The sequence below is a fragment of the Cheilinus undulatus genome, linkage group 24 (assembly GCF_018320785.1).
Source record: "Cheilinus undulatus linkage group 24, ASM1832078v1, whole genome shotgun sequence".
NCBI classification, from domain to species: domain Eukaryota; kingdom Metazoa; phylum Chordata; class Actinopteri; order Labriformes; family Labridae; genus Cheilinus; species Cheilinus undulatus.
Genome location: NC_054888.1, coordinates 14,911,122 through 14,982,779, shown reverse-complemented (window position 1 = coordinate 14,982,779; position 71,658 = coordinate 14,911,122). Strand labels below are relative to the sequence as shown.

At 40.1% G+C, this 71,658-nt stretch overlaps 3 protein-coding genes across 5 annotated transcripts; 2 read left to right on the top strand and 1 right to left on the bottom strand.

The window, feature by feature from the left end:
- Positions 1 to 30,304: 30,304 nt before the first annotated feature.
- On the top strand, positions 30,305 to 41,240 carry LOC121506134 (cyclic AMP-responsive element-binding protein 1-like). Of its 2 annotated transcripts, none has more exons than XM_041781724.1 (8): positions 30,305 to 30,455; positions 32,878 to 32,971; positions 33,053 to 33,199; positions 34,355 to 34,455; positions 34,606 to 34,745; positions 34,846 to 35,028; positions 35,138 to 35,288; positions 37,661 to 41,240. In XM_041781724.1, exons 2-8 carry the CDS (start codon positions 32,885 to 32,887, stop codon positions 37,803 to 37,805), a joined length of 954 nt encoding a protein of 317 aa, XP_041637658.1. In that variant the 5' UTR covers positions 30,305 to 30,455; positions 32,878 to 32,884; the 3' UTR covers positions 37,806 to 41,240. The 2 variants fall into 2 exon arrangements, with proteins under 2 accessions (XP_041637658.1, XP_041637660.1); XM_041781726.1 differs by lacking the exon at positions 30,305 to 30,455 and adding an exon at positions 30,479 to 30,631.
- A 9-nt stretch (positions 41,241 to 41,249) lies between these two features.
- Positions 41,250 to 43,648, bottom strand: mettl21a (methyltransferase like 21A). The gene is made up of 3 exons (XM_041781727.1): positions 43,456 to 43,648; positions 43,256 to 43,367; positions 41,250 to 41,690 (listed from the first exon to the last, which is right to left on the bottom strand). Exons 1-3 carry the CDS (start codon positions 43,600 to 43,602, stop codon positions 41,293 to 41,295), a joined length of 657 nt encoding a protein of 218 aa, XP_041637661.1. The 5' UTR covers positions 43,603 to 43,648; the 3' UTR covers positions 41,250 to 41,292.
- Positions 43,649 to 44,783: 1,135 nt separating this feature from the next.
- Positions 44,784 to 53,281, top strand: LOC121506412 (cyclin-Y-like protein 1). 2 transcript variants are annotated; one of them, XM_041782207.1, is made up of 10 exons: positions 44,784 to 45,663; positions 45,832 to 45,906; positions 47,555 to 47,589; positions 47,748 to 47,848; positions 48,135 to 48,170; positions 49,258 to 49,309; positions 49,384 to 49,503; positions 49,629 to 49,795; positions 49,915 to 50,077; positions 50,181 to 53,281. In XM_041782207.1, the coding sequence occupies exons 1-10, from the start codon at positions 45,504 to 45,506 to the stop codon at positions 50,295 to 50,297; spliced, it is 1,026 nt and encodes a 341-aa protein (XP_041638141.1). In that variant the 5' UTR covers positions 44,784 to 45,503; the 3' UTR covers positions 50,298 to 53,281. The 2 variants fall into 2 exon arrangements, with proteins under 2 accessions (XP_041638141.1, XP_041638140.1); XM_041782206.1 differs by having other exon boundaries at positions 47,745 to 47,848; positions 50,181 to 53,280.
- The last annotated feature ends 18,377 nt before the right edge of the window (positions 53,282 to 71,658 follow it).

Sequence of the window (71,658 nt, the reverse complement as noted above, 5' to 3'; positions counted from 1 at the left end):
TGGAGAAAACTTGTAACAGCGGTGAACCTTCCCAGGAGTGGATGGCCGAACAATATTACTCTAGGAGCACATCGATGACTCATCCAGGAATATTCCAGAAAATAAGTTCCATATGAGGCTTGGAAGCTCCTCCCACTTCCTGTTTGTTTTCTAGCGAGGCCGTCTGATTGGCCGACCTCCTCGTTCTTCATCATTCTTCTTTGTTTTCTTTATTTTCTTTATTCCAGAAAGTTCTACAGGTACTGTTACCTGATTGGCCACTGCTGAATGACTGATAGTTAACGTGTTATCTAAACTGACCAATGGGAAACAGCCTTTTCTGCCTAAGGCTGCGGTGACTAATGGGGGAGGGGCTTGCTATGTTTTTGAAGAACAACAGGAACAACATGTTGTTCTTGGTTTTAAAGAACCAAGAATAACATTTTAAAACCTGCAAGCCTCGCTAGACTCAGCTAAGGTCAAAGCCCATGACTCAATATAATGCATTTTATTTAAAAAACGCTTGTATTCAAAGTGCTATACATAAAATTACAGAAATTGAAATAAAACACCAGACAATAAGAACATTCAATATTCTACTAAAACTTTTTAGAGAGGACATTAGAGAAAGAGACTAATAATCTAACACTCATATGCAACAGTGAACCATAGGGTCTTCAGCTTTGCTTTAAATTCATCAATGGAACAAGCCTGTCTACAGGTAGACTGTTCTACAGTGTTGGTCAGGTCAGGTCAGGTACGGGAGCATATGCTGGTTCAGCACTTGGTGGCATCAACCTTGATCCTGTACTGCTCTGGCCTCCTGATGGCCATCCTCCAGGCCAGCGCCCCATCGCTCCAGAAATTCTCTAAGCTGCCCCCTCCATGGCACACAAACCCTATTCCTAACCCTTAGTGCAACCGGACCAGTACAGAAACAGCAACAGCAATCCCAAGCCAACTCCCTCAACTTTCCAGGTATGCGAGAGTCCTCCTGACATTTCAGGCGCCATCCTGGAAAGACTGCCAAGTTGACCTGAAACAGTTGATAACCAGTCGACGACACCTCAGCACCACCAGCAACATCCAACCAACCTGATTGACGCTTCTTGCACATTTCCACCTCATCTGGCAGCGAGGGTCCCAAGGGCTTTTCATATGATGTGCTGCTCATCTAATGGCTGCAGCTTCAGGAGTTGCAATGTGGTTAAAGAGTGTGGGGGTGCAAACCCAAGGCCCCAAGACTCCAGAGGCAAGGGATGCCAACCCCCTATAAACTGCAATGGCAACTGCCCTTAAATGTTGGTGCCTGCTCACCAACCATCTTTTAACAGATCTTTGGGGCACTCAAAAGCCCAGTGCCCTGGAAATGCAGGGTATATACTCGTTCACCAAATCAGACAAATACAATAGTGAAATACCATTCATTATTTTATAAGTAAAGCCTGATTTATGCTTCTGCGTCGCGTCAACAGCGTTTACCATTCGAAGTTCTACATCGAGGGAATGCGTCGCTTTGCAATTAACGACCATGCCACTGGAGGGGTGTGGCTGTGTGTGTGGGTGTGTGGTTTCAGAGGGGTCACATCCGAATCCTTGTATATTTTCCAGTCACAGTAAACAATGGCGACCGAGGTGGAGCGGGTGTCTTTGGAGTTGAAGCTCACGCGACATCGACAAACAAATTTTTTTGTTGCAAAATTGAAGCTCAGGCGACAGGGGAGACATTTGCGGATGTGGTCTGTACGACCATCAAATGAGTTGAGGCTGAGAACTGCCGGAAATCGTGTTTTGAGTAGACCAATCACAGCCCTTGCGGTCCGCACTGCTGCGACCCATAGTTAGGATTTTTTGGAGGTGCGCATCAGGCTACAGCGTAGGGGTCCGGATCAGTGCAGAGAGCTACATGTAGCTACGCAGTCGACACAATGCAGAAGCATAAATCAGGCTTTAGAAGCAGCATCTTAAAGCCTACTCTAACCTGAGCTGCTGCAGACCTCGAAGACTCTTTTTTTGGCAAACCTGACAGAAGGACATTACAATCACGAAGAAACAAGAGCATGAATAACGACCTCAGCATCCTGAAGAGATAGAAGTGATCGAATCTTGGCGATTTCTGACGTGAACCAAGGCTGCGCTTGTCACCTCTTTTTTATACTAAAATCAATAAGGAAGAGACTTGGCAAAAATGGCACCCATGGGAGAACTCCAAGGCCAAAACCCCGTTGACCAAAAAAAAAAAACACAAAGGCTCATTTCACATTTGTTGAAAAACATCTTGATGATCCCCAAGACTTTAACGAAAATATTCTGTGGACTGATGAGACAAAAGTTGTGCATCCTGTTACATCTGGTGTAAAACTAGCATAGCATTTTGTCAACAAACATTATACCAACTGTCAAAAATGGGGGTGGGGGTGGTGTGATGGTCCGGGCTGGTTTGACGACTTGCCATCATTGATACATCCATGAATTCTGATCAAAAATGCACTGGGAAGTCCACCTCTAAATGGCTTAAAAATGAAGGTTTTGGGGTGCCCTGGCCCAAAACCAAGTACAAAGAAGAGTGGGCCAAAAATTCCTCCATAGTTGTTGCAAACGTTTGCTTGCAGTTGTTGCCGCCAAGAGTGGCACAACCAGGTGGCAAATATTCTTTCACGTAGGGCCAGGTAGTTTTGGATGGCTGTTTCCCTGCACGAAATCATCATTTAAAAATGACATTTTCTATTTACTCAGGTTATTTTTGTTTGATATCAAAATTTGATGATCGGAAGCGTAAGTTTGACAAATATGCAGAAACTAAGAAATCAGGAAGGGGTTACTTTACATTTGGAGATATATCATACTTTTATTTCATGATCAAAATACCAAAAGACAGCAGTGCCTGTGCTTGTATTACATCTTTTGCGTCCTTTTAAAAAGTTGAGATTTGATCGTCATCGTTGCAAAATGAGACAGCATTGTGCAAAACGAAACGTGAGTAGAAATGTTATTTCTCTGCAGAAAGAGAGGGTAGGGACGGGAAACAAAATAAGGATATTTTCCCAATTATCCCTCCCCCTCTTCTTTGCTCTCTTTCTCTCTGTGAGTGTGCCTTCTCTCTGTCCCTCTGGGCCCGAGCTAGCCGTGTGATTTAAAAAAGGCCTCTCATATTGCCTTGGCCGTGATGGCTAGTAATACTGTAGCCTCCAAATCAATGGAGCCTGTCCTAGATTTCGCTGCGGTCTCAACTCTCTCTCTATAAAGGGATCTGGAGGGCACTCTATATTTTTATTACCTGCAGAGAGAAATGGAGAGGTTGGGACCTGGATCTCATTTCATGTACACATGGAGGCACACCAGAAGGCCTGCATGCATGCAACATAAAAGCTAACCCACATGCATGGACACTCTGACAGGCGCCGCACCAGCGCACACACCAACTGTCCACCTACTGCACCTGAAAGCCCCCGGTGGCAGGGAAAAGGGGCCCCCAGCAGAGCCTGTCTCTCTTCATTAGCAGCAGAACACACACACAGAGGGACATGATGCAAATGCCACAGTGGGTTACGCTGACTACTCTGCTGACTGTGCACATTGGGAGGCTGCGGCGAGGAAAAGGTTGCATCCAGTTGCTGTAGAGAGCAGAGAGCAGGGAAGAGATGAGCTGCATGACGAGCATTTGCACCAAAACAAGTGTCCTGGAAACTTTACAACATCTGTTTGTCCTTTTTCAGTCATTCAGCAGGAACAAAATGTTTAATTTAGCAGGGAAACTCAGCTAAAACTGATCTTTTCTTTCATTTTAGCTAGAAAGGAGTGTTCAATGTCAATTAGTAGCAGAACTAGAGGGGTGCACTGGCATGCAAAGTCATTGGAAGGGCACATGTGCACCCAATGCTAATTGTCCTCAGTATACTGTAGCGTAGTGTATTTTGCGGACACTATAATTGCAAGCTTTAAAACATACAAAACATGCTTTAACCCTTAGAGCTCACAGCTATTTTTTTTTTCTCCATCATGTCTCATCAGGACTTTTTTCTTTAATAGCTTTAAAAAAATAAAATTAACTCTGTGATGCACAGTCAAGCTTTATACATCTTTTTTTTCAGGACAACCTTGGCTTTAAGGATATATCAACTACAATAATGTCACTTGAATTTTGAAAAAGTTATAGGACTCTAAAGACAAAAGAAAAAAACAATTTGGAATTTGAAAAGATTGATATTGATAACACACAGTAAACAATAGTGACTAAACATTTTCTTTGCTATTGGAGGACAGCCCCTCCCACAATGTATTGCATGTAAACATTGCCCTCAACAAATATGGTGCTACCCACCAAGAAAAGCCAATGCACATGATCAAAAATGGATTAAAAATGGACAAAAAGACGCTTATCATCGGATGTAATGCAGTGGATTTAATCTGTAAAGACCCTGAAAAGTCACTGAAGTTCCAGACTTGCTAGAACAGCATCCTTAAGGGCTATGGAGACATCCAGGATAGCAAATGAACTGCAAAATGGTCAGCTTTCAGAGGAAAAAAAGAGTGTCTCTGACGTATTGATCAAAAGTTAGCAATGTTTTAATAAACTGTGTCACTTCTTGTTATATACGACAATGCTGTCCTCAAAGACACTGGGAAGTCAGCCAAATTCCAGGCTCACTATCAAATGTTCTGTAAGAGCTACGAATGCATGAAGAACATTTTTAAAAAGGGACATCTCAGAGCTTTCATGGGAAAAAACAAGTAAGGGTCTACGACTTACTGTTCAAAAGTTACCGAGCCATTTACAAAGGGGTGTGCCTGCGTGAGCTCTGAGGGTTAACTTCACTCTGTTTTCCCACATTAATGAAATACATTGAAGTTTCTTATATTTAAGTCAGTCTGACGGGGAAGTTGGACTATTTCTTCTTTCTTTCATATGATTCCAGTCACCATTCTAAGCTAGTCATATAAGGAGAGTTTTTGTCCAAAGTCACTTGTATTTTTTCCTTTTTGCTATTTGCTGCCTTAGCTTCTACACTCTTCAGAACCTGTACAGACTAGATAATGGGGTGGGTAACACCTAAGAGGTCTACGGTAGACCATATCTTGGCACTTTGGGTCCTCACAGGATGCTTTCAGGAATTCAGTTGAAAGTTGCTTGCTGCCCATGTTGACTTCTGGAAGACGTTCAATTTGGTGAGTAGAGATGCCCTCTGGAGGATTCTGGAGCTCTGCAGGATCCCACGTTCACGCACCCAGCTGATATCTGCCCTATATTCTGTTACAAAGAGTGCTATGATGAATAGTAGCTCCACCTCTGACTCCTTCCCAGTTGACTCTGGAGTGAGGTAGGGGCCAGTCTTGACCTCTCTGCTCTTTAGTACCAGTATGGACTGGATAATGGGGCGGGTAACAAGGGTGGCAAACTGTGGAGTGTCATTTGGTGATGTCGGATCCTTGCGGGGACTGTAGATGTCCTGGTGGGGGCTCTTAATTTGCTGAGTCAGGAGACTAAACTGTTGTGATTTGCATGTATCCATGGCCAAAATTAAGATCCAGGCATTTGGGGATGCCTTGGATGCTGCCATCAAATCTGAGAACAATGAGAGCATGGAAGTTCTGGAGCAGTTCACCTACCTTGGCGGTGTAATCCATCGACCCGACAACTGCGAGGTTGAGATCAACCACTGTTTCGGACTAGCACATTATGACCTTGGTCCTCCCTCTTACTATACTGTTGTGAGGCCTGGATGTTTACTGATGGCTTGCAGTACTCCTTTGTGGCATTTTTGGGTATCATTGGCAAGACTGTGTCTAATGCTGACACGCTAAGAAGAGCGGAAATGTTTACAGGAGCGGCAGCTGCGCTTTTACAGGCACCTGGCATGCCTAATCCAGCTCACTGCCTATGAGCTGGTCCAGGGTGGCAACCCTCCTCAATGGAGGGGGCAGTTGGGAGGTTATGAGGAGAGATGGGGCAGGCCTGAACGAATGCCATCAGGAGGCCAGAGCAATACAGGACCACGGTTTATGTGATAAAGTGACCTCCACCTGGTATAGTTAAATGCACAGCACAGTCAAGCACTGGTTGGAGTTATTTAGAATATTTAACTGGACCTGTGTGCACCTTTCCTTACCACACTTTTACCTTCCAGTCAACTTTCCACGAGTATGCTTTGATGCAGTCTCTGAGAACAGCATACCATTTCAGCAATGACCTTCTGTGGCTTACCATCTTTTTGAAGGGCGTTAAGGATTGTAAACTATTAAATAAGCATTCTTCCCCATGATTGTGGTTGTGTGCACCGAATCAGAATGAGAGAATATAGGTTCAGGAAACTTGTATGTGAGTTGTAAGCTGTAATCATCAGGATTAAAACAAAATAGAGGGGACAATAAAAGGACCATATTTTGTCTTATGCCTCTTCCATTGGGGAAATAAAACAAATTGGATTTTCTCAATCCATATAGACATGTAGGTAATATTTAAAGACAACCTCTCCTTTGAGTAAAGACTATTTCCTGTACTACTTAAAAGTTACTGGCTGAACTAATAAATCCCATTTCACACGCAGTAACTGTGCATGAAAAGCCAGCGCCAACTTGTCCGCTACTGCTCCGACATCGGAGGGGTAAGGCGAACACTGCACCTCTCCCCCCATGAGCCCCTTCGCCCCATCAACCCAACCGCCTGCCAGCCAGCGATCCATCCAGCCAACCTTCGTCAGCAGCTAATTAAATCTACCGCTATTCATTTGGCCCTAATGTGCTTTTAATTGGATTACAGGGCCGGTCATGGGGAGGGTTCAGGAAGGGGTGAGAGGACGGCGGAGAGCAGGGTGCGAGGTGAAGGGACGAGGGAGGAGAGGCTGTTTGACAAGAGCATGAGCGAGGTAACCTTATTATTCCGTCCGAGCAGGGGGGCAAAAGTGGGAAGGGGAAGATGGGGAAGGAGATGGAAGGATGATTTCTAATGATGCGATGAGTGTTTGTTTTTGCAGTCAGCAGGATTTAGGGTTTCAAGAAAAACTCAGCACATCTGGATCCAGCAGGAGGGGGGGGACAAAGAAGGGCAGAGACAGAAGGGGGGGGGTTGTCAGAGAAAAGAGACAAGGCTTTGATGTGGTGATAAGAAAGTTACAGTGTGTAACAGCACCCAGAAAGACAGCACCCAGTGATAGCCAGAGAGGGAAGAAAAGATCTGAAGAGCGGGACGAGTGACGAGAATACGAATGGTGGAGAGGAGGAACTGAGGTTTTTTGCTACAGCGCTGAGAAATCTGTGAGATGTTTATTGTCAGAAGTAGAAGTCCTAAGGGTTTGGGAGATGCAGCAACGCAGGAGCTGAAGTGGGAGCTTTTAATAGTCTCCTGTTTGAACTCTAAAGCAGGAGCAAGAAAGAGAAAGATGCTGCTTCACCAAGACTTGCCGAACTTTTAGAATAAAAGACCCTGGATTTGACTGCTCGCTTGGTATTCGAGTCACTACGGCCGACGAGATGAAAAAGGGGGATTTTCAAAGAACGAGGTCAATGTTTAATTTTTAGTTGAATTGATAAATAAATTACAGTTGGATCGATGGAGTTTTAATCTGCAGCTGGGCTTGACAGGCAGCCAAGTCTTGCTCCCCTCCCGCCCACTGATTGCAGCCAGCGTTGGCAGACTGATTATGAATGAAACTTGTGTCCAGCAGGCTGACCCCTTCATCTCTGGAGTCCGGCCCACATGGAGTATGACCTTGGGCACATTGACGCCGTAGCATAAGAAACATATGCTAACCCATACGTATGCTCCTATCTTTTTTCAAATTCTATACATCCTTAAAGCTGCTAAAAAATCAATATTTTTATCAGCAGTGGGCCAGAAGATCACAAGAAGCTCTGGAAGTCAAATCAAGAGACCACTGAATAAATATGTTCAATGATTTATGGGTTTATGCTTGGATAAAATACAACATTTCTCAAGATTTATGTTTTTTTTTTTTTGTTTTTTTAACAAAATAGTTAATTTCAACCTTTTTAGAATCGAACCCTGATTTATAAAGGCCTCTTTTATAGGTCTAAGTAGAGGTGGCCACTGTTACTCAAAAATTTTAACTGTGTTAATGTCAATTAGTCAAAAACATCATTAACTTCCATAGTAGTTAGTTTATTTGTGAATAATTATCTGAAATTAACGTAATTGTCAATAAGTATTCTCAAAACCCAACCTAATCACTGGCTTTTTAACTATTACTTACTCTTATTTATTTATGTATTTATTTATTTATTTAGTTAACTTTTTAATGCTTGAAAAACATAGTCATGAGGATTTTTTGTTCACCACGAAACAGGAAGTTTTTTTTCCAGAGTCTCAAAACAATTGTGCGGCCATGAAACTTGGCACCAACAGTTTAAAGGAGAAAAGAAGAGGACTGGTATCAATTTTGGAAAGTTCCTAATTTTTTTTATACTTTTATGCTTGAAAAACATAGTCATGGCTTTTTTGTCTAACATGTAACAGGAAGTTTTTTTTTCCTCTGAGTCTTAAAACATTTCTGGAGCCATGAGTGCACTTTTTTATGTGAATAGGTACCACGAACTAAACCATTAGGAAAGTAATGTCGGAGTTCATAGCTAAAACATAATGTTTACAATTGTCAGGATGCCAGAAAATAAAGTAGAAGAAACTGAGACAACTTTAATGGGAAAGAAGAAAAAAAAAAATCGAGAAAAGAGGCAAAAATGGGCTAAAAAGTGGCAAAATCAGAAGAAAAAAAAAAACACGATCAGGAAATCATCATGAAAATGGGCTAAGAGATGGCAAAAATGGTTTAAGAGACAAGGGTGAGTGAAATGGGGCACATTGGTAAAATTTGGTTTGGAAATTGCAAAAATGGATTGAATTAGTGGTGAAAAGGGGTTAAAAAGTTGCAAATGTTGGTTAACAGTGTCCAAATGGATAAAAATGGGCAAAAAGTGGCAAAATTGGGCAAAAGTGAAAAAGGATTAAAAGATGGCAAAAAGTGGTTTAAAAAAAGGCAAGACCTCATGGTTAAATTCAGTTTGGAAGAGGCAAAAAATAATGGAAATAGTGGTGAATAGAGGACAAAAACAACTTTAATGGGAAGAAGTAAATAACCGCAAAAAGAGGCAAAAATGCGCCAAAAGTAGCAAAATGCAGGAAAAGTCATGAAAATGGGTTAAAAGATGGCAGAGATGGGTTAAAAAGAAAAAAAGGTAAGAATAAATGAAAGTGGCAAAAGTGGTTAAATCTGGTTTTGAAGTGGCATGAATTGATGTAAATAATAGTGGATGGCAAAAAAGTGGCAAAAATGTTTGAAAGAGGCAAGAATAAGTGAAAAGTGGCAAAAGAGGTTAAAAAGTGGCAAAAATTTGGTAATTAGTTGCAAACAATGCTTAACAGTGTCATAATGGAGCAAAAGTTCACAGTTTTAACATCAAAACCCAATAATTTTTTAGCTTAAATGAGCTAACTGTTAGATGGGTCACATGCTAGCATGAATGCTACTGATCCAACAGACATCACATGAAGGGAGGGCCCATTCTCTCGGTTTTTCAAGGGCCCAGCTAATTCTTGGGCTAGGCCTGTCCTTATGCACTTATGTTGCTCTATGTCTCTTGTGTGTTTAAATGAGTGACTGTTTGCTAAAAAGCTAGCAAACCTCTTGTAATACGTCAATATTAAGTCAATATTAAGGTTATGGTGTTCTGAGTTGCCCCCAAGAGGCCAAAAATGAATGCAGGTACAACTTTATCCCTTTAAAGGTTTCTGTTTATATGTAAAACATTATGAAATAAATGTGCTCATTTCTCTCTTGAAAAGTAAATGCATTTAGCGCATACTACAAAAGGCTGGAAATTGGCCCCATTCATTTACAGTTTAACTAATATCTCAATTAGTCAATGCAGTAAAGATTTATTGATATTTAAAGCAAACAGAAGTATCATTTATTTTTCCTGGTCTACAGTAAACCTGCTCTAATCCAAACGATGCATTTTCCTGGTGTAGAACTACTGTGTCTTCCTCCGCAGGTTTGTGCCACCTCCCAGAGCTCACAGCATCCCATTGTTTCCAAAAAATCCATTAATGGGCACCGCTTTCCTGTTTTCTATTACCCTCTACTGTAACATACTTCTTCTCGCTGCAATGAAGTGTCAAAACAAAAACTTAAAGCAGAGTGGCAGTCACATTCAAGAGGAGACATGCATTGATTTCTTTACTTTCACTTTGACAGGAGTGGAGCTGCTTTCAATACAGATGAAATGATTTTGACTTTATGGAGCTGTTTTTTGGTCAGATTAAAAGGGTATTCATCTATCAAGTGATGAATTATGTTTGCCAGCGCAGCACCGACTGCTTTAATGCACTTTTGGAAACAATGGGGGGCTGCAACCTCTTGGATGGGAGGCAAACCTGCAGCAGAGCAAACATTGGTAGGAGTGCACTTTTCAGTGGTTAAAAAGGGGGAAAATTTTCAACATCCAGCTCACTTCACTGGTAATTGGGAGTATGACTCAGCCTGTGAAACATTATCTGTGACACCAATCAGTAAAAAGCGCTTGAATCAGAATGTGATGGCAATTGTTGGGTTCTTTGCTAATGCTGAGGGGGAAATTGTCAATTAAATATGATGTAGCCTGTGTTTTTGAGAGTTTAACTCTCAGTAAATAACAATTAAGGTTGTTTTTATAACCTTTAATGTGAATGCTGCTTATTTATCCATTAATATTTAATGCTGCAAAGACATGCTTAAGACAAATATGTTATGCAGATCAAGTAAAAAGTCTTCAAATTAAAAGAACGGAGTCTAAAAGCTCAGCTAGACTCACCCAAGAGCCAAAAAAAGGCTGATATCTCCTCATCTAGTGTATACATCTTGGCATCTTTTCCTACAACTATTTTTTTCAAGCGTATTTAATAGCTAAAGCTTGTGTGGAAAAGTAGGTGTATGATAGGTTTTCAGTTCAGCACCAAACGGTTACACACCTGGCTGCAACACATCTCAAAAAAGTTTGGACAGGTCCATGTTTATGAATGTGTAGCATCCACACTTTTCTTAACAACAATCTGACCACAGAACAGTTTTCCATTTTGCCTAAATCCATTTTATGGCCCAAGGAAGATGGCGCCATTTCCTGATCCTGTACACATATGGCTTCATCTTTGCATGAGTACATGTAAGGTCAATGTAAAGATGCAAGTAGATGCAAATTCACCTTGGGTGACTTGAATGCTGATAACTGAGTGACTAATTTGCGCCATGTTCGATGCGCTGTTTGCTTCATTTGCTTATATGCGAGGGTTGAAAAATTTGGTTCCCAAAGGACCAGCCTGGGCGGGCGGAGGTTCAAAATGAAGGGGAAGCGTGTGATGTCTGTCTGTGGCTACCCCGAGCTTGAACATGCCTGTTCTACTGGCAAAGGAATAAAAAGCAGCTTGTTTTAAAACTGGATACATAAAATATGGTTTGAATTCACTTTACTGGTTCTACTGTATCACAGAGAGTTGGGGGACAGATCGACCGAAGTGATCGTATATGGCTACTTGCTCCATACCGTCCACAGGACGAAGCTTCCATTCATCTGACCACAGAACAGTTTTCCATTCTGCCTCTGTTCATTATAAATGAGTTCTGGCCCAGTGAAGACAGTGGCTCACAAATGGTTTTGAAATCACACTTCCTTCCTCGAGAACAGTGACTTTTTATTTCCTAATGTACTAACCGATAGCATTTTAGGCATTTTTACAGATCTAGTGGAAAAGAGCATGTGCCATTAGTCATGACAAAACTGCTGTGCACGTTTTATACATGAAGTATGTGAAATTTGCAGGGAAAGGAAAACAGGTGTCACTCTAATATAAGTCAAAATTTCTCAAATTTCTTGTTGTCTCGAGTTGCCAAAAAGCTTAGGAGTATCCCAATTTTCTACAGAAGATAATGTCACTACAAAGAGCACTAATTGTTGATTGTGTGGATCAGGGGTTCTCAAAGTTGGGGTCGGGACCCATTGGGAGTCGCGAGTCACTGAGAGGGGGGTCTCCAGACGCCTTAACAAAACTAAGAACATTTTTGAATTACATTGTTGCCACTTTACACCAATTTTGCCTAATTGTAACCCATTTTGATCAATTTTTCCCACCAATTTTGCCAATGTTGACATATTTTTGCAACTTAAAACCCATTTTTGTCAATTTCAAACCCTTTCCACAACTTTTCTCTGCTTGTTTTTGGCACTTTTAAACCAAATCTTGCAACTCTCTACCTATTGTTGGCTCTGTTGACACATTATTGCCACTATTAACCCCTTTTAACCACTTTTTTAGCCACATTTCACAATTTGAAAAGCCCATTTTTGCCAGTTCTTGATTTTTTCTGCCTTTGCTAACCCTTTTTTGCCAGTTCATGTCAATTTTCATCCCATTTCACCAAATTTCCACCTATTTGTGCCACTTTAATGCCATTTCAGCCATTTTTTTGGTCATTTCTTGCCACTTTTATCAAATTTTTGGCATTTCTAACTAATTTCTGCTACTTTTAATCTAATTTTACTACCATTCCCACCATTTTTGCCATTATTAACCCATTTAACTATTTTTAACATATTTTAATTCTGTTTTTAACAGAAAGATTTACATTTTTAAGAGGGATACAGAGAACAAGTGAATTAAAAATTGTTTCTTTGATAAAAGTGGTTATTATTCAGGTTAAATATAAAATATCACAGCTTAACTTTACAATGGCCCCCAGTTTGGCTGGGCCCCAGAAAGCTCTCCCATTTTTTTTCCCCCTAATAGGCGGCCTTGTCTGCACATGACTATTCTTGAATTTGCACAGCTGAAATCCACCTTCAGGTACAGTGGGGGTCCCCGGTCACTGGCACCTTTATTTTGGGGGTCGCAGGCTGAAAAGGTTGAGAACCACTGGTGTAGGTGGACTGTCAAAAGCGAAAACGAATTTCATATTTGTGGGAACCAAAATAACCCTGAGATGCAACCGTTCATAGCCCATGTGTTTTGGCTCAACAAGAAATCCTTAAGAAAATTAAATTTCAGAATGTGTAGGAATACAATCTAAAGTACTCGGAAGTCCTCTGAGAGTGTAATCAACACCAACCCTTTAAAGGCAGAACAGAACAATACCTAAAATAAGACCTGACACCTATAGCTTTAACATAACTATGTTAATCTCATGGCAATACCACTGGGACCTCTGTGGCCCTGTAAGCCTGCTGACACAAACAAGGTGACATTTTGGTCGCCTTGGTTTAAGACCCGGCCTCTAACGCACATCCCAACCAGATGATGTCAAAATCAATACGGCAATGTCATCAGGCCCGCTCTAGGAGTAATGATGGTGCCTCGACCTGCTCCGAAGGCATGCACATGCACACACTTAAACATCACTCCCCCCACTTCTTCATCATATCATCAAGCCCATCAGGAGGCCTAATGGGGAAGCGATCAATACAATGCAGGGGTCGAGGTGAGAGAGTATACCGGCAGGCTCGTGACACTCGTACTAATGGCGATTCCTAAACGTTGCTTCTCCACCTGTCACTGTCAAACTAGCTGTCTTGCATGAGACACCCATTGTCCCTATCATCGCCGTCTCTTAAGCCACTCAACCTCACTATAGGTGACCAGTGTGCTGCATGATAACAGGGCAAAGGGTAATCCCTCTTGATACTAGAAAGACAGTAGTTAAGTGTTGCAAACAATGGCACTCCTTGAAACCAAATGAGGCCTCCATGGACAAGAGTATCTTGGATCCAGTTACTTCTTTGTCTGTATCAACGCTGCCATTCAACATCACATTTAAATCCCTTATGGAACGAGAACGAATATTAAGTGTTACAAACAATGCCGCCTCTTGAAACCAAACTAGGGCTTCTAGTTTCTTGGACTCTGCAGTTTCCTCATCCTTATCATCCCCATCATTGAGGCCACTCAACCTAACCAATGTTTTGAATGAGCGGGCGAAAGGCAATCCCTTTATACACAAGAAAAACTGTAAATTTGGCACTGATTTGGACAGAAAGCATAGTAAGTTTGAAACTTACCAAAGAACTTAAGAAGACTTTAGAAATCATCAGCATCTTGTGAAAACACAGTAGTTTCACCATAAAAACATGTTTTGAAAAATGAACTCATCCATTCATAGTTTACCAAAAATACTAGCGTGCTCAATGAACGTGATTGCTTAGAACACCCGCCCACATTTTGTTTATTTTTACCTATGCCCGAGAAATAACATAGTTAAATTTTCTACCAGTTGCTGAACATTTTCTGGGTCACCTGATGGATACATCACCTCCCCATTCAGGAGTGAGATGGTGTGAAACTGGCTCAGATCAGAGGACTCCTTCTCCTTGGGAATCAGGATTCCCACTGTACTACCCTAGGCTTTCGGGATGGACTGTTCCTCTGAAACGAAACTTGGTAACTGCAGCGGAAACCCAAAGACATCACGCGTTTTTTTATAAACCCTGTAGGGGACTCTGCTTGGCCCTGGGGCCAAAGAAGCATTTGCACGCCTCGCAACTTCCTGCACTTCCTTCCAGGTTGGTGGTTAAACATCCATACTGAACTGTATCTCTCCAAGTGGTGGCATCTCAGGGGTGAAGGTTTAACCCCCTGTGCTGTTCTGGATCTGAATGCATCCTTTTGAAATACTCCTCTACCTCTAGCTTTGATGCTTTAAGCTGCCCTCCCTTTTCCTGAATGAACAAACCTTTATACGACAGCGGAGTGCAATCCCTCATGATATTAGAATAAGAGCAGCGAAGAGCCACTAACATTGCCACAACTTGAAAACCAATTACTAGTCTTACAGGCAAGAGTTTCTTGGGTCCAGCGGATTACTTGTCCTTTTAAATGCTTCTTCACAACATTTGCATGTTTTGCGTGGTATCGTAGTGAAGTGCAATCCCTCATGATATTAGAAGTACGGCTAAATGTCAAGGCCATCACAAAATTGAAACCAGACAAGAGACCAACAGACGAGAGATTCCTGGATGTGGTGACTTCCTTGTCCTTTTTATCCCCATCTTAACCCCAACACTTTGGACCACTATGTGCAATCCCTCCTGATATTAGAATAAGAATAGTCAAGTTTTATAAATATCACCACTCCTTGAAACTAAATGAGAGCACAAAAGGCAAGAGTTTCTTGGATCCTGCGGATTCCTTGTCCTTTTCATCGTCATCATATCCTCATGACTTGTGACCAATGTGTCACATGATAGCAGAGCGAAGTGCAATCCCTCTTGATAAAAGAACAAGTACAGTGAAGTGTCAAGAGCATCGCCACTCCCTGAAACCAAATGAGAGCTCCGAAGATGAGACTGTCTTGTATTCAGTCACTTCCTTGGACAGTCTTGGCTCAAGCGCCGGTTGATGTTTAGCCTGTCCCCCTCGCCCTAACCCCTCATTACAGCCAGTTTATCATGCCAGGAAGAGAGTGGCAAAAACAAATTAGTCCACGGGAGGGGAAAATAGCCGGGGATATCGATTCCGCCTTTTCATGCCAGAGTGGAGCACAGAAAATATTGGGCTATAAAAGGGAAACAAGGATATAAAGCCATTACAGTGCGCACTTAATTGATCCCACTTCCCATAACAAATTAATTGAGCGGAAAATGGCAGATGGCTTTGATGAATGTCATAAAAAAGGCTTGTCAGCAAGCCCGGTGTGTGCGACCCCCTTGCTCACACGCTGTATCGCAAGAAGGAGCCTCTCAGGAAGGGAGTGTGCCGTGCGTTTCTTTGAGTATTTACATCCCAGTGATCCTGATGTTAATCACGTTGACTTATTGACATTGTTGCTAATTGTCTACTGCTTCTCTGTGGATTTTTTCCCCTCTTCTTTCCTCATTGTCTTGTTCCCTTTGCTCTGCGTTCTTTAACTGCAGTCGGTGTACAGGTGCATGTTTGTTTGCCCACGTGGGAGTGTGCGTGTGCGACAGTGCATGTTTATACTGACAGGCTGCTTCCCCAGTAGCAGAACAAATGCTAATTTAATCAATTGGCTATAAATCCTACTGGCCGCTGACTCATGCGTCTCCTGCCCTAGGGACTCCAACAAAAACCCTGCCAGTGCAGTTTGTTCAGCGTGCACACCCACACAGATACACACAAGCATCCATCTTCCATGCTCATCTTTTCCTGTCTTCCATCACCGCAACATCAGAATAATTTTTGAGCACAAACGCGCCTTTAGATGTTGACATCCTGGGATAATTATTATTTTCATCCCTCAGATAAAATTCTCAGACAGCTGTGAGGCTTCGACTGATCCATGTTAACTCAAACACATGCACACATATGGAGTCAATATTGTTGCAAAACTCAAGAATGCATTTTAATGTTTAAAGAGCCTAACTTATTGATTCTGGGCACATACTTTACCTCAAACTTTAACTGTGTTTGTGCTCAAATCTGCCTCCATGTCTTTCATTGGTGGGATCTCCAGTAACCATGGAAATTTCTACCGCATCGGCGTACGTTGAATGTCGACTGCTGATGATGACAATACATGCTGTCATAGTGTCAAGCAATAAATACGCAACCTATGATACACTACAACATTAACATTTAAATGCAATCATTAAAATCGAGATGTTTTGAAAAAGGTGTATATATGGTTTGAATGCTTGAAAAGCTACCCTTAATTAAAAAAAATTGAATAAATTGCAATGGATCATGGGATGTGTAGTTCCTTCATCCTCATAAAGATATATGTACACAGTCTTGTCGCCATGTCAGCCCTCAGAATTTGCTTCACCATTGAAAACCCAGAAAATGGCCCTCCCTGGTTGATGATTGATTTATTGATGATGCCAGTGCAGGTGTGTTGAATCAGTTGCATTGGTGCAAGCATCCTGGCTAACAGTTAGCTCATTTTGGAGCTGAAAAGAGTCTCAAACTATTATTGGGTTCTAATGTTAAATTTATTTATGCTACTTTTTAACCAATTTCACCACTTTTTCTAACCATCTTTGCCACTTTAGCTTATTCATTCTGCTTTTTGGGTCTTTTTTTTTTACCCATTTTGCCCTTTTTTGCCAATTCATAGCCACTTTTTGCCAATTGTTGCCCATTTTCTTAATTTTTAACTCTATTTTGAACATTTTTAACCGGTTTTTTCCTGCTTTTAAACCCTTGGTTTTTGCCACTTCTCCTTGCCACCTTTACTCATTTTTGGCTGCATTTTACCACTTTAAACCCTTTTTTACCACTTTTTCTGATACTTAAACCCCATTTTTGTTGCTTTCTGGCAATTTTGCTGATCCTTTATACCAGGTTTTGCTGCTTTTTGCCCCTTTTACCCAACTTTTTTCTCATTTGTTGCTGCTTTGTTGCATAGTGTGTCTGACTTATGCCACTTTCAACCTTTTTCATTTTATTTACCCTATTTAGCTACTTTTTATCATTTGTTCCTTCTTTTTGCCCTTGTTTTCCCCTTTCTTTGCCCCTTTAACCAATTTTTGCCACCTTTTTTGCTGATTGTTCACCACTTTTCTGCCACGTCTCTTGCCACTTTTAACCTATTTTTCTTGTTTTTGTTTTTGTTTTTTTTAACCCTTATTGCTACTTTTAACCCATGTATTGCTTTTTGCCCATTCCTGCCACCTTTTTTTTGCCAGATTTATCCTTCATGCCATTTTTGTAACTGTTTGTCATTCTTTGGCCACCTCCCATCAATTAAGTCACTTCTTTTTACAACTTTAACCCAGTTTAGCCACTTTTCACCCATTTTTTTTTTGTCTCTTTACCTAATTGTTCAGTTGTCTCAGTTTCTTTAACTTCATTTTCTGGCATCCTTGTTGTGCATATTATGGCCTAGCTATGAAGTTGGCACTACTTTCCTTATCATTAAATTGTGTGTGCCCATCAACATTGTTAACATTAACAATATAAAAGGTCATTTGTTTTAAGGGGATTACATTTTCGAGAAGGCTAGATTCTACTAGAGCATAAATAAATACAACTTTTTTTGTTTGATAAGAATAGTTCTTATTCAGGTTAAAAATAAAATATGGTTCCCAGCTTAATTTACAATGGACTATAATTTTGCTTACCTCAGTTTGGCTGGGCCGAGGAAAGCTCTTTATCCCTCCTTATGGGCAGCCTTGCTTGTACCTTTGCCTTTTTACTTTATTTGGAATGCCGTTATTGTGCCAAATCAATTGTTTTATAGTCATTCGGGTAGCTGGTTAGCTTGGTTTGTACATTGAAGTGTTGCCATAAGAATTTTGCAGAATGAAGGATTTGAATAGCGAATTTTGCTTCCTAACCAGAGACGCCAAAAAAGTTGGCAGGCATTGTTGAGCTCTGTAGGAAACAGGAATAGGTTTAGTCAGTCACTCTTGCTCTGCTGTGTTGCTATGCTGTTCCACAGGAGACGTTAGCTGTTGTCTCTCTAAGTCATAACATTTTATCACATTCACAAAGATAGTAAAAGCCTGAGAGCCAAAAATCATTACAAACCTTTACAGCAATTATCAAAAATCAGTAAAAATTAGAAGAGGGAATCCAGCATACATAGCTGAATAATTTGTCTGCTTTTTAAACCAAAAATGTTTTCCATAGGAAGAAGTGAGTTGGAGATCAGGGCTTGGATGTTAGAGATACTGTGTAAATGTGACCAAATGTTGGGACTATCCAGCAGAGCAAACATGATTGGCTGATTCAAGTCCTGTTTCCAATTGGTTGGTTAATCAAAAAAAAACCAAGAGCAGAAATAAGTTTCAAGTGCGCAGAAAAAGCACTTAGCGAGAAAGTTTCTTACACAGAATCAGAGTGGCAGTTTTCACAAACAAGCAGAAGCAGCCTGAATGATTTGAGCTCGAGCACATGAAATCTGAGCAACTAAAGATTTGAGAGCAAGCTGAGCACGGACAGAGAAAATTTAACCAAAAGAAGGCAGTTTTGAACATTAATATGCACTCTTGAGTTTTGCAACAACAATGCCTCCATACCACACACTTAAACAGGCATCCATCTCACAGTCCCTGCTCCCCATCTTCAGCAGAGAATTATTTATTGAGAACATACTCCTCCTCACTTTTAGCCCACACACACACACATACTCAATGCTGACACACCTGCAGTTTCATGACATCCAAATCTACTAAAGCTGCTGAGACAGCGTCTTCAGGGGGGGTGGGCTGCCGCTAGACTGGTTGGGGGGGGCACAGTGGGGCGATAGAGTGACAGAGAGACAGAAAAACAGGGATGCAGAGAGCGGCAGAGTGACAGAGAGAAAAAAAATGCCAGGAAGAGCAACAGAGCGATAAAGAAAAGTCAGAAGAAACGACAAAAAAGGTGACAAGCAGGAGGAAGAGGAGAGAGGAGCTGCTGTCGGCGAGCAGCATGGCGGCTCGGTACCCACAGGCTCTGCTCAGAATTCTGCGGGGCCTCTGTGGCCCCCGTGTTCCCCATCAATCTCAGCCTGCTCTGGCAGCCGCCAGCGGCTGCATCTTAATCTGCTGGGGCCGGACGTGAGGACGGACAGGTCGCCTGGGCCGCGCAGTAAATAACCCTTCTCCTGACTGTCCCCTTCTATTCCCCTATGCATACACAGGCATGGAGTCACACACAGACATCCTGCCTGCTCTTTCTCTGCACAAATATTTCTGCAGCCTCTGTGAGTTCAACTTCTGAGCTTTAAAAGCCCAAGCAACATCATTAGAAAGTCAAATATCCTGCTTCAAGACAGCAAAAAGTTTAAAACATTTTTCCTCTTTCATGTCAATAAAGCTACTGAAAATTTAACAAAGGGTCGACTGAAGTCTTAACAAGTCAAAGAGAAATAAACTTTTAGGACTCATGTTACTGCATTGGCTTTGATGCATTATTAAACATGAGAACAACCCATTTCTGAAAAAAACTGACTTTACATTTGCAATGGATGCGTAATATTCCAAAAACAATGACATTTTTTAGTTTTCACATTTAGTACATTGCTTTTGTACTGTTATCAATGCTTTAGACACCGTTATTCTGCCTTTGTACCATTTAAGAAGTGTCCCATTTTTTTGGGAAATGAGGTAGTGGTTGTCATATGATTAAGGCCAGCATATGCAAATGCTCCCAGCTGTGCTAGCTTAGAATTGAATGGTCTTATGACAATATTCACTTGCGCCACTGTAGTCGGCGCAAGGTGGAAATTATATTTTTGTATCATAACTAGGCCAATTTTCAAGTTTGTGTTTATGCAACAGGACTCAAAACTATGAATGCAAATTAGCAATCTTGATAACACAGATATGTTAACATCTTTAAAGCTCAAATGAGGAGTTATTAGCTGGTTATGAAAGAAAAAAAAACTAAAATTAACGCTGATGCTTCTATACAAACTTCAAGATAGAACACATCGTCATCAGCGTAGAGATCAATCACTTCAACAATGGCATTTTAAATGCCTGTAAACCAAGTTTGGTATTTAACTGCTATTTCAACACAGGTTTTACGTTAAAGACATACTGCGATTTTATCAGAGTTTTAATTAATTGCCCAGCCTTATTTTCTGTGTATGTTGAAATGCATGTGGAAGACTTTAAAAGAAACTGTTTAAGTCAAAAATATCCAGCAGTTTTTAGCAAACTCATCATACAGATATTCAAAGATTTTTCTGACACTATTTCAGTTTTTCTTGCACTGATGCATTTGGTCTTTGTGGATTGTGTTGTACTGGCAACTTAAGTGTATATTATCATGGCAGATTTTGTCTTTTTATTTCATGGTTGCGATCTACGTCAATTTGAAGAGGCAAACAACTGCCAAAGAGGTAGGAGAGTTACAGCAAGTTACCAAAACAAAATCTGTTTTCATTTTTAACAAAAGAAGGTTTATGGAAAGCGATACCATTGACTTTTGAGGGATACCGCCATGAGATTTTTTAAGTGTTGACAAAAGTCAGAAAAAACAACCAAAAAAGGCGACAAGTAAGAGTGAGAAGAAAGAGGAGGCTCTGTCGGCAAGCAGTATGGCAGATTGGTATCTACAGGCCCTAATCAGAATTCTGCGGGGCCTCTGAGGCCCCATGTTCCCCATCAGTCTTGGCTGGCTCACATAAACAAGACAAGATAACAAAGCGATAAAAGGTACTGCTTGGCCAACTGGTGGTGCCAAAGTCAACAGGAACCAAAAGTTCTCACAAGAACTTAAATACAAATTTTCATTAACATGCTTTCACCTATCAAATAAGTTAAAAAGGAAATAGTCGGTTGCCTGTTTAGCTCAGTTGGTAAAGCAGGCACCCAGATCTTATCTTCCTCTACTCTTTCTCCCCAAAATTCCTGTCTCTCTACTATCAAGAAAGGCAAAAATCACCAAAAATGACCTTTTATCTGAGTTGCTTGGAGTGTTCTTTTGTCTTTACAGTGTAATGGTAGCCAGGAATACTGATTAACCAGTAACTGGACCTTCAAGACACAGGTGTCTTCATATTTCAATCAGGGTTTAATCAGGTGTTCCTAATTTCACTGATTGTGACTTCTGGCACCAGTTGTCTGGACCTCGGTTATGTAAGGTCACTCACTTTAAAGGAGGTGAATATTTATGCAGTCATTTACATATTTTTGTTTAATTGACATTTCTTTGTAGAAATCTGTTTTCACTTTGACATTAAAAAGGTTTTTTTTCCTATTTTTTTCGTAATTGTTTTGTAGGGTTTTTTTATACTTCAGAATATGGAATATGCTATATTAAATTTTAAAAAATGATCAGAAATTAACTCCTCTAAACTCTGGTATTCAGCAAACACTTGCTAAAATACCATGGCACTCCTTGTCAACAATAAATAGTTAAATTTACATGATATATACGACATGCCCTGCCCCCGTGGGTATCTTTCTGTCTTTTTCGAGGAATAACAGGAGGGGGGGTTGGTTTGTAGAGGCACCTCTCACATCTATCACTTTTTTATATGTTTGTCTGCACCTCCACCACACATACACACACAAACAGGAGCCCACACAAAGCCGGCATCATCCTTACAAGCGGCGGTGGGTGACAGCTGCAAAGATCTGACACACGGGAAAAAAAAAAAAGATGCGCTATCTGAGAAAACACGGAGGAGGCAAGGTGAGAGAGACTCGGCGGATTAGAGGGCGGCTATCTCTCTCACTCAGGGCCCGCTCTGAAATCCAGCAGGCAGCCGGCACGAGTCAGAAGGCCTCTCCGCCCACCACCGAACGCCGATCCTTAGTAAGGAGCAGTTCGATTTACGACCCGGCACGGCCCTGCTTTGGTAACCCTTCTCCTCCTTGACGGGTCAAAGGTGGCCGTATCCTCCCTGGCTGATGAGCACGCTTGCTCCGATGGCTTCGGGGCAGAGCACATCGTGTTCCCACTGGGACACCGGTAGCCATGGCAACCTTTGAACTCGCCTAGCAAGAGGAGGTGAGGGATGAGAGTGGGGATTGTAAGGTAACTGCGCTCCGTCTGCGTGATTGACAGCTTCCCTGAGTCTTTATATATTTATCTCTCTTATTCAAGCTGCATGTAAAAACACTCACATATATACGGCACAATCACACGGCAAGAAGCACACTGCAACGCACCCACTCGTCTCCTCTGTTTGACAGATGACCTTACGCTCTATGTCACTGAGCCGCAGCGTCTGCCTCTGCTGGGAGTAATGGTGTCCAGAATGACATGTTATGACGGGAAGGAGTGCTGCGCCAAGTCTCTACACACTCACTCCTACACACACTGGCACTATCATATGTGGCTTTACCACTGTCTGGAAAGAGAAGGCAACAATAGGGGGTATTGGATGTCGACTTCATGTGAAGGGAAGAAAACAAGCTGAGGAAAGGCATGAATCAATGGGTAAACTAGAGTAGTGCTGCTCTATTTAAAGTATAGATATCAACAATGGTTTAAAACTGATCTTAATACATTCGAATGAGACCTTACAATGTGAATAACCTTTCTAGATCATAAATGCTTACAGCTGTGCATAAAAATGCAGAATCTGCAGGGTTGTTCTTTTGTATCAGAAAGATTAGAATCAAAAAAATAATGAATGGATGGCCATTTTTACTGTACATAAGACCATAAAACATAGGCTAAAATAGACCAAAAATGATAGCAAATTTGCCAAGCTGTTCTTCAGACAATGCATTCGCAAGAATGACCCAGATGGACTAAAAAATGTTCGCAAGAATAGCCTGGGTACAAGTCAAAAACATGAGGCCTACTTACTCTTACCTTTGACCCATGGCTTGGAAAATCTAACTAGCCAGTCTTTGAGTCTTAGTGGATATTTGTGGAAAGTTTGAAGAAAATCCCTCAAAGTGTTCTTGAGATATTTTGTTCATAAAACTTGCCTGAATGGACCAAAGATACATGCACAAGAATAGCCTGGGAAACAGGGGATGAACAAGGGGTCTAATGACCCCGACCTTTGACCTGTGGCTTTCAAAATCTAACTGGATACTCCTTAAGTCTTAGTAGACATTTCTGCAAAGTTTGAAACTCATCTCTGAAAGCATTCTTGAGATATTGAGTTCACAAGAATGACTTGAATAGAATAAAGATATATCCACAAGAATGGTCTGAAAAACAAGGGATGAGCAAGAGGTCTAATGACTCTGACCTTTAACCTATGACTTCCAAAATCTAACCAGATACTCCTTAAGACTTAGCAGACATTTGTGCAAAGTTTAAATTCAAGACCTCAAAGTATTCTAGGGACTTAAGTTCTCAAGAACACTTTGATGGACTAAAGATATGTCCACAAGAATGGCCTGGAAAACAAAGGATTTACAAGAGGTTTAATGACTCTGATCTTTGACCTCTGGCTTTCAAAGTCCCTGGGCCTTAGTGGAAACTCATTGCAAAGTTTGAAGGAAACCCCTGAAAGGGTTCTTGTAACGTTGTGTATATGAACTAAAGATTTGTTCCCAAGAATTGTTTGGAAAAAAGGGATGAACATGAGGTTTACTCACTCTGACCTTTGACCCATGGTTCTCAAAATCTAACCAGTTAATCACTGAGTCTGAGTGGATATTTGAGCAAAGTTTGAAGACCATCTCTGAAAGCCTTCTTGAGACATTGCATTTACAAGAATGGCCTGGAGAACAAGGGATGAACAAGAGGTCTTATGACTCTGAACTTTGACTTGAGTTTTCCTTGAGTTTTAGGGGACATTTGTGGAAAGTTTAAAGAAAATCCCTCAAAGGGTTCTTAAGATATGGCATGAACGAAAAGCTATTACAGGTATGAAAAGAGAAAAGATGAAAAACCGCCATTAGCATGAGAATCAAGCTGGCCCATCATTCATCATTATGTTTGGATAGACACATACAGAAAATAAAGCATATTTGTTCGCAGTCTTCAAGCTCCTGTTGAGTGGTTGAGTACCACCATGTAGTCCAAGTCACAGAACATATTTATTGTAGTGTTATCAACTAATCTGGCACGGTGACCATTGTTATTGACAAAAAAGGTCATGTGGTTGGATTTTTATTTTTCAAAATTAAAGAAAAGTGACATAGACACTTTGGTTTTTATAAATCAGTGACTGTGACTCATCCCTAAAATGTGCTAAAGACTGGAAACCAGAATGCTCTCACTCTACAGTCCAGACATCATTACACAGATTGTACGTTTCTAAACAGAGACCAGCCCTGACTGAACTTTGAAATTATCTTTGCACAGATCAAAGACTATGGATTTTGTTGGAGGAGGCATTGACTCCTTCAGTGTGCTCTTGTGCATGCATGTGAATATTGTATGAAGGCAGACTTTAAAAAAACTGACCTTTAAGAAAGAAAGAAAGCAAGGATGGCCAGATGGATGAAGCATGGGGGGGAGTGGGCGAAAAATCCTTGCAGGAGGAAAAGATAGAGAGGGAAAGGGGAGGGGCTGACACCTTGACGGATTGATTGAGATCGCCCAATACACGGTGTTGCCTACAGCCTAGATTAGCAGGAGGTCTGGGTCAGCACAATCTCTGTGTGTTAGATAACTGCCCCCCCTTCCTCTGCCTCGCAGCTGCAGCTTGATACTGCACCTCAGCGACACAATATTTTACTGCATATCTCTCAAACTCCACATCCTAGACACTTGTGTGTGCGTGGTGCATGACTGTGGGGCCTGGTATCCATGGCAACCGCAGCCAGGTGCACTGGTTTCATATGCGATTCAGGTAATTCAACTCTGCAAAGAAAAGCATGCATATAAGGTCAGTGGTATTCAAATTAAGCGCATGTTTCATTTTCAGACTCTCTCCGGACGCTGCCCCCAACGCTCCATACGAGCCCAAATCTCCCACAATGCCTTGCTTTGAGTGGCAGGTATGATATTTCCTCTTGGTTTTGAGTGAAAGCTGCATTTAAAATTCATTTTTTTGTCCGTGTGATTAAAAAAACATGGGGGAAAAATAAAGAAGAGACGGGGAAATGGGACGTGTCATAGGGTTTGCTGTCGGTGGAGGCTTGGGTTAAGCCAAGGGGGCTTTGACAGCTGGGTTTAAGGAGAAAGGAAAGGGGCTATGGATTGGAGTCAGGTCTCTACTTCATATTCTGAAGATTAAACTCCTATCCTTCCTCCTCCTCCTACACCGTTTTGGACGTCTGTGGCATCCTTTTTTTTTTTTTTTTTTTTTGCTCTCGCTGTTTGTGGGTGTTTCAGCCGTGATTTACAGCCAGGGTCGTTGCTGCAGAGCACGAAAAACCTTGCAATCAGATATTCAACGCCAGAACTCCCCAGCATTAGGAGACAGAATCAGAAATGTGCTTTAATCACCGGGCAGGCTGACCACGTCGATGTGCACACAGAGAAATGAGATGGTGATGAGATCAAAGAGTGAATAATGCAAGAAAGCTCTCACTGTGTTTGTTCATTTGCTTTAACGGATACTGTGAAGGTAAAAGACACTACACTGAAGAGCATTCCTACAAATTTTAGGCTGAATTTCAATTAAATTAAGTGGCGACGGTTTTGTGCGTTCATCTGTCAAAAAGGCTCTGGGAATCAGACACAGAAATTAACTAAAGAAGCCAAATTTGTACAAATTTAAGTGTGTGTAATCCATAAAATATTATCTGGCAACAATTTAAATGAGTGCGTGGGGGTAAAAAAAATCTGTTTCCAACCAGAAATGCCAAAAAATAATTCCAAAATATGAATATTTTTCCATTTACTGGCAATAAATTAAGCATTTGCCGGTTTTGGACATTATTTTCGATTAAAAGGGCATTTTTGGTTAATTATAGAGAACATTTTCTTCTGTTTTCTGGCATTTTCTGCAGTTTTTAGATTTTAATCAACAGTATGCATGATCAGTTGTCTTCAGTGCTTGCCTTATGGGAAGTCCATTCCACCAAGTGATCCAGTCCCGTTCAAGTTGGTATGCTACGCAGTTATTTGTTTTTTTTTTAATGTCAATAGCTGGGAAAGGTGCTAAACTAACAAATCCGTACTGACCTGTTTTTAGCACCAACCTATCGGGGTTTCAAGCATGCCTATTGTACTTTCAGGCCTCGTTCCACATCGGTGAATATACGAATGACGCTGCAAGGGTCCAGTGCAAGGAACCACAGTTTTTTGCAGATGGATTAAAAGGTGGATAAACCACCTTTAGTCATTGGGTAGAAGATAACATTGTCTGTTTTTTCACCATTAAGCAGCTTTGAATCTGTTTACTGGATTTACAGAAATAAAACAGGACGAATGAAACATATGAAGAAATAACTGCAGAAGTTGGCCAACCAGGAGAGCAGCAAATATTTCTTTTATATGGACATATGCAGGACCAAACCAGCTTAGCTAAGCTAACTTGTTCGCTTTTATGTTAAATACCCGTTTTTCTAACCATCTCTTCAAAGTTGTTCATCTGACTACATATCAAGCTGATAAATACTACATTAGCCTGTAAGCTAGTTATCTGCTTGGTCAGTTATGACTCTCTCTGAAATCGTACCCAAAAGTTACGTTTTTTCAACATACTTGTGGTGCATTTCAGACGGAAATATTGGATGTTTTTGAACTGATGATTGAGGTGAACATTACAGTGACACTACGGAGTAAAGAAGTAGTTTTTGGGGGGTACAATTTAGATTTAGTTTGGGAAAATGTGTTTTGGATGGGTTTATGGCAAAAAATGTAAGTCTGGAACCCTGTTGTGGGGTAGTGGTTGGATTGAAATGACTATTCAAGTCAAGGCAACGAGTAATAAGCTGTAAATTTGAGCCAGTTCTAAAGGCAATTTTTCCACGTGAATGACAGGAGCCTTTCCTTTATTTCCCTTTTTTTGTGGTGTAGTTCAACACTACAAAAAAAAAGCAAAATGAAGAACCATTATGGAGCTAAAAGACTGGCTCATGTTACTAAGATGAATGATATGGATCTCTAATTTGGATCGGTTATACGCCAAGGTACGTACCCCGATGGGAAGCTTGTCTCTTGGCCATGGGAGTGCACCTACTCTGGGAGGGTTGAGGCATTATGAGGCTTGGATTTCCCCAAAGTTTATGAAAAAAGCACCATGTGGATGGTTTTATTTGGCAGTAAAATATTGTTCTGTCAATGAAGCTTGAAAGAGGAACATTTTACGCTTTTATAACAATCAGCACCTTAATTCTTGTGGTTCCCGTCTTTTGTTGCACTATGTAGCATGTCCTTACAAGATTTATATTAGCTATACCTTCTACGTAAGGGTTTATACCAAGGGATATACTTCCTATCGGGGGTAGGTACCTTAGTTCAACACTGGCTTTGGAAACATAAGCAAGTTCATGATCTACCAAGCCAAACATTGCCAAAATATACTGAACCAAATCGGTCTACATGATGGAATTGCAGCAAAATTGCTGCATACTTTGCACAGAAAAAAGAACAAAAATGACAGATTCATATCAAAGAAATTCTATAAAAATACTGCAATTGCATTGCATGCAAAGCAAAGTGCAAACATGGATAGCAAAAATGCATCCTTTCCTTAAATGAAGGGATGCCGACTATCCTATCTGCTGCTCATTATTAAGGGAAATCAATGTCCAATCAGGTCACTGACTTGGACTCGGAGACAGATTTCAGGCTTGCTTTGAGACAAATATTCAGTCTCTTTACTTTAGTTATAAGAGGAGTGGTATAGAAAAGTAAAAGCGGATGTTTTTAGCAGTAGAACACAATTTCAGGCAGTTTTTCGAGGACACATGCTCGTTGTAATCTGCGGTGAATACATTTGCACCCCTGCTGCAATCAGTCACTCACTAGGTGAAGACGGGTATGTTTGACATCTGTGTGTCCGAGCCCGTGTGTTAAAAGAGACCTCCAGAATGACCTCGCACATAGAGATGATGGTCATAAATTGGTCTGAAGTCTCATTTTCCCCGCAGGATTTTGACCAGCTGCCACAGCTTAGAACCCATTTCGCTCCTGCAGCAGCGGCCCCTTCGCACGCCAAGTGACAGAGTTAATGAGCACACTTTATGGCCGCGTTCGACGACCAAGGAGAAGCAAATGTAATGTGAATCACGAGGGTTGTAAATAGCACATAATAAGTAATACAAGGCTGCAGGAGACCACTGGTTTCTCATTAAAGTCACAATATGGTTGGGTTGTATAAAGCTAGTATCACAGTTAATCTAATTCACAGTTAAGAGATCATCGAAGGCCAGGATAAAAGAAACATGAGCCTCGACATTTCATAACAGGGCACTGGCAGCACAGGCTGCCACAGTAGGAGGAAATAAGGAAGGATTATGCTGCCACCTTGTGTTTTTAAAGAGCATTGCAGTGCAGGAATTATGAAACAATCTCCAGTGCAGTCTGCCTTATCACTGCTGATAAATGCAATACTTCCAATAAACCAACTAAGCTCTTAGAATATGAGAAAAGCTGGCAGTGAAGCAAGAATATGCACTTACTGGTCACTTTATTAGGTACACCTTTTCGAACCCACTTTTGCCATCAGAACTGCCTTCATTCTTTGTGACTTGGATTCAGCAAGGTGGAAACCTTCTTCTGAGATTTTTGGTCCGTATTGGCACAATAGCATTGCCCAGTTGGTGCAGATGTGTCCTTCATTTCACCACCCCTGGAAGAAGCTCCATTGGATTGAGATCTTGTTGCAAAGATGTGCTTTAATTTTGAAGGGCATACCTCCATCTCCTTTGTTTCAAGTCTAAACTGCCCCATCTCCTTAAAAATAATTGAAAACCTTAAGAAATGTGGGTTGGGTTTGTCATTAAAAGATGGTTGTGGGTCCTGATAGTAGACCAGTTGAGAACCCCTGGTTTAGACCAAGTTATGGTCCTACCATTTTGAGTGTTGAGGCAGAAATCAAGGCTCATCTGGCCAGGCAATCTTTGCCCAGTTTTGGTGAATTATTAGGTCTTAGCTGAGAGTACAGCGCCCACCGTGGTCTTCTGCTGCTGCAGCCAATCTGCTTCAAGCTTCAAACCAGTCTGGTCATTCTCCTTTGACATTTTGCCCCACAGAAATGCCTCTTTTTGGATATTTTCCATTTTTAAGTCCCAGTAGATCAGCAGTTTGTGAAATACTCAGACCAGCCTGTCTGGCTCTAAAAGCCATGCCTCATCAAAAGTATTAAATCACCGTTCTTCCCGATTCTGATGCTCCAGTCGAACTTCAGCAGATCCTGTTGAGCATTTCTGCATGCCTAAATGCAATGGTTGCTGCCATGTGATTGGCTATTGGCATTAACAAGCAGTTGAACAGGTGTGCCCAATAAAGTGATTAGTGGGAGTGTGTTAGTGACAGAAAAGTGCTTTTAATTTAAGGAAATAATTATTTATAGGCATGTATTCTAAGGAAAAATGCAAAAAGGCTCACTTCTTAAAATACAGCTGTGAAATATTGTGATTATTAGCTTACATTTAATGTCTTAACCATAAAAAGTGATGAGTTTTGTGATGTTCAACTATTTTTTAATCCAAAAAAAATCGAAAATACTTAAAAATAACCACATTGGCATTCAAACATCTAAAAGTAACCCACTGTTAGCTAAAAACGAGGGATAAGATGAGAAATATCGCAATAAATGTAGTTAGATGATTTATGAGGGTTTAATTGCACTAAAATTTATGCTACTTCCTTTATATGGAAATAGATGGCCATGTAATAAAAGAAAGCATGCGACAAACTTCCCTGTAGTCAATAAAAGACCAAATTTACGCTTAAAATCCTATTTTAATAGTCCAATATTTACATTTTTACAGATTTATGATTATGCAACCCTGCGCATGCTCACTAAAGGCCGTGAAGTCGAACTCTCACCTCGGTTATCTCCGTCGTTCTCCCCTTTCCCCCTCGTTGGCCTTCGTCAATTTCCGTCCCTTTCCGTATCCAGTCGGGTCCCGTCGACAGAGCAGATTTTTCGCTGTCGTCGTCTCCCTCGTCCTCCTCTCCGTGTTGTTGTTCTCGGTGACGCGACGGAGGTGTAGCCTGACGCGGTCTCTTACGTGTCGGTCTGAATAAAAGTGGAGCTCCGTAGACCCGGGAGTGACGAAGCGAGTCTGTGTTGGTAAGAGGATACGCATCCGATGTTTGCTAAACAGATAGATGGCTGCCCAGAGAAGTTATTTGCGGCTAATATCCGCACAAAGCCAACAAAGAGATCATGGCGGCGGTGTTGCAGAGGCTCACAAAATGAGTCAGTCTCTGCAAGGCTCGCTGGTTCGCAACACTACTGAGACATAGGTATTAATATGGGAGTGGGCTTGATATTTTTTTCATTTAATAAAAAACATTGGTGTGACTTTCAGATGTAGACAGCTATGTTAAACTGACAAATGTGAAGGTTTTTGTCGTATTTAAATTTAGGAAATAACTCGTTAGTGAAAGTGGGGTGCCCTAGTTGGACAAGAAAAAATTGGCTTACAATGCATGCAGACATTTCCCTCCATACAGCCCCACAGTTAGCAGCCTAATGCTAATACAGTCAGTCAGAGCTTAATATTTTGAACTAAGGTGTAACATTTCAACATGAATTCAAAATGCGACACTTCTTGAAAACTTAAGAAAGTAATGTTGAAATACAGGCTTTAAAAATGTAAAATTAACGGCTGATAACTCTACTAACACCCAATGCATTCCTGTTAGCCTGTTAGCATGCTAACCCAAGCGGTGAAACCCATACAGCTGAAGCTAGCCACATGCTAACTGAAAGTTGAAGAGAAGCGCATTTTAAATGTCACGCTTCGCGTCAGGTCAACACGATATTATCTACAAATAGTTTTATTATTTCATTCAGCTTAGATAAATGTTAAAAGTAGAAAATTAGATTAATATGTTTTACTAATGAAATACGTGCTAGCATGCTTAGCTAAGCCACACCCTCCCTTTGGATATCAACAAGCCAGTGCTTTCAGATTGTCTGCTGTGTTTCTGTGTTAGGAAAGCTACTTAAATATGTAGTGAGCTAAGCTACTAGTTATTCTGGTTAATTAATAAAGCTTTGCAACGCCAAAGTTAGACCCAGGAGAAATGCAGCAAGTGTAACTACAGCAGTAGTGCTAAATGAGCCTGTTTTATTTATCAAAACTGTTGTTATGGTGGTTCACACTGATGCTCTATTCGCATGGGATTAGTATTTCCTAGGGGTAATTTGTAAAAATAGCCTGGGACATCTGTGTTTTTTTTTTATCCTGAGCAAATCTACAGTGTCTGTCTTTGATTCCTGGGTAAATTACCTTCCATATTTCAGCACACACATAAGTCCAGGTAATTCTAATCCCCTGTGAATCAGCACTTCTATATTTTGGGGTGGTAAATATGTCTTTGTATGGTCTGTGCCGCTTTTTGAGTGCCTGTTTCTGATCGAAAAAATCCTAACAGAGGCAATGAATTTGATTGTCAAAGTCTTGACACATAGGCTACGTTTACAGAGAGCTTTAATTCCCCTTTAATTCTGAATAAAAATTAAATCCTCTTTAAAAATATTAAAAATGACCTTGTAAACACATAATTCTGAATGAAAATGACCATTCCGAATTAAACTTAAATCCAAAGTAAAAAGCCGTTTTATTCTGATTTTAAATCCGAATTGAATAATTCCTCGATCCTGTATACCTTCATTCTGCTTCAAATTAATTCCGGTCGTTCTGCGCATGCTCGTTCCCTTGTCTTATTTTCCATGTCATATTTTCAATTTTGCATCTCACAAGAACGACTGAAACTTGCGATTTTCTGTTTTTATTTTACATTTTGACCTTCAAGATTAACAATTTGAAATTATATGTCATATTTGGCCATTAAAATGTATGATTTTGTATTTTTATTTCATATTTTGACCTTTTCAATTCATAAATTTGACTTCATAGCTCATATTTTGACTTTTTTGATTGACATTTCAACTTTTTATCTCTTGTTTTTGCCTTTTAAAAACTTCTGGACTTGTAGTTTTGTGTTTTAACCTTCTGAACTAACCTTTTTAAAATCTCAACATCATTTATCATGAAGTTTTTTCCCCCTAATAATCCATTACTGGTTAAAATGAGGTTGACAGATCATGGTTAAATGTTGACCCGGTTAGGCTCTCCAGGTTTAAAGTGTGTTTTAAAGACTGGAATTTGTTTACTTTTTCTTCCGAAAACTTTAAGGGCATAAGTTTTATGTCTGAACTACATTTACGTATCAGTGTCAGCTAGAATTAACTTGTAGATCTCGCAAATATTGTGCATCTCTTTGTAAGTTGACAAAGGATTAGACAGTGACATCATGCTTCTTCTATGCATCTTTAGGAGTTTGATTTTGGACCGTGATCGGGTCAGTAATACAACCGTGCTACTGAAAAGATACTAAATTCAGACAATGACAACACTGCCTCCTGAAAATGCAGTTAAACTACTACAATCACTATTGATGCCAGTGTTTCAAACCTGTTATAGCACAAACCTGCATTGTACGCATGATGACACAAACATGCAATGTCTTTCCTTTTCCAGATTTTAAATGACCATGGAGGCTGCTGCAGACACACAGCAAAGTGGCGACACTGCTGTCTCTGAGCCTGAGACCCAGCAGATCACCTTAACTCAGGTAAATCTCAGCATCACTTTAAATCAGAACTCCTTTTAAGACTGTTGCACACTGACATTTATGCGTTGTTGTGGTTTGCAGGGGTCCATAGCAGCAGGCCAGGTGACGTCCACTAGTCCCACAGTCACTCTAGTTCAGTTACCCAACGGTCAGACGGTCCAGGTGCACGGAGTGATCCAGGCTGCGCAGCCCTCCGTTATTCAGTCCCCACAAGTCCAGACAGTACAGGTAAGAGGGGAACAAAGATGTGGGTTTTATTCTTCTTCTACTTCTATTAAAGCAACTGTAGTGCCCAAATTTACCTCCATAGGTTAATTAAGCACTTCTGATTATAATAATTGCTCAAACAATGACCACAGATCATTGATATGGTTAACCCTTAAATATCTAAATGTATTCGTCCCAAATGACAAGAACCTGCAGCTTTCAAAACCTGTTGTTGTTATATATATATATATATATATATAAATACTTGCACTTGAAGTCCTCATGACCAAAAATGTCAGCTTCCCTAAAACTACTGTTAAAATATTATATATTAATATTTTTTTTCCTTTTTAAATGAGTCAATCATTTAAAACTGCTTAAGCCTGAAATATACATATCAAATATTAATCATATTTTTTAGAATTTGACCCTTTAAAGGCCAATATGTTTACACACCTCTACTGTTTTAATAGAACAAAATATCACATAAAATACACATACACCATTATCCAACACCAATAGAGACACACACTTATCATTTTAGTATTAAAGCACACTTACAGAAAACAGTAAAAAGTGTGACATTTTGCAGCGTGCCTTGAATTGGAAAAAGTAGCGACACCTGGTGGACAACTATATAATATAAAATCAAAGCTAGTAGTCCAAAATGAAATCTTAACATAAAGGGATGCATTAGTTTATGTTAAGATAAATGTGGGATCAAAAAATGGCATTTTCAGTGGTTTTTAATGGGGCATTTTTGGTCCTTAGAAAGAAATTTGTTGGTTTTTGTGTAGCTCAGACATTTTGCCAAATTAGGGAGCTGAGATGACAATTCTTAACACATTTTTAAATGTTTATCCTCTGGAATATTTGAACTTTATTGAATTTAACACAGCCAAAATGTCTTAAAAAATGAATGGCACAAAATGTCCCATAATTTCACCTCCATGCCTTTTTTAGCATTTGTGTGACAGGTGAAATGTCACTGAAGTGTAAATAACCACGCCTTCAAACAGCAGTTGTGAGTACGCCTTTAGAAAAGTCATATTAAGTTGAATTTAATCTTTGACAGGACAATAGAACCAAATCATAAGCCAGTGGAAGATGCACAGTCCCTGCACAGTCATTTTTGTTGTTGAGTTTTGAGGATTTAAGTTTGATTTTTGCTCACAGATTTCCACTGTTGGCGAGAGCGAGGACTCTCAGGAATCTGTAGACAGCGTGACAGATTCTCAGAAGAGGAGAGAGATTCTGTCTAGAAGACCTTCTTATAGGTTTGTCCAACATCTTACCACAAACATATCTGTGTATTTTATCTATGTTTTACTTTGAGGTTTTCATCCTGAAGAAGCTTTAGCCTGGAACTTCAGCTCAAGCCTCCAAAGGAATGAAAATGATCAGTTTCTCTGATTTTCTCTTTACAGAAAGATTTTGAACGACTTATCGTCAGATGTTCCAGCAGTGCCTCGAATCGAAGAAGAGAAGTCGGAGGATGACTCAGCCCCAGCAATCACCACAGTCACCATGCCCACTCCCATCTATCAGACCAGCAGCGGCCAGTACAGTCAGTACAGCGATATTTCTCTCTCTGCCTGCTTTCTGTATGTGTTCTAGGTTTTTTACTCTCTGGCATAAGTCACAGTGAACATATCATCTCCTTGCAGTCGCCATTACTCAAGGCGGAGCCATCCAGCTGGCCAACAACGGCACAGATGGAGTACAGGGCCTGCAGACTCTGACCATGGCCAACGCTGCCGCGGCTCAGCCGGGCGCCACCATCCTGCAGTACGCTCAGACGAGTGACGGGCAGCAGATCCTTGTTCCCAGCAACCAAGTGGTTGTACAAGGTGGGAATAACCAGAAATGAAGAGGAGAGATCAGCCAAAAAACGGCACTTTTAAAAGAACAGAATTATTGCACTTCTTAAAGTAAACAATGTATGCATTTGTCCATCAGCTGCCTCTGGAGACGTCCAGGCCTATCAGATCCGCACAGCTCCAACCAGCACCATCACTTCTGGGGTCGTCATGGCAACCTCGCCGGCACTTGGTTCAGGGAGCACGGAGGAGGTAACGCGCAAAAGAGAAGTCCGACTTATGAAAAACAGGTACATCTATTAAGATTTTAAGATTTTGAATGCTTCTGTAGCTGCTCCTTTTGTTTTTAAGCCACTCAGTTCACAGTAGAGACATCAGTGTGTGCTTTGTTTTTGATAATACAAGCGTGGATCTGAAATTATCTTCCTTACATGGAGGATTCACATCTAATGAAGAAGAAAGATGGTAAAAAGTGGTGCCAACCCTCGCTGGTTTGGTCAGCATTTTATACCTGTTTATTGACTGAATCAATAGATTTGGGCAAACTATTCAAAACCGCAGTTCTCAATGTGAGGGTTGCCATATACCTAAAAAAACTAAGAATATTTTAAAGATTTCGACTTTGTATTTTACCACTTTTAATAAAAATATACAGTGCTTAACAAATTTATTAGACCACCACCCAAAGTAAGGTTTATGCCACAGCAGCATCATGAAGTGCTTTAATGAGGACTCTTTCATTTTCAGTAAGCTCTAGGCAGTTTACCATTTTGAACAGGAATGAGGAATTTCAAACTGAATCCATCGTTTTATACCCACATTTGAGCCGGCTCACTGGGCTTCTCTGAGAAGTCAGAAATTAATTAAGCATAACATTCAACCACTACAACTCATTTTTCTCTTCAGGAATGCAAGTAAATAACTATAATTTGACATATTAATCAAGAAATATTAATGTGCTTTTCTATTTTTTTTTCAGGTTTTTTGTAAATCAGTAAATTTGAAAATTAATGGATAACAATAATAATTATATTTTAACATTAAAAATATCATTTGGGTTAAAGAGCGTCTACATATTGGTGTATTAACCATTGCAGAAACAAAAAAATGATTTTGGTAATTACCAATGCTGTTAATTTAGGGCAGCTGTGGCATAAACCTTACTTTGGGTGGTGGTCTGATAAATTTGTTACGCACTGTATGGAAAAAATTAGTTAAATACAAAATAAAAACACAGTAATTTGGTGAGATTAATGCTGAAATCAAAGTAGTGTTCAAAAAAGCTTAATAAAGTAAGTCTGCACATACGCCCATCTGTAGAGTTGTCTGGCCCCCTGACAGACCCAGAGAACAGGCCCTCCCCAGCTGTGATTTATTGATGATGTCAGTGCATGTGTGTTTCATCAGTAGCGTTGGTGCTAGCATCCTGGCTAACTTTCCCCTAATTTTGGAGCTGAAAAGGGTGACACACTATTATTGGGTTCTAATAGGGAACTTATTAATTTGTGCCACTTTTTAACCACTTTTCCCACCAAATTTGGCCACTTTCCATTATTTTTTGCACAATTCAGACCCATTTTTGCCATTTAACACCAATTTTGCCAACTTTCAACCCGCTTTAATCACTTTCTCCCACTTATTTTTGCCAAATTGTCATTTTTAAACTTTTCCGCCATGATGTCTGCCTAATTTTGCCACTTCTAAAACAAGTCTTGTCTCTCTCTGTCCTTTGTTGCCTCTGTTGACCCATTATTGTCCCTATGAACCCATTTTTATGCCCATTTTTCTGCCTCAGTTGACCATTTCGCCAGGTTAAACCAAGATTTCCCACTTTAAAATTACATTTCATTGAATTTTCTGCCCATTTCTGCCACTTCTTAATCCCTTTTTGCCACTTGTAACAAATTTATGTTACTTTTAAAATCCCACTCCACAACCTTTACCACCAATTTTTGCCATTGTTAACCCATTCGATTTGAAGAGATTTACATTTTTAAGGCTATTCTATGGCACAGATTGATGAATAAAGATATTCGTTGCTTTGATAAGAATGGCTATTACTCGGTTTGAATATAAACTACGGTTATCACAGCTTAACTTTACAATGGATCATGGTTTTCCTCACATCCATGGTCCCCCAGGCTGGCTGGGTCCCAGAAATCTCTCCCTTTATCTCCCCTCATGGGTGGCCATGACTGCACATGACTATTCTTGAATGTGTGGGCTGTGTTCAACCACCTTCAGGTACAGTGGTGGTCCCCGGTCTCTGGCATCATTATTTTGGGGCTGAAAAGGTTGAGAACCACTGAATGTGTAGCTCAAAGCAACTGTGATGAGGATTTCTGACATAATAATGCAGACACTCTTAGAAATTAGTCTGTACAGCAAAATAAGCAGATTTTTTTGGCTGGGTTTTGTTTATGTTGATAAAAAATAGAAAGACTTGATGTCTCCCCCTTCATCCCTTTGTCCCACATCTATGCCAGAGGATAACGAGGGAAGGAAACCTCATCTTTGGTCCCAGGTGAAGGGTCCCATATATCTAAACTGCAGCTTTGTTGAAGTAACTAGGTCATGTAAACAGGTCAAGCTACTGCAGCCATGTGTGCATGTTCAGACTTAATGCAGACACACTCACCCTCATGGTCTTTACGTCTCACAGGGAGGCCGCTCGAGAGTGCCGCAGGAAGAAGAAGGAGTACGTCAAGTGTCTGGAGAACCGCGTGGCCGTGCTGGAGAACCAGAACAAAACCCTCATCGAGGAACTCAAAGCTCTCAAAGACTTGTACTGCCACAAATCAGAGTAGAAAAAACATCACCGAACGCCTGCCGGGTGCCCCGTCTGCCCCCCCTTCCCAAATGTACAGAGACTCAGCACAGAGCACCTGGAAGCCACGCTCACTTTTCTACTCTTTGCTTTCTTTTTAAAAACTGCAAAATATCTGTATAAAGACTCACCAGGAATAGGAAATCAAACACCATGCTGATTCAGCGATTTCTGTTCACATCAGTTTCCCATGAAAAGGTGGAGCAATGATGCAGGGTCCTAGTGGTGGATAAAGAACCACAGAAGGGACGCATTCCAGTCACTGGTGCCTGGACTTAACGGGCAACATCACCAGCAACGGAGCAACATCACTGATGGAACTTTTTACAGTGTAACCCCTCAAGAAACTTGGATCGTTTGAGACTTTACCTTCGTGTGCTGCGTTTGTAACTGTAACCGCGCTCCTGCATTAACTTCTGTTACTAATGCTTTGAACTTAGACGGGCTGTGTCATGGATGTTTTTATCTTTTAGCAATGTTTTCATTGACATGTTGGATTTGCTCGCATCATGCCATTTTTTTTTTACTTTAATTTGCTCTGCCTTGTCATCAAAAAAGTTGTGTTATGTTGGGTTGTTAAATGGTTTTTATGTTAAATGTAGCTTTAAAAAAACGCTTGGAAAAGGCTCATATGGAACATTTATGGTTACAGAACTCCTCATTATAGGATGCATATAGGATGCATGTTTCCATTCATAGAAGTTGGGCTCTTTGTTTCTGGTTCCCAAAAATCTTTAAAAATACGTCCGAAGATATGATAAAGCAGGCAATGAAATGTACTTCCTGCGTGCTGTAAAGTTGTACTAATGGCAAAATTTGCTGCTTGTATAACAAATAATATTATTGGGGTCAAGCTGTTTTTTTGTTCCCCTATCTTTTAGTGATATTTGAACCCATGTTTATCCTCATTTTCATTTTGAGCACACCAAAAACAAAGAGCCTTAGCTGCTAAGTAATGAATGTATGGAAGCCCTAACCTGCAATTTCCACAATGTCCGTGTCCAAAGCACTCTGTTGCACCACGATTGAACTACGCTTGACAGCACACGTGTTCGCCCACTGAAGCAGCTTGATCACTAGCTCACATTGCAACAACAAACAAACTGCATGTTTACCTTAAAAGACACTGTTATGACCTAATGTGGGAGAAAAGCTGTTAAAAAGTGGCAAAAAAAGCTGCCAGCCTGGTCTTTGTTGTGTTCTGTGGTCCAGCATGTTTTGAGCAGCAAAGCAACCAGTGACTTGCTGCCTATTTGCTTCCTTTTTTAAACCAAATGTTGATTTAGTGACAAGATAAACGTCATGGGGCTTTGATGCTTTTCTTGACTGACTTCCCGTCTGGGGGCTGCAGAATCCGGTGAATGCCGAGATAACACTGCACAAGACCTGACGTGATTAAAACGCCACCCCGTTTGTTGTGCATTAAGCAGCTGCTTCACTGCTCAGAACATGCTGCAATGCAGGGTTTTTGCGCCACTTTTTAACCGCTTTTCTCCCTCATTTGTTCACAACATGGCTTTCATATTAAAACAGGGGATATACCGTTATTCTTCAGGTTTTGATGTAACCAATGGAAAATTCCCCCTTTCACTCTGTATTGCAAGCAGAGTGCCTTTTTAACTGATTTTCTCCCTCGTTCACTTTCAAAACACAATGCATTCATAAAGAAACCTGAGTATACTGTTAATGAAGATAAACCTACTGCGGAGCTGATTTACTGCCCGTTTGCTTCCTGTTTAGGTGTAGTTTTCAAATAGTGACTGGGAAAAAGACTTTCTGACTTCCTGTATGGGTACTTCATAATCTGATGTTTCAAAATACATTACATTGATAAGAAAAACAGGAAGTATACCTTTAAGAAACTCACTTTAGTGGAGAGCTGATTTGCTGCAATTTGCTTCCTGTTTAGATGCAGTGCTCAAATTGTGAAAGGATAAACACTTCCTGTTTGGATGCTGCAAAATTTGGTGTCTAAGCTCCACTTTTAACTTGCTTTTTCATCTAAAAGGGTGGCTGCAGAAAATTCATGCTGAGACACAACTGCTTTACCACAAGTGCATGGATATGCCACTCTCCATGTACTGCACGAGACCTAAAGCGACTGTAAACTCATCCCATTCACTGTAAATCACAAGTGGCACCGCTTTTTAACGGCTTTTCCCCCTCATTTGGCCATAACTGCATTTAACAAAGACAGGAATGTACCGTTCAGAAAACAGACCTTGCGTAGTGCTAAGTTGACTGAAAACACTCCTAACCAAGGAGAAGTGGGGGAGGGCAGAGCGACTTGTGAGCTTTGAGCTTTTTCACGACAATCACTACAGATTGAGAGCTCAACTACCGTATTACAGCTAGTAAATGGGCACACTCCATACAGGGAAATTGGATGGTACTAAAAGATAAACAGCTGCACAGAAGTGGCTACGAGGACGATGGGTTGGATTTGCAACGACAGATTCTGGATTTTACAGTTGATCTGCCTGAGAGCGTACTGTGCAGATGACATATGTGGAAATTGCAGGCAATAGTGCATGCATTCAAACAATTTATTATGCCCACTTCCTGTGTTAAGAAGAAACTTGGCTGTTTTCTTGATCTAAACTTACTTGCATCATTATCTTGGCTTGACAGCACTGGTATTATTGTTTATTTCAGTCATTTTTTTCAGAATTTAAGAAATTATTTTTGGAAAAACAGCACTGCTATGTCAAGACAACCATAAGAGTAAGTAAAAATGTTGAGAAAACAGCCCACATTTACTCCTTGTCACATGAAAATTGTTACTCTTGGGGGGTACAAAAAGAAGCATTGTACTGTCTTAAAATCTGTACTCTCCTTTAATGGTTTGTTTTAGAGAAATTTGCGTTAATTTTGTACAACTTGGAATGCAAACATGTTTTTGTGCGATGTGTTTGATAGCACCACGACCCAGGATATTGTGGCGTCAGCAGAGGCCGTCTTCAAAATCAGTTTACAGGGATGCAGAGTGGCATGAGCACCTTCCTTGCATATACAATCCAACCACATTTCACAGGCTGAACGGTGAGATCCACTGATGATTAGTCAAGATCTGTGAGGGTTTTTAGCTTCACAGAATCATCATGCATTAGACATTAAAAGTTTTTATATGTCACCAAGTACAACACATGTCAAACTCAACTAAAGGAAAGTTGCGGCTGACTCCTGAATAATTCACCGTGAACAAAGCAGATATTTTATGATCATGGAATGCCATATTGTATTATTTTAGCTATTATGTATTGTCATGACATAGATTGCTTTTTTATGTTGCTTTTCATTAATTTTGTATTCACAATTTCTAAATGTCAGCACCAACTTGTATGATACAGTGCATTATGTTAGAGCTATTCAAATATTACATTTTTGGCAGCTGTTAATAAATGTGTTTCTGGTATTCTTCGAGTGTTTTTAGAGATTTTATTTGAATTAGTACAAAAACTAGGCATTTACAAATCCCTCCTTTGTTTCAGTTTCCAGGCTTTATACACGTGAATGTCCCGTTGATTTTCATAGTACACCTCTTCTACCGAAAACTGCTTCTTCAGCATGCCTAAAAAGTTCGTATCACGCTCATACCGGATCTTGCAAGCCAGTAACACTACTGTAGTGTCCGAGCATAAGTGGTCCAGAGTCTGCAGTAAAGGCACGAAGGTGTTCTCCAGGTAAATGATGTCAGCCCCGAGCACGATGTCAAACCCCCCAGCTGGGTAACGTTCAAGACCCTCGCCCCATGTCAGCTCGGATACAGTCACTGATACCTGGGAGTCCTGGGGCAGGTTTGCTTTCACGTTCGCTGATAGGAAGTCCAGGGCAGGCTCTCTGTCTGTGATGGTCACTTTTGCGTCTAGAGAATTTAAATTAAAATGTTTTTAATACACATGCAGCAATACCTCATGAGACAAAAAGCTGCCCAGACATCGTTTACAATAATGTGACAAAAACACACATTGCAATACTGTTTTAGGCCAGCAGAGGGTGTCTTATGCTTTTCTCTTGTTTCACCTTGAGTTTGCATCTGGTTGACATACAGTACTGTGCAGAAGTTTTAGGCACTAACGGTTCTTCACAAGTCCTGACGTTTCACAACCCCAGGCTGAAGAGAGGAGGGAGGGCGGCCAGAGTCAGCGTCGACACATTTTACACGTACATGTGTCGCTCAGCAGCCAAGGTCAAGCTTAACAGCATTTCTTTTGTCCTGACCTTTGCATCCCTGGTAATACGCCCAGCAACCACCAACAGTTTTCAGGTGCTTAGAACATACACACGACAACCAGGGGGTTGTGGCAACCATCCTTACCCCCCCCCCCAACAGTACCCTAGGCTATGTTTAAGCACCACATCTACCTATAACTTCGCCCTAAAGCTGTGGTTTTTGTTTTCATCAGATTATTTTCCCATGCCCTTGGTAATGTACAAAAACATCCAGAGCATGACCTGGGTTGTGTCAATCCCACTTCCTGCCCGATAGGGCACCCAGGTTGGCGTACTCGCCATTACACGCCTTACTTCAGCCTCAAATTTTGGACCAAACATGCCTAAAAAACTTCTGCACAGTGTATATTTCTCTAATAAAATCAATCAATAAATAAAATAAAGCTGTTTTACCTTGGTTGTACCACCTGGCATGGAAAGTGTATTTCTTCTCCTAAGCAAAATTGTACTTTACTTTTTTTATTTATATATTTACCTGATACCTCCTTTACAGTTAAATATCATTTATTTCATGTAGTAACTTTTTTTGCAGTTTCACCTCCGGAAATACTGATTGCGCCACCTGACATATAAAACTAATTTAAAAAAAAAAAAAACTACACATATTATTACTTTTGTTCCAAGGTTGTTATAGTTAACTAAAACTAACTAAATAATTTAAATTAAAATGTCAAAATAATTTTTGTTAACTGAAACTAAATAAAAACTACGCTTTAAAAAAAACAACTAAAACTAAATTCTGTGCTTAGAAAACTGATTAAAATTAAATTAAAGACAAAATCTCCTATTATATCACCTGTATTTTAAAAATAAAATTAAGACTTTAATGGTAAAATAGATTTTTAGCAGTTTTCACATTGGTTGTACCACCTGACATGGTGATTCTCTCCAGAATTAAGAGGGGAACATATTGTGCGAAATTCTGAGTTTCAAAATAAAATACCCATGATTACAGTTGCTCCATAACACCGTAACACCAATCGTATTTCAGTTAACTTTACAGGTTCAAACAACTTTTAAAACAGAATTCAACTATCCCAGCTGATTTGACAGACTTTTTAGTCTCTGTGCAGTGACATCGCAAAGACATGGAGAATTGCATAACGTTTCATATCTTGTGTACACCTTTTCAACCACAACTATCATGTGGAACTTTAATTTGAAGGATTCCTAATTGTTCAGTACTGTTAAACTCACCCATTAAAGCAGCCACAATGCCCACCAGTCCAGTTCCAGCTCCCAGTTCAATGACCTCCTTCCCCTTCAAGTCCACCTTCCCCAGCTCCAGGTACATGCACATGACAACCGCCTGAAACACACGTAATATACCTTTAATCACACAAGCGCCACACTGGAGGAAAAGCATTTACGTTTCTATCACTTAATCTGTCATTTACCGCATCCCAAACGACTGCTGCCACCCCGTGTTTTTTCCAGTCTTGAGCTAGGCGCAAGTCGTGATTTGCAAACCGAAACTGTGCCGATGAATTGTGGAATTTGGAAAGCGCGGGCAGTGAATTTTCTACGTAGGGAACCAGAGCCATGCTGGAAAATAAAAAGAAGAAACACTGCAGTCATATTTTGCATGTGCGCATGCGCTATGCAATTCTTCTTCGTGGTTTTCAGACAGTTGGGCATTCGTGAGTGCCACCTCCTGGATAAGCTATTACTACCGTGTCACTATTTTCTTTTATCCTATCCTGATTCTTTTGTTAAAATATCAGACGAAGTCTGACTCTTTCAATCGCACAACAAGCTACGAGGTAGTTTGGTTTAATTTGAGTCCAAAAGGTAGTTAACGGTTACTTTCCAATCCGTTTCATATCAATGAGTAACACAAGCCAATCACTGAACACTGTGGTTCACAGTGGCCAATCAGAAAGCTGGATATTCTAACGGGCGTGCCGGCAATGTTTTTTCAACTATGGTTTTTTGCTCCTAAATGGATGGGGCGGTACCTGCATGGAAAAGAGATGGTGAAGTCTGAAACATTAAGCGTCAAAATGGCTTCCGTGTCATTTGCGTTGTCGTTTTCAAAATAAAAGACAATACAGCAACAACAAAGACATGCTAAATTAAAGGCTAAGACTGTAAATAAAAATCAAATCGCGGAAAATAACTGTGTCTATCTCCGCTGTCCTATTTTTTGGACGATTCTGCAATTTCTTTTCATTGTTTCTTTTTTAATTATTTTATATACTTATTGTGTTACATATTGCAGGTTTTAAATTGCTATTGGTTTATTAGACAGTTGATTTTGGAAATTTTGATTTTCATGCATTTCTGTGAAAACCTGTAATCTCAGATGAAATCTAACAAGATTTGTTGGCATGAATGAAACGTTACCAGTGTGTCTTACCAAACTGTTACACAGTTGATGTGTATAAAACTAGCCAAAATAATTCTTGTAAATTATACTGAATTAATGATTTTATAAGAGTGGCAAAAATCAAATTAAAGAGTTAGAAAAGTAATTCAGAAAATTTGATCTAAAAAAAGAAAACATAATTAATTTTAAGCCTGTCCACTTACTTTTTTTTTTTACACAAGCTACCAAATTTTAAGTAATTTAAAAGTATATGGTTATCTCTTCCAGCCCTCTTTGTGGTACAGCTTCGGTTTCTAAACACTTCTACATCTCCCTGTTTCGCTTGAATAATAAGGACCTTTACTCTGAAGGCTTGTGCGGAAATTACCTACACGCTATACTTCCGGCTTGATTTGACATCCAAGACGTGTCCTGCAAATGCGACGAGATGAAAACTCCCGTCTGCTACGTTAAAAACATTTCAGCATTGGCTTGCTCTCTAGTTCGTTAGATAACTCTAAAGTTGATTTGTGGCCGTTATTTGATGCGTTAACGTGGCTGTAAAGCCTTTTATTGTGGCAGAGACAGCTGCAGTGAAAATGGATTGATCCATGCCGCCAAGGAAGCCAGGGATGGATTGAGGTGCGGAAGCTAGCGTTAGCCGGCTAGCCATGGAGGGAGAAAGAGAAGCTTGTGACTGTATTGTTAGCTTCTATTCGGTAAAATGAGTTGATACAAGTTACTGACGTCTAAAACTATCAAGTCCACGAATGTAAGTGTTACTAAAGTGCGCCAGTGCCGTACTGCGCACACGCCCCGAAAATGTCAGCTACCCTGCACATAGCGCAGATACACAATTGGCTGTCATTACGGAGTCAATTCTTACCTGAATTTGCCCGATTTTTTACCTCGCAGGCAAACGCACAGTCTGGACGTGCCACTTAAACACTTGCACTAGAAAACACAACATTAAAGAGAGTTTCTGGAGTAACACAGGACTAATGTCAGACTCACTTCATGAGCTACCACTTTTAAAGATTCAACTTTTACACTGAAGCCCTGTAAGATTAGCGCTTGGCACTACTTGAGTTGTATGGGAGACAGCATTGGCTGTAGCAGGACTGTTCTAGATCAACCATGGGAGGGTCTGTTTCTTGCTGCATCTCCCCTGGGGAGAGTCCCAAAATCCACAGGAGAGAGGTGGAGCTGGAGGAGTGTCCCATCACCACCTGTGAGGATGTGAGCGAGGATACAGGGACATACCTGCAGCACATCAGTGACAGAGAGCTCCCAGATGGTGGGTACAATATTTATACTTTTAGAAGTCGTACTTTAGTCAAGTTTAATGCTTAAGTTCTCATTTGTAAGCACTTAATCAGCACTCAAGATGAAAATATGGAGAGTCCATTGTGTTGCGGTTATTTTATACGGTTTCACCCTTTCATCATCTGCTTACATGTTACAGAATTAGCCCAAGAGGCCAACCCATCGGACCATCCCAGAGCTAGCACCCTGTTTCTCAACAAGTCACAGACAGATGGTGAGTGTTCCATCTTAAAAGTTTTGCTTGTTTGCACTTTGAAATTTACTTTATCCCTCTTATACTTTGAGGTGCAACTTTTGATGTAATTATGGGGGAAACTTTGATTTTCTGAGGGGCAAATAGAAAAAATGTGTTTCTTCCAGTGGCTAACCACTAGTTAAGATAGTTTTAAAGGGATTCCCCTTCAATTTAGTGAAAATTAAGAATAAGTTATATTTTCTGAAATATCTTTTCTGAGTTCATGGACCCATTGCAGAATTCCAGTTGTACTAATAATCAGAGGAAACTAAATTTCTAGATTTAAGAAAAGACTATTTCCATAAAAACACATTTAAATGTAATCAACTCCTTTAATCAATAAAGTAACCCCCTGAAACCTGAGCTTTTGTTTGGAATGTATTTTTACTTTCTCCCACTTTTTCGGTATAACTGGGACCAGATAAGTTTAAAATCTCAGCCTTGTCTTTGAAGAGAAAATAATTTTGACCAAAAATGATGTTCAAAATTAACACAGTTCCCTAAAATTTCTAAGAAACTACCAAAAAAATCTTTGAACAGTTCTCAAAGCTATTTTTAAGTTTCCCATAAAATGTACTCCAAAATGTCTTCCAGTATTCCTCAAATGCTTCAGGGAAACTTCATCATGAAGCCTAAATTTTGATAACATTTCCCCCAGAAACTCCATGAAAATTTCTTTAAATTTAATTTAATTGAAAAAAAATACTTTAAATCTGAAAGCAAATTTCCCCCAAAAATATATCCCAAGATTTCATGAACATGAAAAATTCCCCCACACATCCTAACAAATTCCCTGAAATTTCAATAAATTTCAAAGGACCTTATCCTCCCAGTTCCCAACCCCAAATCAAATTCGCAATATTAAAAAATAAATTTTACAAATATCTGAGAATGCCCAAAAATTTAGAAGCAAATCCTCCTGAAAAATGCCAATGAAATTATAACTGCATTTCCCCCAGAAAACACAAAACTTCAAACTCCCCCAAACTCAAAAATTCCGCTGCAAAAAAAACCTTCCAATGAAGCTCTTGAAAATGTCCTGAAATTACCATGAAAGAACATCAAAATTTCTAAGATTTATTCCAAAGAATATCCATGAAAAGTCCTGACAATATCAAGCAAATTCTCTCAGTATTTCAGATGAATTACTTAAACTTTAGTGGACATCCCAGACATGATGTAAAAAATTCTAACAGTAGAAATGATTACTATGTCGTAGAAAAGCAAGAATGTAATGTTCTCTTATGAGGATGCAGGATCTGAGGAGGTTAAATTACTTTGTGAATACTGATACAGAACTTATAAAGTAAGCTAAATATGTTTGTGTGTGTTATCTGAAGCCATTCCTTCCTATTATCCCACTATTCCTAATTGCTAGAATGCAGAGGAATAATACAAACATCCTGTTTAGAGTGCTTTTACATCTCTAAAAAATAATAATAATAATAATAATTATAAACAGGATTAGCATCTTTGGAAAATGCTTATTCAAGGACAGAAGTGCTCTGGAAGTAAATTCCAGAATTTACCCATCTATCCCAGAGTCTAGAAATTAGGTGTCATGTCACCTCTTTGTCGTGTTTACGTTATGTTATCCCTCTAACTTCACTTTTTCTTTCCATTTCAGTGCGCGAGAAGAGGAAAAGCAACTATATGAATCATGTAAGCAGGAGGTCACATTCATCTGTTAGCACTGCAGATCTTCAAGGAGTACAAGCCTTGTTTTGTGATTGCAATACATATTATGAATGTTTTTCCTTTGATTTGGTTGTCTTTTTCTCTCTCGTCTGTTTTAAATATAATCATCTTTTCTGTAGCAGATGTCCCCAGGCCTCCTGACCAAAAAGTACAGCTCCTGCTCAACGATATTCATCGATGACAGCACAGTGAGCCAGCCTAACCTCAAAAGCACGATTAAATGGTAGGTGACTTTACTTTGGCCTCTTATATCTTCTCAAGAATAGAAGTATATTATTTCCCTTCATTTCCTCATCTTATGTGCCCTTCACTCCTTTAAAACCCCTTATATTAAAGTCCATTTAAATTATTTGCTGCCAACTAACAAACAAATGTGTGCTAGCTTGATGCTATGCCCATGTCGTAAAGAGATCTATGAATCTGAAGAATATTGAGATGTCCTGCAATTCTTGTTTCAGCAGAAACGCTTGTGATGTTTTTTTAATGTGTCTTTTTTCTTGTCTTTACAGTGTTGCATTGGCTATATACTATCACATAAAAAACAGGTAGGAAAGTTTTAAAATTTTGTTGTGCTGTCCATCCCCTATGAGAGCTAAGTGCCTTGACTTTATTTAGGAAACCATCCACTTGCTTAAAGGTGGTGTTGTTGGGTCTGTTTAACTCTTATGGCATTACAAAAATGTTAAATTGGTAACCTTCCATCAGGCAGGTAGATAGAAAGAGCCTTTATTTGCCCTAGGTTGATAAACTTCATTAGCAACCTTTATTTGCGATAGATAGATAGATAGATAGATAGATAGATAGATAGACGTTTTTTACTTAAGTTAGAGCAAAAGGATAACAGTTGATTTTACAATGGAAAGAAAACTCCATCTGATACTTCCACCCACTTTTGAACTGTCCAAGATAGATGGATGGATGTTTATTGATTCTCTGATTAATACTTCATATGGCGTATTTGCTAGAACATGAAAAAGGAAGACTATGAAGATTGTTTGTACTCTGCTTTGGCAATGAAACCGATGATTTCTATGCCAGTGAGGCCAACTGAACTGAAATCTTTTCAAACCTTAATTTGGCAGTGAAGCCAGGCAGGTAGGTGGGTAGAAATATATTACCATATAGAACATGTTATTGCCTGAAGGTGTTGTCTTTCAGTCTGTTGAACTCTCAAGGCATTACAACAGCATTGAATTGGTAATCATCCATCAGGCAGGAAGATAGATAGATAGATAGATAGATAGATAGATAGATAGATAGATAGATAGATAGATTTTTTGTTTGCTAAAGATAAGCATGTTTGATAAGCAATTGTGTTATTTGGTTGGTTAACAAGTGCGGAATTAAGTAATGCACATGGAAATTATCAGTGGACAAGAGCTCTTGGGGTGGACTTGAGGTCAGTGTCCAATCCTCAGATAGGTTGATGGATAATGAGGTAGACAGACCTTTATCAGTGCAAGGTAGATATATGGATAGAAAATTGGAAAGATCTTTTGTTGGCAGTCAGTTGCAAATGAGTATTCATCTTGTTTCTACTTTAAAGACCCAACACAAGTGAAAGCAGTTTGCACAGTCGGAAAAGATTCCTATGAAATGCATTTCTAACCCTGGCTCGTTCTGTTCTGTCAGAGACTCAAACCGCTCGCTGGATATATTTGATGAGAAGAAGCACCCTCTATCGGTGAGTTCAGTCTTTATTTCACTACCGATCACTCTGTGCTGATTGACTTATGATTATGACCCTCTGCCTGACAGCGAGAAAAGGTACCAGATGACTACTCTGTGATAGACCCGGAACACAAACTTATCTACCGCTTCATCAGAACGCTCTTCAGCTCTGCACAGCTCACTGCTGAGTGCGCCATCGTCACTTTGGTAATTTGGAAGCATGAGTATGTTGTAAGAGTGTGTTGAAAGAAAGATTCACATTCCACCACTTTTATCCTTTGGCGTTATGTGTGCGTTTTGCCTGTGTGAATGCATGGTGAATGATATGGCAGGTATACCTAGAAAGACTTTTGACATACGCAGAGATGGACATCTGTCCCTGTAACTGGAAGCGAATTGTTCTTGGTGCCATTCTGCTGGCCTCTAAGGTCTGGGATGATCAGGCAGTGTGGAATGTCGACTACTGCCAGATCCTCAAAGATATAACAGTGGAGGACATGTAAGTGCTTCTTTCCCCCCTAATAAAGCACTGACAAAAAAATTAGTTGGGAAACACAATGCTCCTAGATTTTGTAACTCAACTCAAGAGAAAGTTCTGTGTCTACTTGTGTTTTGCAGGAATGAGATGGAGCGCCACTTCCTTGAGCTTCTTCAGTTCAACATCAATGTCCCAGCCAGTGTCTATGCCAAGTATTACTTTGACCTGCGCTCCCTGGCTGACGACAACAACCTTAGTTTCCCTTTGGAGCCACTGAGCAACAAGCGGGCTCAGAAACTGGAAGTGAGTAGGGTCAAGACGGCAATCACACTGTTTGACTTGAAGTTTTTCTTTCCTCTAATTGATACTGACAGGAATTTTAAAATAATCAAGTATTTTTCTCCAGGCAATCTCTAGACTGTGCGAGGACAAGTACAAGGACCTACATAAGTCTGCAATGAGAAGGTCTGTCAGTGCGGACAACTTGGTTTGCATCAAGAAATCCCAGGCTGTGCTGTCCTAAGCCTGTGATGACTATCTTGGATCTTGCAAGGAAATGGAGCAACCCATCAAGAGTGCAGTTAAGAGATTCAATGCAGTGATCACCAAGAGACAGTTCAAAAGTAAATGAATACTGTTGCAAGTTGTTGAATGACGAAGTTTGGGGAGAAACTAAAGACCAAAAGTTTACCATACAATATCACTTAAAGTGTAATGAGTCCAGTCTTTGTGTGTTCAAAACAAAGAACTTGAGTTATCTGCCTTTAAAGCATGGTAATGTGGTGGAAAAAATGCAGATTTTCCATTTTTTTAATAAGGGATGTTTAACTTTGGAGGGAATCAGCATGAAAATGCATCCAGTCACAAATGACACATACCATTGTTTTTTTGTCAACCCTAATGGGGAGTCATTTCTCTGGCTTTGGCCATCTTCTCAGCCCTATCTTGTCTTTCAATCACACGTTGACAAACTGTCTTGAGCTACCTGTGGTGTAGTTCTACACATGGACAAAGAGTAGACTTTGTTTTGCTTACTATGTAGGCCTCTATAGCTGTGAAATGTACAAGATTTTATTTAATTCAATAAACTAAAGTCGCTGTTTAAAGTTGAAGCTGCTAAGGTGGGGGAAAAGTGTTGTAGTGGTTTTTGTTTGCACAAAATGACTTTGACTTTTGAAAAGAAGTCAAAACGACAATGGCGAATGATGAATTATGCTTTCGTGTAAAATCTATGCAGTCCAATTTGTTTCTTTTGACAAATTATCCTCTGCACCATTTTTGTGTCAGGGTAAGATATGATACAGAGCTTTCTCTCTGAAAGGGTTCAGAAATGAAATTTACCATAAACCAATACCTTAAATATAAACAGTTACAATTCATTATTCCGGCCCTTATTTAAAAAACAATCCTTGATGTCTTTCATCAGTGTGTTTTTTTTTTCAACATTCAAGCACTCAAAATAATAACCTCCATTAATTTATGGGCACTCATTGATCTTAAGTAGCAAAACAGATGAAAAAGAGGTGGGTCCTTTTTTGGAGGAGATGCTTTTCTTAAACCAGGCAGAGTTAAATATTTTACTAATAATTCAATCTATATGTGTGCCCAGGATAATGACCACCATCACACATTTTTTTGCTCTTTAAAGAGTCCAGAACCTCAACTAGGGGACCACAGATCCAATTTCATTGGATTAACTTTCCCTCAATTAAACTGTACACTCATTGATTACTTTATTCAACTGCTCATCAATACTAACACTGGCTGAGTATATGGCGACAGCTTATGCATTGAGCTGCGTTTTGCATGAGGTTGGCTAATCAGATATTTGTGTCAATGAGCCAATAAACAGGTTTACTTGATAAAGTGATCTGTGAGTGTATATACCTTTGAAGAGTAGTTGGGAATGTTTTAATATGAAGTCACATCAGTGTCTGTTGTATGTTTTATATAGAGATGCTAAATATTAGAGGCTCAAACAGTGTCTTGGCTTGAACAGAATCTTTTACATAATGTGGTGCAATAACATACCTACACATAATAGGATTAAAATGTGAATAACCCTGTCTTCTCTTTAGCTCCATCTTCATCATGAAGTACAAATCCAAAGACTCACTTTTAACAAAGCACCTTAGGCCATTAATGTAAAGTGGTTTCATAGTGCAGTACTGTTAGAAGCACTCTATCTACTGTCCTATCTGCAATAAGGGCAAAAGCCCCCAAAAAATCTCAATAAAAAGAATCATATTGATAGATCTTGATATTAAATTAGGAAATCAAAGGCTCAACATGTATTAACCCCTCCTCTCTAAGGCCAGCCATATCGCTACAGGATTTTAAGCCCAATTTGAGGCAAGATTTTCCTCCCCCAATAATTGTGGGGGGCGTATCCTGAGTGGAGTCTCATAGCAAACGATTATTTGTTCGAGTAATCTGCATTATAGTGTCCTTATTGTGTCGTAGCCTCCCAGACGCTAAATCGCAAATATCAAACATGTTTTATTTTCACAATCCTACATCATAGTGCCTCTAAAGGAGTACCTATATAAACCAATAGAGCAAGCAGACAGGGTAGCGTCACCAGCTGGATCACACGTGCTTTCATGGCTCACAACCATGAACACAACTACCTTTACTACAGCCAGGATTTCATCCTGATTCTTTTCATTGTTTTATGATTTTTGCTGCACCTGTAATGCAAGCCTGTCGTGTAGGGAGAGCAAGCAAGCAACTTTATTTATAAAGCACATTTCATTACAGGGTTTGAAAACATCAACAATAATTTCCACAATCATAAAAAAAACAAGAAAGCTTGTGAAAAATCACATCAGAGACAAGACAGAAATTTAAAAATGGGAAGGATAACAGGAAAAAGGAGGGCATGCAGCCACACGCAGACCACATAAACACAGAGAAATTTTTTGTATGCTTTGGAGAAGAGATATATATTTTAAGTTTAGTTTTAAATAAAGACACAGTAGTGACAAACCTCAGATCTGCAGAGAAGTTGTTCCAGAGAAACGGACCACAGTAACTGAAGACTCCCTCAGCAGCCTTTGCTCTGATTCTGGGTATGTCTAAAAGACCTTCACCTGACTACCTGAGGGGTCAGGTGGGGTTATAAATGGTAAGCACGTCTGTACTGCACGGGTGCCGTTGGAGTGTTTTGAAGACTTGAGTGATATTGCCGTATTTCCTAGTGTATGTTGGACTCTGGCAGCTACGTTTTGAATAAACTGTAGTTTACTAAGTGATTGTTTTGGTAATCTGGCATACAGTGCATTATGGGGAGGGGATGTCTGTGTTTGTTTAAATGGTGCTGCTGTCAATATTCAATTAAACTTGTGACATGTAACAGTAACTTTGAATTTCTGGTCAATAGATCCCTTTAATTTCCCTCAGAAATTTGGCAGCATTCTGCAGTCTATGTGATCAAACTGAAAAGCAGCAGACCTCATTTCATGTGCTTTGCACTGAGAGGTTTCCATCTAGCCACTCTGCCATAAAGCCCATTTTGCTGGTGGACTGCAGTGATGGTTGTCTTTCTGGAACTTTGTCCCATCTCCACAGTGGATCTCTCGAGCTTTGTCACAGTGACCATCAGGTTCTTGGTCACCTCTCTTAATAAGGCCCTTCTACCTTGATTGCTCAGTTTGGCAGGCACCCATATTCTGAGGCTATAGTCCTCAACGCACTGGTTGCAGGATCAATTCCTGGTCCCAGTGCATGTTTGGTGTATGTCTTCCCCACTCTATCTCTCCATATTTCCTATCTCTCCTCAGCTGTCCTGCCCAATAAATGCAAAAACGCCCAAAAAAATTATCTTTAAAAAACATTTGCAAAGGTTTTCACCTACTTTATGAGTGGATAGAGGCTAAAGGTAAACATTACTAATTGGTTAACACTACCCATTGGTGCTTCTTTATTTCTCTCTGTGATTGCATATTTTTTTCTTTTTCAAAAGAGTGGATGAACACTTTTATTAAAGTCTGCAATTGAATAATCACTGCTGACATCGCAGTCTTTCACTACACATGGACTTTTGCCAATTGAGGCAAAGGTTGAAATCTACAAGAGACTGACCACTACTTTTTTATGACCTATTGCATTAACAAATATTGATGAGTTTTCAGGTAGGGTAACATAAATTCATCACATTCAAGAAGATTGACGATGTAGAATTTACCAAACAGTCCCTCCTTTGCAACCGCAAAGATTAGCCCTTGTGGTAATGGAAGCCTCGTGTCTCCTCAATGCAAAACACGTGAAAGCACGCTAGGCTTTTTAGTTGGGGTTTGTTGCAAACTTCAAGTGGGTTTTCAAGTGCTTTGCACTGAAAGGTTTCCATCCAGCCACTCTGGCAATCTTTCACTACACATCGGCTATACTTATGTTCATCACTTTCTCTCCGAGCATGTTATTTAAACTCTAAATACAGTGCATTTTAATCATTAATGTACCCTCAATTTCCTTGCTCTTCAGCTGTATAGGAAGTGGCTATATATTTCTTCTTGTTCCCTGGTAACTGCAATTACATCAGTGCTCCTTGACATCTCAACTTTCATGCCGTCAGTTGCATGAGACCATGCCATTTTCAACATTAATGTGCAACAAGTGCATCTGAATACATGCCATGACATGTAACTGTGACTTTGAATTTAGGATTTAGACCCTTCAATTTCCCTCTGATATTTCGCAGCATTCTGCAATCTCTTTAACCAAACTGAAAAGCAGCAAACCTCAAACTAAGGAGGTAAGACTTTGGACCAAGGAAAGCAAAGATGCTTCAGAAGCCTGCTTTGACTCTACCAACCTGCAGGTGTCGAGGGAGGACACTTAGGATTCTTTATGCACATTTTGGGTTCTTTTTTTTTTTGGGTTCATCTTATTTTGGGTTTCTCTTCCTAATTGAACCAAAGACATTCCACTGATTATTTCTTAATTTGAGAAAATTGGCGGTAAAAAAATAAGGACTCTGGAGCTGCAAAGGAGAAACAAGGAGTTGAGAGGCAAGATCAGGAAGGCAACTGATGTTAACAAGAGACATTTCGAGTAGGCTTTAAATGCTTGTAACCCCAGGAAAATGTGGGAGATGCTGAGCACACAGTAGAAGCCATTTGTAACAAATGAAGAGCTGGCCTCTGCTGTGGAGCTGAACACCTGTTTCATAAGATTTGAGGACTCTAAAAATAGGGAGCACTGCAGTGACGTGTTGAGCTCAGTGCAGGTAGATGCCAGATGACAAGATGGAATTTGCAGTGGCCAAGGAGGCTAATGCCTTTCCACACCTAAATGTACGCAAGTCCCCTGATGACATTGTTGCCCAAGTCTTGAAGAACTTGTCCCAGTGTGGCAGCCAAATTTCAAGACTTCAGTGGACATACACATTGTCCCCACAGCCTGGAAAACCTCACATGTAGTCCCTGTCCTGAAGAAAATATCTCTGAAGGAGTGCAATGATTGTCAACCTGTAGCTTTAACCTCTGTTTAAATTAAGTCAGCTTTCATGTCACACGCTCCATATTTACCTCCTTACAGCAGAGTGAACTGGAGCCCACATCAGCTTGGCTGAGCATCGAATTTGTTGAGAACATTTTGCCTCGATGGTATCAATGATACGCCATAAGTTTGCTGTTTCAATTCAACCTGCTTGTCCATGAGTCATGACGTGCAACGTTATTTCGGTCACGCTTATCTGTTTACGTTAGCGAGCTAAAGTTAGGACAACCTAGCTTAACATTAGCTAGCTATAAACTTTAGTCGAATGAGTTACAAATCAATGAGCATAATGGTACAATATTTCATAGTAGTATTACATTCACTCAGGCAGCCACATGCTGCCAGATAAGACCAGAGCAAATTAGAGCTATGACCAGTGGGGATGGGTGGGGGGGGGGGGGCATTTCTGGTCGTAGTTGGATTCATAATGACTTTACGGCTCAGAAAGGTAGAGACAATGTGAATGCATGTTTAGAGGACATCAGAGAGGAGCATTTCAGATCGTTTTTTTACTAGTGACTTTTATGCAGGGGTGGAAAGTAACTAATTACATTTACTCAAGTTGTTGTAATTGAGTAGTTTTTTGTGTACTTGCACTTTCTGAGTACATTGTAAAAGTAATACATTTACTTCTACTGAAGTACATTTCACCCAGAGTAACTGTACTTTTACTTGAGTACAGTACTCATGCTTTTTCCACCTCTGTTGACTACACAGTAGCACATAGTGAGAGAATGATTCCAGATCACATCCCAAAACAGTTGTTGTACACAGCAACAACTGGAATGAACTATGAGTGAAGTTATTCACTGAGTTAGAGTTAAGTGGACTCTCTGCTTGCTGTTCTTGCGAGAGGAGACCCACCTTGCCACAGAATCCAACTTTCAAGAGTTACTGCAACTCTGTCATTTTGTAAAATATTTAACACTTTGTCAGTGTAGTTTAACTAAGTGTGGGCCAACATAATCTATTTTAAAGTGTTAATTTTCACTATATTTGAATTTCATTAACACTTTCAATCATGCTGTGTATTTTACTTTATTATAGAGGTGTGACTTTACCTGAACAACCTGGTTGGAGATCTATTTCCTGGGTATGCTTGCAAATAAGGAAAGATCAGATTTTACTGTACAACTCCTTAGTATCTACTCAGTACTTAAAATACACTATAAATTATATGCTTTTTACTTTTACATGATTAGATTTATAGACCAGTACTTTTACTCCAGTTTAACCTGGTTTAACTGTACTTTTACTTGAGTACAATAGTTGTGCATCTTTTCCATCTCTGCCTTTATGACAGTGCTTATTCACTGACCTATAACCTAAAGATAATACTACATTCATCATTTGTAAATACACTCACTGACCACTTCATTAGACAAATCTATGTAATGTAATCACGTCAATACAATGTCTCTACCATGAATTCTACTTCAGTAAATGTATGACTTGAATGCTGTTGACACTGTCAGAGACATGATTCATTCTGTACTGAGATTTCTGTGTGAATAGAGGTGTTCCTAATATTTTGAACATCTGGTGCATGTGAGTGAGTGGGTTTGGCAAAATATCACAGATTCCTTGATGTAATGCTCCTCAAACCAAAATACCACCTCAATAAGAAGCATACAGAAGATTGGTAAGCTTTCTGACAGTCAGCATTTTGAAAATAATTAGTTTAATCTAATGAAGTGATCAACAGCAGCTATTTGTTCTATTTATCGTTTTCTTTCTTTTTTTTTTTTGTTTTTTTGGAAAAATTCTGTTGTTGGAATCTTTCTTATTCCCTAATATTGGCATTGGCCGCCAAAATCCATATTGGGTTAGAGTTCAACACGTTCAAGAAGCTTGACTATGTAGAATTTACCAAACAGTCCCTACCTTACAACTGCAAAGATTAGCTCTTGTTGTAACGGAAGCCTTGCCTCTCGTCAATGCAAAACACATGAAGGCACGCTAGGCTTTTTAGTTGGGGTTTGTTGCAAACTCCAAGTGGGTTTTCATTTGCTTTACACTGAAAGGTTTGCATCCAGCCACTTCAAGGACTTCCTCTCCAAGCATGTTGTTTAACCCATACATACATTGCCTTTTGATCATTAATAAACCCTCATTTTCCTTGCTCCTCAGCTGTATAGGAGGTGGCTATAGCTTTCTTCTTGTTCCCTGGTAACCGCCATTATATCCAGTGCTCTTTGACATCTTGACTTAAATACCATCCATGACACGAGACCATGCCATTTTCAACATGAATGTGCAACAAGTGCATCTGAATTCATCCAAAAACTATTCTTTTAATTCATCCAGCATGACGGCTCCATGTGACTTGACTAAACATCTGGGAAAAATATCCAGCTGTGTATCCTGGGACTTTTCTTTTTCAGACAAAACGCTCTTGATATTTTTTCTTTTGTTTCTTTGCGGTGCCTTTCTCTCATCTTCAGCAAATGGATTACTCTTCTGTCTAACAGTGAGATACAAGCAGCTACTCTGGCAACCACAGCACATGCTGATAAAAAATATATCAGTTTGTGGTATGGGAATGAATTTTGTAACTACTCTGGTTATACTGTCTTCTCTGTTGCAGCAGAAAGCTCAGATCTTTGGATGCTGGTGTATTGCACAATTCTGTATTTTGCGTTGTTTTTTCATTACAATCCAGATGACTTTGGCTCTAATGGCCATTGAGCGATACATATTCATTTGCCATGGCATCCACTACCTCAGACTGATCAACACATCTAATGTTTACTCAAGCATTGGACTCATTTGGCTGGCCAGTGCGGCCGTGAGCTTTCATGGAGGATTTGTGCTGAGCCAAATTCAGTGTGGCTTCAATCAGCAGACCAGTGGGCTCTTGTGCGATGCTTTTACCATTAAGGAACACATCCGCTTTTCCCAAGAAGAGGTCTTGCTGTTGTTTGGGCCCCCAGTTGCCATTACAACTTGTTGTATATTGGCCATCTGCTTCTGCTATGGATGCATGTATCGTGCAGCACTTAGAGTGAGCACAGCTCTGAAGTGTAATAATCACAGAGCCAAACGAACTGTGGGATTCTACTTTTTCATGTTTTTGCTTCAGCTGCAACTCAACATATTATTTGCCATCCTTACCCTAATGGGAAAGAGAAAGGCCTTCTCCTGCAGCATGATCAGCTCGATGGTGACACCACTGCTCATTGTTATTCCTTCTGGCATAATTGCAGCCTTCCTTCTCTTCCGAAACGCACAGATAAAGCAACTTGTCTTTCCTATCTGGTATCAAAATTCCCAGTCAACAAATGTTGCAGAGTTGGTGGTGGTTCAGAAGAGCAATGGGTCGGATATAACAGAAGAACACTCTTGTCAGGAGGGACAAACAAGGCAAGTGAGGAGGGAGAGCATGGGGACACTACCTCTGCCTGATTGTGTTTTTCCTTCAAATTCTGAGGACTTGTAATTGACCCAAACTACTTGCAGTTTTTTGTAGTCTGCATGGTCCCTTTACAAGGAATAAAAACTGTTGAAATATCTTATTCTAATGCAGTATTATTGTTCACATTCATAACAGCATGCTCATGTAGCATATATTGTGTAAATTCTCATCATCACTGTATTGTGACAAATTGTTGTTCTATGTATGTAATTAAAGTTGTGGAATTAGAATTTATGACTGAGTCCTGCATCGGTCCAATTTCACACCCCACATTCGCTGGCGCATGTAAAGCTCATTACCAGAACCTAACCTATGACCCCCAGTTAACTCCACTTAAAGTCTTTGCCCACCAGGATACACACATACAAGACCTGCAACCCAACCAGATATTTAACACAATGGGCACACAATCACTCAATTTGAAGTGATTAGTTCTACTGTATAATCAATCGGCCACTACAATTAACCCTTTCATTCTTAGAGGTCATTACATTGGACAACTATTCAAAAGCCTTTTTTTGCACATGCATGAGTATTAATGGCATAATTGCACATCAGCTACTTCAGTAGACTTGCATCATCCTTGACACTGACTACCAGTGGCAAGCCACTATCCAGGTGTAGAAACATCTCAACAAAGATGAAGAGAAATGGGAGGAATCTGAGCGAAACTATTTTTTGTGAAGGTTCTGAATACTTATGTCCATGTGGTATTTCAGATTTTTATTTTTTATAAACATATGTGGACAACGTCCACACTACAGCAGAAGCAAGAAATTGGAAAGAAAAATATGTTTCCCCTTTGTCCTTACCTGAAATACTCAAAGTAGTCAGCATCCTTAGGGATATTTTTCTGTCTCTTGGAGCAAGCTAAGATGTTCCTTGTATGCTTGCAGTATCAATTTATGACCATGTAGTGGCAGTGTTGCTTTGTGCAAGTAAGCTGGCATGACTGCAGGTGTGAGATTAGTCCATGTGTTAATGCGACATCCTCTGGACTCCCCCAAGCTCTGGTGCAGCTTGCTGTATTATTGCCAGACTGGAGGATGGCGATAGACACAACCAGGCCTGTTTCAGCCAAGCTTTTTGGAAGATGCAAACCATTGCTTGATAAGTTTCTGAGCAAAATGTGATGTGTTATAACAAACAGGGTGCCACTGGGATGTTATAAAAGCTTCAAGCAAGCAAAGTGGTCATCATAGAAGAGTCGAGCTCAAAGGGATTATCTTTTTCAAGTTTATAATTGAAGCTTTTAATCAACATAGTTAGAACATGGTGATAAAGTTAATCTCTTAGCAATTTGTTTAACACCCTTATTTGACACTAGTAAAGTTCATATCAGTGCAAGCTACATGAAAACTGTCATAATCTTAAATGAATTGTGTGCAAGAACGCCTGTGACCAAGTGTGTGAGTGTGTATCCTGTAGGGATCACAGTGCCAGTGCAGCTTCATTAATCTCTCAGCATCCTGGGACTTGTCTGAACTCTAAAAGAGGGCTAGAGAGAACACACTGCCCCCCTGGGGAGTCACTCCGTTTACCCTCCACACACTCAGGTCACTCCTCATATCACACACTCTTCAACTATACAATGTCAAACCCTCCAGTAGGCCTGATAACACAACTGCTGCTGCTGCGGCTGCTGATCTACACTGAATGTGTGTGATGATTTGCAATTTTTTTGCACGTGTGTATTTCTTCTTGTCAATGCCTGGAGATTGATAGAAGCTGAGATGAGTGTAGAAGGCAGTGAGACTTGTTAAGCAGAATGTGGGTCATACGAAATGTGTTGCATGATTTCTTCAAGTAGGAAAGTGCAAAAGTGTGCCACGACTGTATCATAAATATTTATCCCTCCTCAATAATGCAGAGGAAGGCACATATACTGATTACATTACAAAACATACCGCTATAAATATATCAAGACTTGAACAGAAGGGTAAGATTCACACCCTACGGTTTGTATAAAGTTAGCCCAGGACATTGTTTGCCTTCAGTTTTGTTTGCCTGGTTAGTGTCACTCAGCTCCAAAAGCAGAAATATGTCTTTCTTTCGCAGCTTTAGAGGATCCAAAGGAAAATCCACCACCAAAGTAGTCCTATAATCTGTCATATCCAATCACATCTCATCAAATCACCTCGTTCAAAGCATTTCCCTTTACACTACTGAATTGCCTATTGTGAATTGGCCACAACAACATCCCTCTACTGAAAAGTGGCTTGCCTGAGTGGAAGAGGTATTGGCATATAAATGGCGCTTATAATTTAATCAGCCCAGAGGATGTAACACATTCAGCTTCCATGCTTCTCTGATCCACTAGTTAGTCCCTGGAAAGAAACCTCAACGGCTTTCAAAGGGTGTGACATGGTGTGTACTGACAGCTTTGTTCAACAACAATCATTTACACCATAGCAGCATGGGGTATAAGTGTAAGATGTTTGATATTTTTTCTTATTCGGGAAATTTCAACTGAAAGTTTGCAAAAAATAAGAGTCAGACAGTCTGGTTAACAGGCTTGACTGCTTACAATGTGTCTGTGTAGATTCTCATTCATCCAGGTCATGGCTATCCAAAACTTGATCCAGCAGGCCAACTGGACTTAATTTAGTTCCCTAAAGCTATTATGGCTCTCCTTTTGGAGGACAGGTGAAACTCATCAGAGATGTCATTTTGACACTAGAGGGTTGTGGGTAGTATAGTTCTTTTCCCCAAGATTGCAGACACCATTTTTTTTTTTTTTTCAAAATGAGGTTGATATTGTAAAATCTTGTGTCTTCTAAAGTGCTTTTTGCAAGCGTTTTCCGATTCAAACCCCCATAAAGACAACAAATCACCATTAAACTCAGTAGAAGCAGCTAACAGCAGGATTAAGTGGGTAACATCAGGCTTTTGGCTCTTCTACAGGGCCATTTTAACCTTGCAAAGCACATGATTTGCCAGACGTCCTCTCTGTCATCAGGCAACTCCATCTTGAAAGCTCTAATCCCAAACATTTGTGCCGAACTCAACACTGTTCCTACCAATCAGCATCATTTGAGGAGAATGAAGCAGTAGCTATGGGCGGGGTTAAGTTGTACTCAAAGCCATTTACAATTGCTGCCTCCAATGCTGTGATTAGCTCGGATGTAGCTCTAGTATAGCATCAGTTTTATCAGAACTAGACTCTGTTTCTGTATGAAATAAAGAGGATGCTTTGGCATAAGTTTTCGTCAATTGCAGGGGAAAGAATATGTTGTTCTGTGAATGATTGTATACAATGGCTGCTAGTGGAGTAATTAGATCAGGCGTTGCTAATCTAGCCCTAACCCTAGCCTTTGCATCAATTTTATTTACTGAGAAGCTCAGCCATTGACAATACACGGCAGCAATAACCCGTCAGATCAAGAGGATGTCATTTTGTCTTGTTGCTCTAATTTCCCTGTCATGAATGTGACAGACAGAATGTTCCTCCAATCACCTTCCAGTATTTTTTCTCCCAGATGAATAGGAAATATATCCATGTACTGGTTATCTGACAGTTGATCTGGCGTGTCAGTTTAAAGCTACCCTTTTCCCCTGTCTAGCATTTGAACAGGCATCCCAGACTCAGTAGTTGCAGTCAGCTAAATACTAGGTTTTAACCCAGTCTTGTTTTGGAATTCTGGATAGATGCACTGTGAACGCTGGGGATCAGCTGTTTTTTATTAAAATATGCAGGAACGTCAAATGCAGTTGAAATTTCTCAGAGTTGATCCCTATCTTATCAGGTGTCTTTCTGACTAAACCTAGTGACTAATGGCATGACACAGCAGGGTTGTCAGTTCATTTAATTCATGCTAGTTCCTTTTGTCAGTGTTGCAGATGTCTTTGTCAGTGTCTAGACTATCAATTCTGAACATCTGGTTCATTTTGGTGATACAGAGATTTGTGTTGGTGCTTTCTCTCCCTACAACAGTTTTCTTTTACAATAGATACCTTTCCTTTCAGAATTATCTTATGAATGTTGAATTCAGGTAGCTTTTCCACTGGTCTCATTCAGTGTAGTTCTTTTTTTAATCTGAATTTGTCTAATTCATTGTTTTACTCAAGAGTTTAAATTTAACTCACATCAGAGTATGCTGGTGAGAGATTATCTTCAGAGCTAGTCTCAAAGATAGAAATGCCCTCAACCTTGATTTTGCGCCTCCCCATGCCAGAGTTTCTGATCCAACCTCCCACCATCTCATGGCACTGCTTCCTCTTCAACGTTGCTGTCCCGTTGATACTACTGCTGAGCTGGCACAAAAACGGTGTTTGACAGCTGCTGGTTCGTCTCCACTTTAATGAGCTTGCTGTAAGTTTTAAACCTTGTTTGCGCTTCTGGCTCCTGGCAAATGTGAATAATTCCAGGGCAGCCAGTATGTTCATGTTAACCAGACATTAGGCAGATGCAAACAGCCAGCTCAGTCCAGAGAGAGCCAAGTGTACTTTGACCTTTTAATGGATGTAGAAAGGAAGGTAAGGCAGTCAAAAAAGGTTTCCCTTTACACTTCCTGCTGGCTTCTACATTAAACTGCTTGGTAAGGGACACAGGGTGAATCATAGTGCGTGTAGTCCTGATGTTACATGGTCCTCTGTGATTGAAAATGTTTTACATGGCTGAACTGCTGTGCTGTGCTTGCAGGTAAAAGTCAACTACAGCTCTTATCAAAAACTGCTTATCCACATATACATTTTCAGCAAATGAGAAAATGTTGGCTTTGCTGAACCAAGGTGATTTTAATCCCTGTAAGTCAAAGGAATCCGATGCAATTCTTCATAAGTTTGCTTTCTTTGATGCAGAGCATACAATATGCAGTTGTTTCCATCAGAATGTCCTCTGTGAGTTCCATAGGTCAATAGAAGGTAACCCTTTCTTTTACTGTCCCTTCATTACTAGGTGTTTACCTGGTAATTATATGGTAATTTGTGTTATTTTGTAAGTACCACTGGTAATACATCGGTAAGTACATAGGAACTACAGCTCAAATACATGGTATAATGGTCTTTTCAGAATAATATTCAGCGCTAAATTATGGAGTGTGATCTTGCCTTTGGAAAAGTTTGAGTCTTCAGATATGAGGTCAAGTAACAGCCTTGTTTATTTATGGTCTTGAGTGTGATAAGTGACATTTAAATATGTCCCTTTTAAATATGTTTGCTTACCTCATGTGAGTAGGGGTATAAGAGTGAGTAGGCCAACAGAGGCATGGGATAAGGCCTGTCTCCTGGTGATTTGGTTAGCTCCTATTTTAATTTCCTTCTGAGTGCTGTTGTCAGGAGATGCATCAGAGTGATGATGATATGCTGAGTAGAACAACACTGTGTTAAATGAGCTAGAGGCCTGGCTGCTGGCAAGTACTGGAACCGGCAAGATATATTCAAGTAAAAGGTAAATAAATCCTTGCATGTCTTTACATGGCAGTTTTACCTCCAATTTCCACATACAGTGAATGCGCCGCGAACTGCCTGTGAATCGTACTGCGGAGCACATCGCTCCTTCTCTAGTCTATCAGAGCATTTCCACAGACAGCGCTCCAGACTAGAGGCTAGACCTTGACAGGGGATGCAACCACTTACATATCCTTATGTATTTTATTTTTTCACAATTGATATTACTTTGTAGGAATCAGGTTTCAATTGACATGGGGTTGTTTTTGTTTGTTTGTTTTTGTTTGTTTGTTTTTTGTTAAAAAAGACACTGCAAAACATTAACAAAGCCATAGTGGCTCTTCTGTTGACCTTCATGGTCAAGTAATTGTACAATAGCCTGAATCCTCAGCCAGGAGACAGTAATAAGGCTAATGGAGCAAAAGAAAGACCAGGGAATGGGGGAGGAGACCAGCAGAAAGAGATACATAGGTTCCTTCTTCAAACTCTTTTGTGAGGCCTATAGGCTCATGCATATCATGTCCCGTCATCCATGTCTGTCTTAATGCAAGCTCTATTTATTCCCCCATGCTTTGTTTCTCTCGCACTCTTCTTTCATGTCTGTATAATCCTCTTTTGTATGACTTGTTCATACCCTCTGGTTTTTAATCAGGATAATTAGACTTCTCCTTTACCATTTCTTTCCTATAGAAGATATTAAAACATCCAACTAACACTATTTCTTTCCATGAAAGGTAATCATCTAAATTTGTTTTAACATTATATTTTTATGGCAGCGTGAAGGTTGAAAATACAGCATTGAGGTTGGAGTTTATGGTCCATGATACCCCAAGATTGTCCAGAGGGGGAAAATCCATTTTAGTGACAGCATTATGACTGAAAGTAGGAAGTGAAATGAGGATAGGAGGATGCATCATGGATTCCTGCTCAGCTTAGCATTACTTCTTCTGTGTCTGTCTTGCTCCTGAAGAAAAAACTGATCTTAAATCATTAGTGCTGGAGGTCAATGGTTATAAAAAATATGTCAACAAGAGCATATAGCTTGAGAGCTTTTCTTCCTCATTTTGTCACAGGCATGCTTTTAAAGTAAATGATGGTGTTTGATTTAGCAAACAAACCTTTTTGTTAGGGTTATATCGAAATGACAACCCAACTCAAGATGACAGACTCTGAGGGAGTTGCGATGTGCCCTTCATGGCTGAGTCAATTTGAAGAGCTGGCTCTTTTATGTGAATGATGGGAGCTGGCCCCTGTTTGAGAGACGGTTTTTCTTTTCCTCCATTTTTGATGCTGTTTTATAGACATACAAAGACAAAGTCATACCAAATGATAGGTCTTTAGGGAACTGAAAGAACAGCTTCTTTTAATCCAGATCTCTGAAAAGAGCCAGAAATCCCATCACTATGAGCAAGGCTGGACATATAAACAAAACCAATCCAGATCAAGGCATCTGAGACCACCTCTGCATGCTGTCTATATTATCACAGGTCAAATTGTCTTCAGCACACATTGTGGTGTGTCTATAGCAAGGATACCTCATTCCAAAGATATAAACAGGATGCTTGAGACTATTTAGTCTCTTAAAAATCTTTACTTTGTTGGAATATAATCCAAGTTTATGTTGGACCAGTTAATTTGTGCCAGGATTTGAGTTTACCACTTATATGATATAGCTTTAGTAACACAAACAGTATACTCATCATAAATAATGCAAAATGTAAATTTGTATGCATCCAATCTTATTTCCTGCCTGTGCTTTTTTTTCTTTTTCCCCAATCAAAGCCTAAGAATATTATTTTCCATTCCCCTTTTTCAGTTACTTCAAGAAAAAAAAAATAAACCTCACCACTCAATGGAAGTACTTAAGATAGAAGACATTTATTGCAGTGCAGCATTGCCGAACCCTTATGCTGCTCAGCAGCCGCAGTAACAGTTAACAGGATTAGGCATGGCTTACATAAACATCTCCCATGGCAACAGTGCAATGGCGCCAGGCGAAGGCAAAAGAGGAGCTGTCACCAGCAAGCATCTCCATTGGTCTGGTCAGCTGAGTGTCAGCTGGCTTTGATAAATGATCTTCACTGCCAAGTGTTTCCTGCACATGCTACTAAGCTAGGGGTCTTGTGTTTTAGCCTCCTGCTATAGGTGTCAGTCCATTGAAATTATGTTGGGGGTAGGGGCTTTATATAATATCCCCATATTGCCCATAAACAAAGCCTAAAGGCTTCAGTTTAAAATCTGCTCTGTAGCTACTGTGCAGCCTGTATGTGTGTATTTATGTGATTTGTTTTGTGGACTGCCATTATGAGTTATGGTAGACAGTTACGAAATAAATTTACTCAAGTATTATTTTTGGGGGATACATTAATTTTTCTCTTTTGTTGTTACCCTTAATTTAAAAACAGATTTTCTCCTTTGGAGTCCACTAAATTCCTACCTAAGAGGTCTATGGTAGAGCACATCCTGACCCTTCGAGGCCTGACTGAGTGCTTTCAGGAATTCAACAGAGGAATTTTTGCAGCCTATGTTGACTTCTGGAAGGGATTGGATTTGGAGAGTAGCGATGCCCTCTGGAGGAGTTCATCCCACAGAGCTTGAAGATCCCAAGCTCTGCGGGATCCACGTTTGCTCTTCTAGCTGATGTCTGCCCTATATTATCATTCAGAGAGTGCTGAGAAGTGTGGGGGCTCCACCTCTGACTTCTTCCCAGTTGATTCTGGGGGGAGGCGGGGCTGCATCTTACCCTCTACGCCAATGGTTTTCAAACTTTTTTGCCCAAGGAACACCAAAAAGCAAGCTGATGTCTCAAGGCACACCATATTATATATATGGTGTGCCTTATATAATATATATAATATATATATATATTATAGCCTCTTTAGCATGTGTAGCAAGTAGCAACATGCCCCAGTCCCAACTGCATGCAATGTGAGCAAGTGCCAGCTACATCAATTTGATTACAGGTTCCTTTTGTAGCATCCTGACACTCTGCAAGTGATGCACTACAGCTTCCCAGGTTTATCCCCAGTCACCCTGTTCCTATTTTCTCTCAGTCGCTCTTATTAAGATGGACAAGTAACAAGGGAAGAGGTTGCACAAAGGATGACAAGACACCAGGAGTGTCCCACCAGAGGATATTCCTAATTTTCTTCCTTTTTCTCACTCCCAAAACTTGTTAGCTTGTTTTACCCATTTATGAATTTTTATGGTCTGGCTTGTGCTAACATGGAGACAAAATTATGTGGCTCACAGCTGTTAGAGGCACCATACTGCCCATTTTCTAAGTAACAGCATGAGATGTCATATTTTTAAATGTAAATTTACATTTGCATATTTAACAGATAACAGATTGACAGTGAGCATGCAATGCTATATGATGCAATGCAACGTGTAATGCTTGCATGCAGCAAGGGCATTGGTTATAGTCTCTTTGGTTGTTGCATAGTTGTAGTATTTATGTAAAGTCAGATGAATTTTCAAGGCACACCTAGACTTGTCTCAAAGCACACCAGTGTGCCACGGCACACCATTTGAGAACCACTGCTCTACGCTCTTCAGTATCTGTATGGACTAAATAATGAGGTGGTTAACAGGCAGGGAACTGTTGAGTGCCATTTTGCAATGTCCAGATCACTGAGCTGGACTTTACTGATAATGCCGTGATCCTCATGTCGAGTGTGTTTGTCCTTGTGGGGGCTCTTAATTTGCTGTGTAAGGAGGCTGAAGCATTGGGAATGCATGCCTCCTGGGCCAAACAAAGATGCAAGCATTTTGGGATACCTGTAGGAGTTGTAAAACAGTGAATCTACCTTGGCAGCGTAATCCATCGATCTGCTGGCTGCAAGGTTTAGATCAGTCGCAGACTTGGATGACTGTATGGGGCGATGGGTTCTCTGAGCAAGACATTGTTGCATTCCTGGTATCTAAAAATATGGATGAAAGTCAGAGTCTTTTGGCCCTGCCCAAGGGCCTGGTTGACTGGTCCAGACACGTCTGATGTGGCAGGGGCAGATGGGAAAAAATCTGGAGGCATGGGTCAGGCACAGACCTCCTGGACGATGGCCATCGGGAGGCGGTAGCAGTACAGGACCAAGGTTGACGTGTCAGGGCTCCGAATCAGCATAGTCCCCCATACCTGACCTTACCTGAAATTTCTTTGAATGCCGTATGAAGTCCTTGACACCCAATATAGTCACTTTAGTCATATTTTATCCAAAAGAAAGAGCACTGCCTAAATTGCACAGATATGCTGGTAACATTTGGGAAAGTGGGTGGAATTAGCATTCCTGGCAATTTTTGATAATAAAAACACTCAATATTGTCCATTAGGGACATCTGTGATTGCTGCTTTAGTATCAAACAATCTTTAGCTTTTTAAAAAAATAAGTTTGGATATTTAAATATTTTCTTAAGTACACTTAATGAATAATTTGACTGAGCAACTTTGGCTCATATTGGATCCATATTTGACAAGGAATATCTCTACTGTGTCTCAAGAAATGAGGTTGTGCACTTTTTCCACCACTGGTTTGTAAGACAGATTTTGACCTGAAGACCTCTGGTGGAATCTTTGTGATTTGATGAAGTTTTTGTGGCATTTTGCAAGTATACAGGCATGCCTCTTCTTTCTTGGACTGACAGTGTTGTGACAATTTGGCAGTGATGCCTGAAGTTTTGTCTCATTGGATTTACTGGGCCTTTGGAACGGTTCATTTCCCATAATTCCCTCAGGAGAGCCACATTGTTCACTGTCACCCCTTGCTTTGGCATAGAAGGAGAATAGTGGTCTCTGCATTGTTCGCTTTTTTCCTCAAAATGTCACTCAAAGCAACCAGATGACATTACTTTCCACAAAAAGGTGCTCGAAAACAGAATTGTATTTAGATCAAGACTTTCCTAAGTGAGAGCACTCCTTTTTGTATACATCCTAAATAGTAAAGTGGCACTTTGACACTAAGATACATGTTTAACCTTGTAGCCATGCAAGTTTACTTTAAAGCAGTTTCAGGCGTATGGGGAGGTTGATTTTCTATTCCAAACAGACCCAAAACCAATGAATAATAAACATATTGTCAACCAAGAAAAATGCAGGTAATATCACCTTGTTTTGTCACAATAACTTGTCGCCCCTTGGTCATTGATTCATACATGAAAATGCCACAAACGGTGGTTTGCACACTGACTAAAAGTGGCATCCTTCACTGCTTAAAGCAGTAAAGGTCCCCTTGTTTTGCTATCAGCATGACTTTCAGCAGCGCAACGCAAGTGGGGATAAACATGGACCAAGAACAAACTGGTACACAAATTCATTGTCAAATTGGCACAAACCAATGATTCAAGTGTGCAAGTTCCAATTTAGCTATTATTTGCTACCAGAGATATTTCAGATGAATGCCTTACAGCAAGCATAAGGTTATATCCAAATGTGACACAATGTCTGCAACATCTTCTGCTACATTTTCAGGGTCAAAGCTTTTTCTTACTGCACGTAAATGTATAAATTGTTAGCATTTCAGTGTGACTATAAGCAGTGTTCTAAATATTTTGGAAATCTTGATCCAGTAGTTATGTGGTCAAACCAAATCTTAGGGCTTATTTTACAATAGTATATAAGACAATATGAATTAAAGTATCGTATTTTTATACTGGTAGTCAAAGTTGTCTTTATCCACCTTCAGCTTCTGCAGTTAATTTGACCCCTCTCCCCTGTCTCTTTATGACACTGCCTCTTTCTCTCTCTCAGCTTTGCTCTGTCCTTTTCCATTCGCCCCTTTCCCCCTCTTCTCTCTGCCTCTCAGTTGAGATAAGGAGATTTAGAGAAAAGGGAATTGCTCCAATGCCTGGCGAGTGGGAAGGGTTTTGTCCTTGCTCATTTTTATTTCCATTTCACTGATGTTCTTATTTGCTTAAAAAGCCTGCTGACTTCCGTGTCACTATGTAAATTTAATGTCACTCAGTGTGACAGTCAAACACAGGCCATATTCACTGTGTCCTTTCTCCTATGTCTGTATTTTGCACCTTTTGTGTGTTTTAGAAATCAAGGAAAGAAACTCTAGTGTAAGGGCTTCAGAACAACAGCTACTTTAAAGGACAACACAAAGCAGTATCCTGCCTTTGTTTTATGTTTTCTGGAAGCGTGATTGGTAGAAATCTTCTTTCTTTAATGGTGTGTGTGGGTTTTGTAACTTTGGATTGAAGAACTAGTTAAATTTATGAGGGTCAAATTGATATATGAAACTATGGCCTTTGTTTCACGAAATCTAATCAGTTCAACTTCAAGTCCAAGTTTAAGTTTGTGCCAAATTTTTCAAAAACCCCTGGATGGAGTCTTGAAATACTGTGTTTACAACATTTAAGTTCACAGTAACCTTGAGTTGTATGTCAAGAATTCGTTCTGGTAGTCCTTAAGTCAGAGTGGATATTTGAGAATTTTGACTGATTATGTTTACAAGCATGGCATGGACATGGTACTCAACGACATTGCTTTAACCTTTGACCTCCAATTTCAACTAAATGCAACCATTGAGTCTGAGTGGACATTACTGCAAAGTTTGAAGGTAAGCCTTCAAAGCATTTACAATTATTGCATCCCCAAGCATGAATGAGAGGCCTTGTTACTTTCACATATGACCAATTAACTCCAAAATGATTTTATTCTCCTGTCAGAGTACATCTATGCAAAGTCTGAAGAGACCAACTCTCAAGCATTCTTGAGATATTATATTCACAAGCAAGAAAGGAGCATGAGGCCTAATAACCCTGGTGACAGAAATCTAACCAGTTCATTCTTAACTAGGAATAGACATTTGTGTAAATTTCGAATAAAATTATCAAAGCGTTCTTGAGCTAATTTTTTTACAAGAATGGCATGGGTGTTCAACCCAAAAATATAATGTTTCCAGCCTTGACTGTTGTCAGTGTGGAGACATAAAAGTCTAAGGTTGTTTTCACACCTGATAGTCCAGGGGACTTAGTCCGTTTTGGAATGGAAATTGCAGCATTGTTGCACTTTCCTTTGGTTTGGTTCACATTCACATTGCTCTTGGCTCAAACGGACCAAACCGTCTAAACATCTACAACCTCTGCCCGTTAGGGGCGCTGTTGTCACAAATGGCAACGAAGAGGAAAAGAAGGCACAGAAGAAGAACCGGAAATCTATCTCTTTCCGTCGGTCTTTTTTCTACATAAACAATGAAAAAAAATTTTTTTACACTGTTTGGGGGTGCCTTGGGCCATTAGGAGCAGCCTGCGAGGCGGTGAGCTGTCCATCATGTCGTTATTAACATGATAAATCAGCACTGAGTACGATGTGTTGCTATGGCTACACAGATGCCAAGCGAGGTATCGACATGTATTTGAGTGTATTAAATCACATATAAATCTGTATGTCACTACGCTTTATGCCACTTTGTGCCCTTGGTTCACAAGTTGGTCTGCTTTGTTTTCACACCCCAAACAAACTGCACCAGGGTTTGTTTGGAAGCAGACTGAGACCCCCTGTTTTCAAGCAGACCAGAATCCACTTGTTTGGTCCGCACCAGAGTCAATGTGAGCTTTCACATCACTCCAAATGAACTGAACT

Excerpts from the sequence above, each read along its gene's own strand:
- LOC121506412 (XM_041782206.1), top strand. The coding sequence starts at position 45,504 with ATGGGAGGGTCTGTTTCTTGCTGCATCTCCCCTGGGGAGAGTCCCAAA. Across the intron at positions 48,171-49,257 it reads TACTATCACATAAAAAACAG|AGACTCAAACCGCTCGCTGG; the intron begins GTAGGAAAGTTT and ends CTGTTCTGTCAG. Across the intron at positions 49,504-49,628 it reads AGTGCGCCATCGTCACTTTG|GTATACCTAGAAAGACTTTT; the intron begins GTAATTTGGAAG and ends ATGATATGGCAG.
- mettl21a (XM_041781727.1), bottom strand. The coding sequence starts at position 43,602 with ATGGCTCTGGTTCCCTACGTAGAAAATTCACTGCCCGCGCTTTCCAAA. Across the intron at positions 43,368-43,455 it reads CAGCAGTCGTTTGGGATGCG|GCGGTTGTCATGTGCATGTA; the intron begins GTAAATGACAGA and ends CGTGTGTTTCAG. Across the intron at positions 41,691-43,255 it reads CATTGTGGCTGCTTTAATGG|ACGCAAAAGTGACCATCACA; the intron begins GTGAGTTTAACA and ends TAAATTCTCTAG.
- LOC121506134 (XM_041781724.1), top strand. The coding sequence starts at position 32,885 with ATGACCATGGAGGCTGCTGCAGACACACAGCAAAGTGGCGACACTGCT. Across the intron at positions 33,200-34,354 it reads CACAAGTCCAGACAGTACAG|ATTTCCACTGTTGGCGAGAG; the intron begins GTAAGAGGGGAA and ends TTTTGCTCACAG. Across the intron at positions 35,289-37,660 it reads GTCCGACTTATGAAAAACAG|GGAGGCCGCTCGAGAGTGCC; the intron begins GTACATCTATTA and ends TACGTCTCACAG.